This window comes from Lytechinus variegatus, chromosome 1, assembly GCF_018143015.1.
Source record: "Lytechinus variegatus isolate NC3 chromosome 1, Lvar_3.0, whole genome shotgun sequence".
Taxonomy (NCBI): Eukaryota; Metazoa; Echinodermata; class Echinoidea; order Temnopleuroida; family Toxopneustidae; genus Lytechinus; species Lytechinus variegatus.
In genome coordinates this window covers 49,979,073-50,051,161 of record NC_054740.1, presented here as the reverse complement: position 1 = coordinate 50,051,161, position 72,089 = coordinate 49,979,073, and the positions used below count along the sequence as shown (strand labels likewise).

General features: G+C 36.3%; 3 protein-coding genes across 4 annotated transcripts; 1 reads left to right on the top strand and 2 right to left on the bottom strand.

The window, feature by feature from the left end:
- Window positions 1–2,609: 2,609 nt before the first annotated feature.
- Window positions 2,610–12,178, bottom strand: LOC121415722 (cytochrome P450 2U1-like). Its single transcript, XM_041609045.1, has 6 exons — window positions 11,492–12,178; window positions 9,839–10,067; window positions 8,689–9,088; window positions 6,931–7,120; window positions 6,039–6,176; window positions 2,610–2,880 (listed from the first exon to the last, which is right to left on the bottom strand). The coding sequence occupies exons 1-6, from the start codon at window positions 11,853–11,855 to the stop codon at window positions 2,702–2,704; spliced, it is 1,500 nt and encodes a 499-aa protein (XP_041464979.1). The 5' UTR covers window positions 11,856–12,178; the 3' UTR covers window positions 2,610–2,701.
- A 9,087-nt stretch (window positions 12,179–21,265) lies between these two features.
- LOC121430934 (nascent polypeptide-associated complex subunit alpha, muscle-specific form-like) lies at window positions 21,266–21,775 on the top strand. The gene has a single exon (XM_041628372.1). The coding sequence runs from the start codon at window positions 21,266–21,268 to the stop codon at window positions 21,773–21,775; it is 510 nt and encodes a 169-aa protein (XP_041484306.1).
- A 9,358-nt stretch (window positions 21,776–31,133) lies between these two features.
- On the bottom strand, window positions 31,134–70,073 carry LOC121415711 (mitochondrial fission factor-like). 2 transcript variants are annotated; one of them, XM_041609025.1, is made up of 6 exons: window positions 69,893–70,073; window positions 52,874–53,005; window positions 47,034–47,178; window positions 42,964–43,038; window positions 41,697–41,811; window positions 31,134–32,394 (listed from the first exon to the last, which is right to left on the bottom strand). In XM_041609025.1, the coding sequence occupies exons 2-6, from the start codon at window positions 52,985–52,987 to the stop codon at window positions 32,154–32,156; spliced, it is 690 nt and encodes a 229-aa protein (XP_041464959.1). In that variant the 5' UTR covers window positions 52,988–53,005; window positions 69,893–70,073; the 3' UTR covers window positions 31,134–32,153. The 2 variants fall into 2 exon arrangements, with proteins under 2 accessions (XP_041464959.1, XP_041464969.1); XM_041609035.1 differs by having other exon boundaries at window positions 52,874–52,974.
- Between the last annotated feature and the right edge of the window lie 2,016 nt (window positions 70,074–72,089).

The window sequence follows — 72,089 nt, the reverse complement described above, 5'->3', positions numbered from 1 at the left end:
AAATGGTATTGTATACGAAGGTTATGAATGCAGAAGAAAACAATAATGAAATCAAATACACAGCAAAAAAAAACCTGTCTGAGTCGACTAATATAAAACAACATAATTATTTTGCTCTGTTTGACACACCAAGCGCCTCGTATACTCTACAAAATGTTTTTGGGACATATCGTCAAATTACATGTTCATAACTATTCCCTTTTCACACGTAATAATTCCATCGACAAACTTTTGGACTATCAATATCATTTTGTAGTCACAGATAAGCAAGGTCACTGACCTCCATTTCCTCGGCTCCTTAGTACGCTCATCTTTAATATACACGAAATAGTCAAGTAATAACATCTGATATAAATCTACATATAATTATGACATTCATTTTGATTTTTTTTCTACATTTTCCTTTTAAACTATGGCTAAAACACCTGCCTAATATGATTAATTCTATCTGATTCTGGTATTAATACTTGTTTTGCGTTGCAAACCTTGTCACATCTTAAACAATGTTTTTTTTATTTACATAACGAGTTCATGGATAGCATTGGAAACAAGGAAAAGGGTATGTGTGTATGTTGGGTGTGAGACAAAGAGAGAGACAGAAAGAAAGAATTGTAGATGTTATATATAAGAATAATTGTAGAAGAATATTATGAAAGCAGTTACATTAATCTATTAGTTATTTCCTCTTTAAAAATAGCCTAGAATGATCAAGTACATTCCACAGCATGTTTGTAAGAACGTTCCAGATGTCTTTATATTATGCAGGCCTTGCCTATTTAAAAGGCCAAGGAGTTGTATTGTTATTTCTGAATAGAGATTAGGAACAATAGGCTTAGCTATGTTATTGACACTCTTGATTTCAATGAGGTCATTCAAGAATGTTTTAGAAATGAAGAAGGCTCCTGAAAGAGGAAGAACATTCTTTTGGAAGGCAATGCTAGAACTTTCCATTATAGTGAAATCTAGAAGGATAGCTGTAATGGGTATATAAAAGCTGCAGTTTCTTTAAGGATTTCATCACATCATATTAGATCACTTGATCACCACATCATATGAGAGCAGGAGATCACATCACATCATTTGAGATCATCACATCATATGAGAGCAGGAGATCATCACATCATACGAGATCACTTCACCAGATCATATCAGTTTATTTCCACCTGGAATATCTATATTGTGTGGAATTATTTGCCCACCATCAATGAACTGTTTGCAGTTATCTTGAGAGAGAAATTATCAGTTCTCATCGAGATCATCAACATCATCAACCTGTTCAATGAACACTCTTCAACCCATGTATTGCTGAATTTCACTGTTAATCATCATCAACATCGTCTTCACGGACATTTCAACTCGTTACAGTGACTTTTATTATTCATCGGACTTCAACATCAGTTTCATCATCGCCATCATCAATAAGGAATCTTCCCAGCCTACCTGGAAAATATATTGGACTATAACAGTGAACTATAACCCTGGATTGTACATCAAACACTTCAAGAGATTAATGTAAGATTATTTGGTTTTATTTTGTTTAAGTACATGATCAATTTCCTGTAATAAAAAAAAGGAAAATTTAAACTTTATATTTTAAAATCTACTTGTTATTTGTTGCAGTATCGTAACATAGAATGTTACGATACTGCAACAAATAACAATAAAATAATTTGAAATTGAATGTCCTTTTCTTTTATTACAGGAAATATAACACTCAAAAACTAAGAAAACATAAATAAATATCTTACGCCTCTTGAGGTGACAGATGTGCAATATATCCGATTAATAATCCAAATGATAAAATCCAGATAAGAGTCCACAATGATGGCGACGATGAAACTGATGCTGAAGCACGATGAATAACAAGAGTCACTGTAACGAGTTGAAATGTCCGTGAAGACGATGTTGATGATGATTAACAGTCAATTTCAGCAATCCATGGGTTGAAGAGCGTTAATTGAACAGGTTGATGATGTTGATGATCTCGATGAGAACTGAAAATTCCTCTCTCAAAATAACTGCAAACAGTTCATTGATAGTGTGCAAATAATTCCACAGAAGATAATTATTCCAGGTGGAAATCAACACCGCTCTGACATAAAGTGTGGCATGAAACTCTGAGTTCTGATCTGATATGATGTGATGATGTCCTTTTATATGCACATTTCAACTATTCTAGATCATTCTAGTATTCACTATTCTAGAGGCTTCTATATAGTATTCACTATTATGGAAGGTTCTAGTATTGTCTTTAAAAAAACATTCTCCTTTCAGGAGCAGTCAAATTCCAGAAGACTCTTGAATGACCTCATTGAAATTAACATGTGTCAACAAAACAGCTAAGCCTATTCAATTCCACTACCAATACAATTCTATTGTAAAGTAATCTCTATTCAGAAATAACAATAATCCTTGGCCTTTAAATAGGCAGAGGCCTACTTAACAAAAACTTATGTTGTGGAATGTTCTTGATCATTGTAGGCTATTCTTAAAGGGGGAAATTACTAAATAAATGAATGTAATTGCTTTTACAATTCTTCTTATATATAACAAGAAAGAAAAGGGGAAAGAAATAAAGAAAGAAAACAAGAAAGAAAAAGATAAGATAACAAAGAAAGAAAGAAAGAAAAGAAGACAGAAATAATGGATGAATAAATGAATGAATGAATGAAAGAGGCGACAAAGTCAGAAAGTAACATTTTTACAATCTTTTCTCAGCTCTAATACGGAAATCAGGCGGTATCAATGCAAGTCCAGGTATTGGTTCAGTGTTTGTCGGTGAATCCTCAGACAAGTAAAAGTTGAATCTTTGAAGGAGACACGTGAAAGCCAGGAAGATTTCCATCTTTGCCAATATCTCTCCCAAGCACGAACGACTCCCTATGCAATTTAAAGTAATAAATCAACTGGTTTAATCATCAAAGTGATTGGAATTGGCTGTTCGAAAGGATATTAATACTAAATAATAATAATATTATCTGTGTACCGCTATCATAAAACATGTCTCTAAGCGATAAGGAAAATATATAGAGAAGGAATTTCAGCAAAATGACCCTGAAATTTACTGCAATTATCAGGGTTACATGTAAATGTGCAGATGAGGATTACTGTGTGCAAATTACGCAAAAGTATGAAATCATTAAATCATCATGTTGTAAAATCAAATAAATTCGAAGGTAAAAAGAAATATCAAACCAACATAACGCTGAAAATGTCATTGAATTTGGATGTAAAGATTTTACAAAAATAGTTTCATCATCCTGTCGGTTTCCAATTTGAACCCGATCACGTCACTCGCTATTTTTAAGAATAATTTTGTATCCATTTTGTCTTTAACATAATACAAACACATTAGAGAATTTCTGGCTAAAAACATGGGCAGAGGTGCCCCTAATTATTATTATTCACCACGAGAAGCCCTCGGGAGAATAGTATGGTAGTGGATCGTATTACCGAACACTTTTCATGAATTTGATCATATCAAACACATTATTCCAATAAAATTCACCAAACTTTCACCATAAATACACAAATACCTACAAAATATAAACATGCAGAATTTTTGCCGAAATTGTTTTTCATTTTTACGACATCAGCTTCCAATCGGACCCCTCTTCGCAAGTGAAATATTTTGGTCACTTAAAAAGGTATCGTATTACCGAACGTGTGTTTTCTATGGGAAAAGTTGGGAAAACAACAAAGTCACTGATGAGCTATTTTGACCATATTTTATTGTTTTGAGGATATAAAGACTTCGAAATTGTGTTTTTGATAATTTTTCATCATTTTTCTATTTAAGTTTCCTTTGGAAGGAAGTTGCAAAGGTTTGAGCGTATTTGATTATTTTCTGACGCATATGATGCGCGCGTTCGGTAATACAAGGCCGGTCGGTAATACAATCACTCACTATACTATGTGATGTTCCTTCGATGCGAACAGTTACACCGAGATCCCCGATACGTCATTGTAATTTGAATACAATTAGGGAAATGTCATACACGTGACGTCATTTTCGAAATAGTATAACATAGAGTGTCAATCGCGCCAACATTCTGAAATAATTGAAATAACCATTAACCACGAGAAGCTCTTTCAACCAATCAAAGAAGGATAAATATTTAATCCCAAATGTAAAGCGAAATAAAGCTTTATTTCACCCAGGAATTAGTAGCATTTCAATTGTTGTTGCATATACAACTTTTTGTGAAAATAGGTGAATGAAAAAAATGTAGTAACTCTCTTGTTTTTCATTCAATTTTGATGAAATTTTCTGGCCCGAATTCACAAAGGTGGTGTTAAAACCATCGGTTGAACCCATTGTTTATGCAGATTTCCTCTATAAATTACGCTGACAATGACGCATGTTGACGTGGATATCCACACTATTCTTTTCATGAGTCCACCGTTTTGAATTAATGAGCCCGCTCTCTATTAAGTCAGTAAACCTGGCAATTGAGCGCGCTTCACACGCCCACTATAATATTAATGACTCAAAAATTTTGCTGGTGCCCCCCAATGCCATGACCCACCGTACGCCACCGCAATGAATAATACAAACGAAAAAAATGATATCCCCAGTTTTCGATATACATTTGATAATAATCGTAATAAGAGCGTCTAGACCAAAATTTAGCAGTTTGGAGTAATATTCAAGGTTTTACAGCCAAATTATTATTTTATGCATCAAAATAATCAAAAAATAACTTTGATTTTGGAAGAATTGAATAGGGGCCTATCAAATGAGGGACGTTACGCCATGAGGGAGGTGCGCGCCAATTTTCGGCGAGATCGCTACCAAGATCTGTTCGATAAGGGAGGGGGGGAACACCTCCTCCACCTTGCCTTGGCTATAACAGATTAAGCATCATAAATATATATCCCTTACTGAAAATTTATTGGTGTTTGACTAGTTGAGAACCTTTCGAATCATAATTTCACGAGAAAAATGAAATTCATCGAAGATCAAAAGAGTCTCCGAGATTCACCGGCAAGTTTGGTGATGCGACGGCACAGACGCTTTATCTGCATGGGTCCGCTGAGCGCAGCACAATCAGCACACACGCAGGTAAATACAATACTAGCTCTTGGGCCGCGGATACAAGGGGGGAGCCCCCCCCCCCCTCCACCAATTTTTTCCAAAACTGTAAACAAAAACGTAAAAATGACCACACGATAGTGATTCTTTGCATGCTCATGCAGCCCCCCCCCCTTTGAAAACCGCTCTGCGGTCCCTGCTTAAGCTGAATCACAAACTTTCCGATAATTAAATGTCATTGTGAAACCTCGTCTTGCTTTTTTATAATTTCCCCTATTTCCTTTTGATTTAACCGGTTCATGCTCAAGTTGTTATTTGTTATATTCATATGCTATGCAACTACAGGAATATTCATTAGGAGGCTGCACTCTATAAGCGCCGCTTTTTAGCAGCCTCCTCCATTTCCATCCTGATATGGAATAATCTTGAATACAATTTTTGCACAGGGATACCTAAAATATGTTTTGTTATTTATATGTCAAAATGTACAAAACAAATTGTAATTGTTGAAAATGGAAATAAACGAAATGAAATAATGATTCTGCATGCTAAAATGGCCGTCATTCGATCATCGAAAGATTCAGGCTGCTTAATTTTAGTTCACAACCTTCACAACCGGTAAGTGAAATTATTAGACGAGCTCACAGCCACGCCGCGCAATACCAAATCACCTCGAGTGATGCTTGGGAGCCGGTTGGGTAATAGCCGCGCGCAGTTAAGCTGATATAGATTTTGTTCAGTTCATGGAGATGGGTCAATTAGAACATTACCAATATTTTCGTCCAAACTTTAAAATTGAAGGGATATAAAACAAATATACCGGGTGTTTCTTTCGAAAGGATAGTCAAAGCATTCTTCGGTTGGTCTGGCAACCTCGGATAAAATATTTCCACTATACTTTTTCAAACTCGGTACGACGACGGTTTACCAACCATCATCACCAACACCACCTGACTTGTCACATAAAAGCATGCGATATACCATGGACCTATTAAGAGCCTACCTGTACCAAATGGAATGAATGCATCCGGTTTGATAATGCTCTTCCCATCTTCACACAGAAATCGTGAAGGTTTGAACTTTTCAGGCTGGTCCCAATACTCTGTACTGTGCATGAGCTCCCATAAATTCACGAGGACCGCTAAAATGTCGAAGGCAAGAGAAGATGAAAAGAAAACATTGCAATATAAGAATTAGCTTAAAAACTAATGTTGTTACATCAAACTAATTCAATTTAATATGTTGAAGCCATTTTTTGATACCTGTATATGCTTGACTGACTTCTGTTTTGCAGATTGCTTACCAAACAACACCTCCCTGCATGAAGAATTGCAGTCAATCCTCAAAGGGGACTTACGTTATACTGATTGCATTTGCTACCACCGGTCTGTTATTACATATAAATTTTACAGGAAAGGCATAGATTGTGCAAAAAGGATGTTACTCGACTGGAAATGCATGGCGGCAAACGACTCTGAGACACAAGCCACTTGGGATCCTAGTCGGAGGAAAATATATAAATCATATCACAACCTAGACGTAGGCTATTTGGACGGAGTTACACCTACCTTTCTCCGAACAAATCCTTGTTCGGAGAAAGGTAGGAGTATCTCTGTCCACACAGGCACTACTCCGATCTTTCATCTGAGCTCCCTCCGACCCTTCCTCCGTCCTGCTGGTTCCAGGAGTATCGTGGTCGGATGAAGGCCTGAGTGACTTTAACTATTTTACTAAGGATATACCGCAGAGGGAGACTCTGATCCGCAATCATGGGCGTCGGCGCATCCAAAGGATTATAATGGGGATGGGGGCATCTCATTGTTGCGTCCTCTCAAACACAAAAGACAATCCTTTGTTTCGACGCCCTGCTCCCCCCCCCCCGGTCGACTACTGACCTGTTCCTTTAGGAATGGAATATCCTTTGACCACAGCATCCCTACTGGTGAATCTGGGAAACCCAAGGGGTGCTACTGGTCGAAATCTCTGGATTTCCAAGATAGTTGCCATTGTCAGTGGCATTGCCTCCCTGTCTGCCATCGATGGTGAGCGATGATCGCCAATAATGCTATCAATCTCAGCTTGCACCTGGAAGATGGTTGGGAGAGTGCATCACAAAAATATGATCAGACGTCTTAAAGTATATCAGGGCCCTGGTGAAGGGTTTTTCTGGAAATTTGTTGTAAATTTGAAAAGAAAAAAAAGGGTGTCACTTCAAAATCGAGGTATTTATTCAGGTTACATTTTCAGCCCCAACACTCCCGCTTCCCAGTGCCACACACATACAAAATATACAACGCTGCTTATTATATGAAGCTTACAGTAATTGTTTAAACAGTTTAAACAAGTGTTGAATTTTTTATATATCTAACCTTGAATGATTTAAACATGATTGTTTAAACGGTTAAACAAATGCTGTAAGGTTCATATAGTAAAGAGCATTGTATGAAATCTTAAACAGCGTTTTTACTGTGCATTTAGTATAAATTTTGATTAAAGGATATTGCGCAATTTCTCAGTCTGAAATACTTTTTTGAATTAACGATGCATTTTCTGCACAGATATCAATTACATCTTTAGGAAAGACGGAAATTTGACAAGTCAAATGTAATTCTTCATCACTGCCCCAAATGTGTTGTCAAAATATGAGACCGTTTGTATGCAAAGTATTCCCCTACAATTATAATCGATTGCCTATTACATCCACCAATAATGTTTGATGTGTAGTCGCTCGTAGACAAATATCGATTCATAACAGTGATAACAAAAATTGTTTTAAAAACAAAATCAAGACTGTAGACACAGGTACTGTCAGTTACCACCACCTTCCATTGTGTTCTGTGAGCGGTTTGCATGGTTTGGATGATTTTAATTTGAACACAAAGAAGAGAAAAGTGTTTACAAAATTACTAACGCAAATAATTAAGAAAATTGTCGCCTATTGACATGGAAATTGAATGAATGGCAAACTCGCTAATTTTGAGAATATCATTAATTTCATTTAGAATTCTGTTATCGAAGTCGTCTTCATATATCTGACTAAAAAATGCAACATATCCGGACAATTGGTTACGGAAAATACCTAGGCCTACAACTGATAACAACCCTCACGCTATGTGTGTTTGTGGCTTCTCGTGCACCATCGGGCTTACCGTCATTCCTTAGACGATTTATCTTGCCACCATTTTACTCCGTTTAATTTTTCCACCCATCATGATTTATTAAAATTAATTTACTTACCACTGGTGGGATGGAACACCCTATCAACAAAGGTTGTTTTTCGTTGGGGTCCTTTTATGCCATGTGTTAAAAAATATCATATACATAAACATTTCATTCTTTTTCATCTTGAACCTCCACTAATCTGGTTAATAGTCCTGAAAAGAATGTTTTTGTTTAATAACAGTATACACAAATTGCGAGGGAAACAAACTGATTGATGGCATACTATAATCATCATGTTTAAACTTTTTTTTCATCATCATTATAATTTTTCTACCCTTAATTATTGGGGGGGGGGGTGATAATACAGGCCATCCCCCCACTTGAAATATTGGGGGGATATATCCCCCATTCCCCCCCCCCCCCGTGATCGACACCCATGCTTAAGTCAGTCAAGAATGAATAGGACAATTAAGGGCCACTAGTTTTCGCACCTGCTTCATGGTATCAGGATGCGATGCCATCAAGAAAATAGCCCACATCAACGTCGTACTCGTGGTCCCTGTCCCTGCCGCAAACAGATCGAAGATGCCACGCCACACCCTCGTCTCATCAAATACGATGTCATCTCTGCGTTTTTTCTGCTCTCGAATCTCCAAGACGTAGAGGTCAATGATGTCTCTAATGTGCTGATCATCGAGGCTGTTCTCGTGTTCCCGGACCATGCGCGTTACCAGAGATTTGAGCCGGAAGACCAGTTGACGGAAGTCAGAGTACAAAGGCGTGTGTAGGAGAAACGGGAAAAGTTGTCCCACGGAGAAAAATGTGATGGTTGACAGTGCAGTGTGCATTCTTCCAATCAATTCCTTGAATTCTGGATCATTTAAATCAAACCTTCAAGGAGCAGAAAGTATATACAACAATCATTGCAATAAGAATATTAGCAAATAACTGGAAATTAATCTATGACAGATCGGTAATGCCTACCTGACATTCATCAAAAAAGATAAGCAATATTGTATTATTGTGAGCAAAATGTTCAATTTTACTTATTTTCAACCAACACAGATGAACTTTCATGAAAATATTGTATCTTCACCATTTGCAAAATAGAAACTTCGCGATTAAGAATTTCAAGTTTATATATATATATATTTTTCTATATCTACTTTTCAACATACAAATGAAAAATGCAAAAATACAAATCAATTATAAACATCTTACTATTTTGCCGACTTCTTAGTTTATGTTAAATTTGTGAATAAAGTACAGCGGACGGATGCCACTTGCACCGGCAATGTGATCCCTGATATTTCGCAATCATCACTGTTCATGCAGTAGAGGCGAGGCAAGGGGAATGGTGCTCAAAGCTCAAAGCTGGCAGAGTAAATGGCAATTAGTCTGTGAAAGATCATAATTGTTATGATTAATTTCAAATTACTTTATACTCGGTATTTTGAAAGCTTCTATCGGAGTATACAGGATTTCTGACTTTTTACTATATGGTGAGTGGAGCGAACGCAGTTAAGCGGAACAACCAAAATACAGAGACTGAAGCTTTTAGTCTACTATCGGAGGCACCCTTTCCCCCATATTCATGCATCGATCTCGTGAGTACTTTGGCGCCTATTCGTGTACACTTACCTCTGTCCGAAGGTTATGCCGCAGATGATGCTGGATACGGAGTGGGTGATAAGTTCTCTTGGGTTGAAACTGGTTTCTTGGTTATTCTCGATGACCTCACAAAGTACGTTCGCCTCTTCGATGATCCGTTGTTCCATGCTGTACTTCCCAACGCCGAACGTCCTCATAGCACCGAAGCCAAAGCGACGACGAGCTTTCCATACAGGGCCATTGTCAAAGGCAAAACTACCTGAAAAAAATGAATGACTAAACCTAATACCGAGTTGAAACGAGTGTTGATTTGCGCTCTAAATTGTGATCAAGACATCAAATCCATTATGAACCTTGGCATACTGTGCACAACCATGATAACGGTCTGAATTGAGTTCTTGTTTGGTCCCCTTCCAGTTATGCCAAATATTGCGATGATAATGAATACAATAATAACTGGGCTGCATAAAGTTTCTTTTTTATTCCTTGATTCATTTATTCGGTTGGTAATTTGTAATGTACATATCTATTTATTCATTAATGCATTAATATATTTCTTTATTTCATATATTAAAAAATAGTAGCCCAATCAGCAAAGCACTATCGGTTCCATTTTGGGCCATTTAAAATGCAAAGTATGCAGGCCTATATGCACAGAGCGGGGGCCGCGGAAACGGGGGGGGGGGGGGCTGGTCTTCAGCCCCCCACTCTTTTTTTCCTAAACTATGTACAAAAACATGAAAATGGCCATAAGATTGTGATTTTTTGCATGGTCAGCCACCCCCCCCCCCCCTTAAAAACCGTTCCGCGGCCCCTGCAGAGACAAAATTAAAGCTATATATATATATATATATATATATATATGTATAAAATACATGAACCTGCATGCAATATGTTACATAGTTATTAAAGGTCAAGTCCACCCCAGAAAAATGTTGATTTGAATCAATAGAGATAAATCAGACAAGGACAAGGCTGAAAATTTAATCAAAATCGGATGTAAAATAAGAAAGTTAGGACATTTCAAAGTTTCGCTTATTTTCAACAAAATAGTTATATGAACGATCCAGTTATAATACATCCAAATGAGAGAGTCGATGATGTCACTCACTCACTATTTCTTTGGTTTTTTTATTGTTTAGATTATACAATATTTCAATTTTACGAATTTGACGATTAAGACCTCCTTGCCTGAAGCAAAAATTGTTAAAATAAAGGAATTCCATGTGTTCAGGGAGGAATGAAACTTCATTTCACATGACAATGACGAGAAAATAAAAATATTTCATATTTCATATAATAAATTACAAAAGAAATAGCGAGTGAGTGATGTCATCAACTCTCTCATTTGGGTGTAACTGGCTCGTTCATATAAATATTTTGTTGAAAATAAGCGAAACTTTAAAATGCCATAACTTTCTTATTTTACATCCAATTTTGATGAAATTTTCAGTGTTATGCTTGTTGAATTTTTCACTTTTTATTCAAATCAAGTTTTTGTTGGGGTGGACTTGTCCTTTAAGTATAAATTTAGATTGGGTCACATTAACATTCTACCAACACTATGGAACAGGTTTAAATGAATGATCTGCTGTGATAACTCCTATATCAATCCTATATTAATCTATCAATCTGAAAGTTTAACTCTTGATAATTCTTGATAATTTGGTACAACCTAATTACCCGCAGAACCAAGAGCGTATTTGAGCAGAGGGGGCATATGTCGGTCTGAAAAGGTATCGGACTGGTTCACGAAGGTTTCTTTAACCGCATCGATGTCGTTCATCACCATGATCGTCTGGGGTCCTACACGAATCGAGAAAATGTTGCCGTACTTGTCCATCAGTCCTCGGAAGACATGGCGAAAGTCTCCACGGAGCATAAGAAGATGTCCGATCAGTGGGAGACCCGGAGGCGAAGGGGGCAGAGGAAACGCCGACTTTCTTCTTGATTTGGATCCCACCACCAGCCATTTCACAAGAAGGAAAGCAGCGACGAACACCAGCCCATCTCTCAATCTGCTAGTTTGGAATATACCCATATCCATCCTCCGTCTCCACGTATTGACTTTGTTAATACATTCAATATCCCGAAAATATCAAGCAGCTCTTAGTCCGCTGTAATAGGCCTCTATTTCTGACTACTGGTCAAACAATGAGCAGTGATCAAACCTTTCTTTGAATTTGTTTACACAACTTTGAAAGGTGTATCCACTCAAAGAATCGACTGAAGGACAATCAAATCACTTTTCAGATCGGAATCTATTACTGCGCTTGCAACCATGTTACACACTCGTACAGTACATCGACACAGGTCCCTCTCCACAACGAGAGTCTATACTCAATCTTCTCTTGATTTCAAAATCTCAGGTTAATGGAGATATCCCCAGGGTTAAACTATGACTTTACACGTCCGATTATTCTAATACAAACGAAAAAAGTATCTTTGAAGCTTCAAAACACATGAATGCATGAGTGGTGTATTTGAATTATTGCAGCACGAAATAAAATGGTGGATGCCCCCGTGGATTCTGAACAAAAAGAGCTTATTGTCATGCAACAAAAACATTACGCGGTTGGCTTAAGAGACCTCGATGGTTCTACGCTGTAGGCCGGCACCAGAACGTGTGAAGGTATGGTGAAAATCTTGGGTGAAATGTTTTTTTAATGCGAATGCAGCTATGCATGTCATCAGATATACCTCAAACACGTCGCCTTGTTATGCTGACATCTGAACTACATGTAGTACGTTCAAAGTCCACCTGGGCTCCCATTTCATAAAGAATTGCAATAACAGATTATGCACAATTTCTGAAGTAAACTCACTATCAGCCAGTCAAATTGAATTATTTCAATAGCTTAAAACTGTTATTGCAAATTCATGATTTATGAAACGGGCACCCGATAACTCTCTTATCAATATGACATTAAATTGATTTGGTAGTGAGTTCCATTTTTTCTGTATAGGTTGGGCCCTCAACTCGGCTCATCCTAGTGCAAAATTGCGAATGCATATTATGCTAATATATTGAAAATATGAAATTTTTGAAATGTTTTCACGCTGTCTTTACCATGTTTATATTGATTTCACTCATCTGCGATTCTTGGAATATTTGCACAACTCTTGGAATATCTCTGGTATTCCAATCTGAGACATCCAATATATAATTTCTAATTTGTTGTCCTTTGTTTTGTTTTCTTTTGTATGTGTTTGAATGCAGCAGGACCCTCTGGGAGAACAGTGTACGTCACTGATGAGGCTACCCTGGATAAATAAGACTTTATAATAATAATAATAATACCCCCCAAAAATGTAATTTGTTATTTCAAATGTTATATTTTTCAAATTACTTTCTAAGTTAGTCAGTCTACATAATCTCTATGGAAGGGGTCAGAGGCCTTAAATGCAAGATTCTCAACCAAGACGTGGATCGGGGAGGGGGTGAATGTATGGGCACACCCCTTAAATTTTGAAACAAAGACATGCCCATTAAATTGCTTTATTTGGGACTGACGATCTTTTTTTTTTTGGGGGGGAGGGGGTGTCAAGTTTATCTCTGGAGAGAAAATTCCTTTCTTCGGGAGGGCTGATGGCCTTTAAAATAAAATTACCTGATTATTTATTTATTCAAATGTTTGTGTGTTTATTTATATGTTAATTGAGTTTGGGGGTTGTCAAGATTTTCAGGTGGAAAAATGCTCTTCATAATTATGACTAGCACACTACACCCCTCATCACTTCCGGAAAGCTTAAGCTTTAGTTTAGACCCAACTTTTTTGTATATATAGGCCTATATATATATATATATGTGTGTGTGTGTGTGAGTGTGTGGGTGTGCGTGTGTGGGTGTGTGTGTTTATTGTTGTTCGTTTTTCTTTGCTTTACATGTATAATTTTCATAATGTTATTTTTATTGTATGATTGTACCTTATTCATGTCTATTGTAAAATATGTATATGTTCTTTTTATCGTTGCAGGGCCTCTTTTTAAATCAGTTACAAAAATTGAAATGGATAACCTGTGTAAATAAAACTGAAATAGATAAATATATAAATAAATAATTATGAAATGATTGCCATTTTGGGGAGTTTTTGATCGTCTAAATTTTCGGAGTAACACCCCCCCCCCCTACACCTCCCCCCATGTACTGTCAGTGTCATTCACATAATTGTGCCACCTTCTTAAAAATAGAACACTAATTGGAAATGTAAATATTTATTCTTAATTTCTGTCTAGGCCTTGTGGCAGTCATGTAACTAAATATCGTGATTGTCTTGCGAATTGTCATGGACTCTATACCCTTCAATTTATCGCTTGAAGGTATTCAAACGAAAAAAAGTCAATTTAACCGTGCGTGCTTATTTAAATGAATAAAAATCCCAAAGAGGGTGTATCAATGTTATTTAGAAAAGGTGAAATGAGAGAAGTGCGATTTAAAGCCTCATCAAAATCGGTTGATAATAAATAAGAGTTGTGGAAATTTCAGATGCATTAAAACACTTTTTATAGGGATCCACAAATTGGCAGAAAGCTTTCAAAATCGCTGACTTGGGAAAATATCGATCACTTGTTTTGTACACAAATTTCCAGATTTCCCCTTTACCTATACATTTCTGCTTGTCTCTTTCCTGAGCCTAGCACACACGAAGTTAATTATATCTTCATATCATTATGTTTTGCTTGGGAGGCAAGATGCGGAATGAAACATATTGGGGAAAATCTGAAAATTTGTTTACAAAACCAATGAAGAGTTGTCCACTACAAACAGCTAATTTGAAGGACCTTTTATAAAAATTGATAAGGATGCATCTCACTATCAAAAATACGAGCGCGCTGTGCGAGCTGCAAGGTTTTAGAAAATGAGACCTGAACGCGATATTTTGGATACTTTTTTTAATCATAAAATAATCAATAGGACATTCCTCACTAATCCCAGATGATGATTACCAAAAAAATGCTCACAATGTTACATTTTTAAGTTTGAATATCTTTTTTTTCAGCACGGGCTCGCGTTTTCATAAGTGAGATAATATCCTTTTCGTAAAATACTTCGAACATTTCATAAAATGCCCCTTTTTCGTGTTAGTATGTCAATAATATCATCCCAAATACGACCCTTCTCACGAATTGCCCTAAACAGTCCTTATAATCTACCATATCCATGTCAGTAGGTCCTGTATCAAAACCTTCTAATCACGCTTTATAATTATGAATGCAAAAAGAAAATGCTTTTAAAACTTTTCAGGTCTTAATACCAACACTTTTTAGATCGCATTCCGTAATCTCGGTACTCTTCATGAGCTAAGCAGACTACCCCCTTCACAATAATATATAAATGTCAAACGGTGCTTTAAACATTCCCTAATATAATTTATCAGCATTTGTGTATGTCAGGGGCGTCGATCCATTTTTCGGATTGGGAGGTAAAATCATGAATCAACATTTCAAAGGCACTCGATCAAACAAAACAAACAACTCTTCACACACATATCACACACACACACATATCACTTTTTTTTTTTTTTTTAAACAATTTCACACCTAGTTACCAATAATGCATATAGCATTTCCATTTATTCGAAAGCAGGATAAAAGAGCATTGTAGATTAAATGCCTTGCTCACAGGCATAGGTGCCGCGGCCGGGGATCGAACCCCGGACTCTTTTATGTATAGCAAGGCGCCTTAGACCACTCGGCCACGGCACCTCCATCACACACACACACACACACATCACACACACACACACACACATATATATATATATATATATATATATATACAGTGCGTATCAAAAAAAGTTTACGCTTTGAAAAAGTCCTGGGAATTAAAAAATACACAACACGTGGGTAATTTTTTCACATATGATCTTGGGTTTGGGTCTCATTTATCCAATGAAAGTAAAACATTTGTCAGAATGTTACACTTGAGTGAGCACTGTCCATTTCTGGAAAGCTCGCAGAAATCTGTTTGCGCAGAAATGTTCGTTTTCATGCTGTGTCAAGTCGAAAGGACGAAATAAAACTGACACTACGAAAGATTTACCATACATTTCTCTTGCACTTTCAGTCAATTGGAATAAAACGGATAGATCTAAGCATTTTGTGACAATTTTGCCACCCAAATTGAAATTTCAACATTCAATAAGCACAACCTTTACCCTATTTGTGCCAGCTGGATCTGAGGACATAACTGAATCTGAACAAATTTTTATATCAGACATCTCCAGCATTTTTTCACTAAGTTTTTATCATTGAAAGTTGGTTTACATTTCATTTTTCATTCAATACTTGTTTCTCCACACTTTTCCCAAGCTTAGCGATGATTAACAAAATGAAAATCAAGCTTAAGCCATTCCATGTAAATCACAGCTCAGTGTAAAGCAAATATCGTCACGATGGCCTCGGTGTGTGGGGTAGTGGGGTGGGGCAAAATGCACTCTTCGAAGTGTTTTGGGCAAGGAAACAAGTCAAACAATGTAGACGATATCTTCAAATCACTTTTACTAGCTAAATTCCATGTGTTCTTCATGATTAAGGGCTACTTTTATTCGCATAACTATTTCAAATTTCTGCGCAAATCATTTTTCACTAACTTTTCAAAAGTAAGTGGTGCTCACTCAAGCGGAAATATTTTTTGACAGTTATATCGCCATTTGCTTTAATGGACCTGTACCAATGTTAAAATGTGGAACAATTTTCAGGATATTACAAATGTATAGTTTTACAGGATTTTATCAATGTGTAAACTTTTTTTGATACGCACTGTATATATATATATATATATATATATATATATATATATATATGGAAGAAAAGATGACTACGAAGTGGTCGTTGCTCCTTGCTTCTCCATTTAATCAAGCTTTCGATAACTTCGTAGTCATTTTTTCCTCTATATTGACCCTCACCACTATGAATGACCGCCAGTGTTACGAGGCTTTTGGAAAATTTCTTCCGCTATATATATATATATATATATATATATATATATATATATATGTATGTATATATACACACACACACACACACACACACACATATATATATATATATATATATATATATATATATATATACAGTGCGTCCCAGAAAAAAAAAACTAAACCGAGATTTAGTGATGATTCAATTCAATTCAAATTCAAATAAAACATTTATTTTCTTCCATTTCATTAAATTTTTCGTTAACATAAATTTATACATAAATCAATTTGTTATAAAAATATAAATATATACATATTGGGTTAAAGGAAGAAGGCGTATAAGGCTGAGGCTTGTGGCGGGATATGCCTGAAGACAAAAAAACAACAATACAATACAATACAATACACAATACAATGAAATGGGCAGAGAAAAGAAAAGGAAAGGGAACAAGAGAGGGAGACGTGAGCAGGGAGGCGTGCATGAATTACTAAATAAAATAGAATGCTCAACAAAATATCAGTGGGGGCAAAATATAAATGCCGCAACAACAATTTGTCCATGGTTCACGTTATCATGTTTAAAGTCACAAGGAGACGTAAGATGGGAAATATTTATATTCAAAACGAATGTTGTGTTGGAAGATGTTTGGAATGCATATTTGATTATTTGAGTGGGTATCAAAATGATGTATGTTGGAAACGTGTAAATGAATCACGAAATTTTTGTGGAATTTGAGAATTTAAACGCCTGTAGAGAAAATGACATTGTTGAAATTTGTTGATGCCTTCTAATTTCAACAATTTTAGGGAATAAAACAAATTTGTGTTATTTGCGGGTGGTATTTTGTCGTCTGGAGAAATAATACGTACAATTTTATTTTATCATAACTTAATATTAATCATAACTTAATCGTAAATACAATAGACAAATGACCTACCAATGTAAAGCTTAGAATCTCCTCTTTCAACTGAAATTACTTTGATTATTCCTCATACATGCATGAGTCAGCAAAAACAATTTGAAGAAAGGATACTAAAAACTCATTTGGCGGGGGGTATCTGAATTTCAAAAAAGAAAATCACGTGCCTAAAAAATTCAATATCTGCTATTTTATTTGATACCTTATCACAGAAAATGGTCAAGAAATTAAAAAAAATGTAAGCGCGATCTGAAAAAAATGGAATTCCGATCCGAAGAAGGGTCAATAAGCATTATTTCAAGCACTGTGTTGGTAAATTTTTAAGTGGTTACGGTTAGCATTTAATAAACAGTGAGAGCGCAAAGCGCGAGCTGATTTTTTTTAATGATCATATTTGACATAGGGACGAGACATTTTAAGGACATTTTGTCATAATATGAAAAATAATGACTACCTTCCTAGTCCTCTTCCTAAACTCGAGATGAACTCGTTGATATTCCATTCTGGAAAAGGACAATGTAATTATTAGGACTTCATAAATATGTTATCTTATTTATACATGTAATAGGCCTGGTGAGAACGTGAAAACTGGACAGTTTAAGCCCTTTATAAGAATAGGATGCTTTGGCACATATATATATATATATTTTTTACCAATGCGAGCAATAATAACGAGCCAAAATTTTTGATGAAACTGTCATGAAATGGGGAATTTTCAGTATATATATATATAAAAATCAACTTAGAGGTTTACATCATTACTCACCTGGATCCGCCTATGAAAAAAGGGTATGCCATTTTTTTGTTTATTCATTTGCAAATTAAAAAATGCCTGGATATTTAAATTCCAGCGTAAATGTACTTCAACAAAAATTCCAATGATAGATGGAATCATTTCCCGTGCGGAACGTGCGGAGAAATCATAATTTTGTATGGTACCACAGATGTAAAATAAACAAATTTTAGACTGTATTTGCTTAATTTGACGATTTCTGTGTAACTTTAGTTCAATTTCTTTTGCACTTACAGAATTATTGGGGGCAAAACACTATGCTTGCCCCCGATATTTTTGTTAGTGGGGCGATCGTCCCCGCCCCCCCCCCCCATGCCTGTACCACTCCAATGGCGGGATGCAGTCAAGGATGGGTTGGATCACGATGTTCAGCTGGGTGTGCTTGAACCTGTACCTTTTGGTGAGCCTGTCACTTGGCGCCATAGGAATGTTGTTTGTGCCAAGAAGAATGGCAAACCGAGAAGGGCTGTCGACTTCCACGCCCTCTATGCTCATGCCACTGCAAGACACACCACACTCATTCCCCTTTTCTCCAAAAGGTCAGTTCCACACGGCAAGAAGAAGACTGTCTGTGATGCTTGGAATGGCTAGCACAGTGTACTCATCTGCCAAAAAAGTCGCAATCTCACAACATTCATCACACCCTGGGGTTAGATACCAATACAAAACCGCGCCTCAGGGATACATCGCTTCTGTCGAGGGCTACACCAGGCGATGAGACGACATTTTATCAGCCATCCCATGGAAGGCAAAGTGTGTTGATGACGCCTTACTCTGGGCTGACACATTGGCTGACAGCTTCTTCCAAGCAGTCGAGTGGCTAGACATCTGTGGTAGGAAAGGGATCATCTTCAACCCTACAAAATCCACACTTGGCGCAGATGTTGTCGAATTCGCAGGCTTCAAAATCACTACTGACAGTGCCCGGTCATGCGAGAAATACCTGCAGGCGATCCTTGATTTCCCAGCACCGTCCAATATCACTGAGGTGCGGTCATGGTTTAGGCTTGTCAACCAATTGCCTTCAGCATGACAGATAAGATGTTACCATTTTGTTAGCTCCTTAAGCCCAGTAAGCCATTCGTCTGGACTACTGCCCCCCCCCCCCTCAGCGTGCCTTTGAAGATTCCAAAGCTGTCATTGCCGGCGAGATCGACGATGGCGTGAGGATATTTGACCCATAGCAAGCAAGCAGACCTGCCTGGCAACGGACTGGTCTAAGGATGGCATAGGCTTCTGCAGTATAACACTGCACCTGCGATGGCACTATCCCCTTCTACTGTGTAACAGATTGGAAAGTAACACCTGTAGGGAGTCGGTTTACTCATGCTGCTGAATTCCACTACGCCCCAGTTTAAGGTAAGGCACTAGCAGTAGCGTACGCCCTTGACAAAGCACGATACTTTGTCTTGGGATGCGAGGATCTGATCATTGGCGTTGACCACAAGCCACGTATTACTCAAGATTTTTGGCGATAGGGCCTTGGAGGGGATCCCTAATCCCCGCTTGCGGAATCTAAAGGAGAAGACACAATGGTACAAGTTCAGAATGTTCCATGCCCCTGGCGTCCGTCATCGAGGAACAGATTGCCTCTCACGTCACCCTACACGCAAGGCAGAGAGATTGCACCTCCCAGATGACATAGCCATGGTTGGTGTCATGCCGCTGTCGTTCCTGCATTCACCGACGTTAAGGGGGGGGGGGGCTTTAGATCTTGGAGCCTTACACTGATTCTGTTGAAGTCTGCACACTATCCTCTGTCATGTTTGCCCTGGACTCTATTCACCTCAATCGGTTACATGGGATAGAGTAATTACTGCAACAGCAAGTGATGACAACATGCAGACCCTCCTCGAACTCATCGAATCTGGCTTGCCTGCACACCGCCATGCATTTCCCCACCCACTGCGTGAATACTTCCAGTTTCCCGATGGACTTTCTTCGGTTGATGGGGTCCTCCTCCTCAATGATTGTGTACTTGTTCCTCCTTCCCTCAGGGATGAAGTCTTGACCCACCTGCATGCTACTCGCAAAGGGTTGCCTCGATAACTGCTCGTGCTGAAGATTCTGTCTTCTGACCGGCCTTCCCTATTTCAGTGCATCTGTGCAGACTATTTTCATTACATAGTGGACAGGTACTCGAACTGGCAAATCGTCGTACGGTCTGCACAGGGGCCGACATTGACTCATCACATGTCTCCGTCGTGTTTTCACCACTTTCGGCATTCCTAATGAGCTGGCTTCTGATGGTGGCCCTGAGTTCACAGCAGCAGCTTCGCGTCATTTCCTTGCGGATTGGGGTATCCATCATCGTCTTGCCTCTGTTTCATTTCCCCACAGCAACTGTCGAGCTGAGGTTGCTGTGATGGCCATCAAGCGCCTCATGAGCAACACGGGCACTGCTACTGGCTCCCTGGAAACAGATCACTTTCAACGAGCAATACTTCAGTATCGCAACACCCCGAACAGGGATACAAAGCTCTCCCCAGCCATGTGTGTCTGTGGCCACCCGATCCAGGAATTTATCATCCCTGGCAAATACAAACCACGCAACACCTGGTGCGAGACCGAGGCTCCAGGCAAGGGAGAAGGCCCTTCGACCCATCACATGAAGGGAGCATAACGCTGGAAGGAGCACATTTATAAACGGCTTCTTCCCCTTGTTGTTGGCAACCACGTCCGTGTTCTGAACCAAACAGGGCCGCATCCTCTGAAATCACACTATATGGAATCGCAAGTTTCTACGGCACTACACTCCGGTACATAGGCCCTTGCCCACAAGGACGGTGGAGGACATTGGCAGATCCTTGACTCGGAGAAGACAATGAATGGAGGGGCACTGAGTATTGTCTGTGAACAATGCTATGCCCCTCCAATGCTTTGTCTTCCCTGGGTCACAGTCCACCACTGGTGGAGGATGACCTTTCGTGCCCGGAGTTACCCAAACCCCCCATCTGCCCCATCGATCCTGACACCGGCTGATGTGTCTGGTGGACTATCACTATCTCGATGTGCGGGTTCGCCCACTCCGTCTCCTCGACAGCAACCTGAGTCCATCACCGAAGCCTGCCAAACACCGGTGGTGGATCAACCTGATGGCTCCTGTCAACAGCTCCCTGTTGATGTCTTGTCATCCCCGTCCGGCTGTGCTGCCCCAGCTGCAGTTCCTCGTGAAGCACCCCCTGCGGTGGCTGTTCGACCTCCACCTCCTCCTACTCCATCACCTGAGGATGACATCATCGCTCCTGCTGCCACCCCAGCTCCTTCGCCCAGACGGTCTCTCCGTCGGGCCAGCGTAGACCTGCGTGGCACTCAGATTACGAGATGTCTCTAAGTGCTATGACATACTTTTGGTGTTCTTGGAGATTCTGTCTTACGCATTTTGCTCCTGCTGGTTTTCGTGTTTGCTGGACGTTACATTTTGTTTTTCTTCTACTTTCTGGAGTTCACTGCTTGGAGGAGCCTTTGAAATAGACATTGCTTTTTGGACAGGAATTTCATCTTGCCACTGACTCGTTTTAATTCACTTCAAGTCGTGTCAAAGGCTTGGGGGGATAAAGGATTCTAAAACCTACTTCTGCTGTTCTGCTCTTTCTAAAGTTGTGAACATTACTGATAAACTGAATAGAGACAAACGATACAGAGACCTATTTCTCCCCCCCCCCCCAGCAGCTCTACAGTGTAAGAGGTCTCTCCTGAAGATGGGGAGAAAAACCACAAGGAAACTCGCAGGTCTGGAAACTCGGCTATATCAACTGATAAGATCCACATTATAGATCCACATAATGGACATTAGAAGTCCTCTAATCGCTACACCAACTTTCGTCATTGGCAGTGTCCTGGCATGAAGTGTACTACCGCTAATTCGCCATTTTTGTCTCACATGCATAGCAGAGTAAGAGTTCATGAAACTTGGCCATAAGTTTGATCAAGTCTTGCCTGTTAATGAACTTAGACCATGTTGGGGCCGGGAATCAACATCAAAATCTTAACCTAACTTAAAAAAATATAAGGACCTAGTTCATGAACCTTGGACATAGGGTTAATCAAGTTTTACGGAACATCCTGCTTGAGTTTTCAAGTCACATAACCAAGGTCAAAGGTCATTTGGGGTATAAACTTTGGCCAAATTGGCGATATATGTCGAATTACCATCATAATTTTAAAAGTTTATAGATCTGATTTATAAACTTGGACATAATGGTGGTGTCACACCTTGGCGTTTTAGACAGCGTATGCCCGACGTATCAAAATTTCTCTAAAACGTCGGCATACGCTATACTTAGCGTATTCATAACGTATTAGTAACTTATATCGAACGCTTCGTTAACTTATAAGTAACGTATTCCAACGAATGCTTGGCGTATTGCTGGCGTACACAACTTATGCCCTACGATAGCCTAACTTACGCATAGCGCGCGGCAGCGTATCGCTGACGAACACGTGTCGTAGCCTATAAAAAGGCTGCCGCTCGACTATTCAAATCATAACCGCACGATACATCACCGTATCAACACCACCGCCATGCCGAAGAAAAGACATCTTGTGCGAGTTTCAGGTCACATGACCAAGGTCAAAGAACTTTGGCCATGTTGGGGGTATTTGTTGAATTACCATCATAAGTAATTCTGTGTGTTGGTCTAGTTCATTAAATGTATTGTTTAACTTTGTGAGCAGCTGATTTAAAAAATTCTCAAACCAAGATGAAACATGTGTAGTGCATGTATTAGAACTAATAAACCCTGAAAACAACCATTATTGAGAATGAAAAGCTAAAACTTAAAGGCAAACCCCGATTTTGTAAATAGGCGTCTTATAGACACCTAACTAGTACACATAAGTGGATGGGATGAAATTAAGATGGTGTTTCCGGTCACTTTATATTTCAATTTTTGAAGCACTAAATAATTATTTTCGAACGCAATTTTTTCTGGGCTTCATTTTTGTAACATATCCCAGACACAGGTGACAAGTGTGACCTTCTAGCTCAGATGTTTTAAAAGTCAAACCAGTGTTAACCAATCACTGTAAGATTGAACTAAGAGTCACTAAGTATCACTGAACATCTCATGCGAGTTTCAGATTACATGACCAAAGTCAAAGGTCATTGAACTTAGGCCATTTTAGATTAGATTTATTAGATTGCTGTCATAACTTTCAAAGTGATATACCGTGTGTCTCAAAAAAAAAACGTAACACTTTTGAAATGGTTGCCAAATTGAGCATATATTATTTCATGAAAAAATGTCAATATGTATGGAAAGCTAAAGGACCAACCTTTCATATGAAATGAAAAAAAAATCATGCTTCGATGAACAGGGTTCACTTAAGTTAGAGGTATGAAAATGGGCCTGCGCAGGATTTTTCCTTCCAATTTTGGACAGGTATAGCATACAAAATAAATTTGATATGAGATATTCATGATCGATGGATTAAGAGTAAAAAGGATGTTTTGAATACCAGTCCTTTCTCTCTGTCATTTATCAATTCCCCAAACACCACCCATGCCACACACACACACACACACACATCAACTTCCACTCCCATCTTCATGTATCATTGATCTGGTAGATGTGAACAGGATGAAGGAAGAATTGGAAAATGTTTAATTGAAATATTCAAAATCATAATTGACATGCAACCCACTCTCCTCCCCCACAACCTTTTCCCATCCCATCACCTACCCCTTGCCTTTTCTTTATCTGTTTTCTTCCGTAAATCTGTTGTAAATAAGAAAAAAATAAAAGAAACATGAACATCTTTAAAAAAAAAGATTTAACTTGTTTTTGTCATGTCTGCCCTAATGTTTGTGTGCGTGTGATAATTGGTTTGAGCAATTGCTTGATGGAATTAATGTTTCAGTGATTTATCGATTGATTTCATTGATCAAAATGAGTGACTGTTTAATGATTTGATTATTAATGGAAAAAAATGATCCACCAAACTTTCAGAAGAAAAGTGATAAAAAAGGAATAGGAGTAGGTGAGAGGATAGGAAGAAGGTTGTATGTGTGTGTGGGAGGGGGAGGACAGTGGGTTGCGTAATGTTAATTATGATTTGGAATATTTCAATTAAGCCAATTCCCATTCATCCTTGATCCCGTTCACATCTACCAGATCAATGATATAATAAGATGGGAGTGGAAGTGTGTGTGCGTGTGTGTGTGTGGGGGCGGGGGGGGGGGTGGGCGGTGGTGTTTCGGGATTGATAAATAACAGAGAAAGAGGAATGGTATTCAAGGTTTTCAAAATATCCTGTTGATCCATCGATCATGAATATCTCATATCGACCTTATTTTGTAAGCTACAAGAACTTACCTGTCCAAAATTTGAAGGAAAAATCCTGCGCAGGCATTTTCATGCCTCTAACTTAAGTGAACACTGTTCATCGAAGCATGATTTTTTTTCCAATTTTTCATATCATATGAAAGGTTGGTCCTTCAGCTTTCTATACATATCGACATTTCTTCATAAAATTACATATGCTCAATTTGGCAACCATTTCAAAAGTGTTACGTTTTTTTGAGACACACGGTAGTGTATAAATTTGGATATAGGGGTTATCAAGTATCACATGATCATGGTCAAATGTTAATGAACGTAGTATTGTATCATTTTTTTGTGTATAATTATTTTATAGTAGTTTCGAAAGTCAGCACTGCGGCTATATTGAATCGCGTGATACAGATGAGACTACCAGAGGCGTTCCACTTGTTCTTAAATTTCCCCTCTCTCTTTCTCTCCCTCTCTTGGAATTATATGCCACCACCTTTCTATTTTTTCCCTTCTCCATTTTTCTTATAAACCTTATTATTCACCCCCCGTGGTCTTACTACTCCCCTCCTCTTAATTCCCCCCCCCCCCCGTTTCTCCCCTCGCTTCCTCTTTCATTTTTTCTCTCACCTGCAGAGCAGAGTGAGACTATAGGCGGCGGAATCAATACCAAATCTTAACCAAAGTTAAGTTTTTGAAATGACAGCATAACTTAGAAAGTTTATGGACCTAGTTCATAAAACTAAAAACATAAATTTAAGCAAGTATTACCTAACATCTTGCCCAAGTTTGAGGTCACATGACTAAGGTCAAAGGTCATTTAGGGTCAATTAACTTAGACCATGAATTTTAAATGTTGTAAAAATTGGTAATCCATATACCCATCGAGACTTAAAATTGGCTGCATTGGTGATTTCATAGCGACGTAAGGCTTTTACTTCAAACTAATAAACAACATGCTCACTTCATAATATTTAGATTAGTGCCCCAGGGGAATAGAGTACTTAGGAGATAACTACCATTTCCTGATAAGTAAACGACCTATGTGAAAGTTGTCCCTACCACTTATCATAATTAACTTACCCAGTTTTAAACGTCCAATTTACAGTCTCAGGGAACTCAAAACAACCAGAACTTTCTTAATTACTTGTCTGATATCTTTCAAACTTTCGCCATTTTGTTTACCTTAATCCTTTACCAATATGTTTCATCATTTTGTTCTACCATTTTACAATAAACTGTTGTCAGGGCGAACTTCTCTTTTAAGTGTGCAGGATCATATAGTACCTATATTTGTGTTTCCCTTATTTGAATTTCATTCTATTTCAGTTTACACTGCAAGAATATAAATGTTTTCTCAATGATGCCATACAATCATGATATTCTGCATAATACACACCAAACAAAAATAAAGGACAAGGGTAAACAGGGCATTGTGTACTGGATAAAGAATTATTTTTCTCATTCAGAATCTCTTTTGTAAAATATCATTATCAATTTGCTCAATACATGTACAATGATAACATTACCAAATGGTTTCATAGTACAAACTTTACATTTGTAAACATTATGGAAAAATTAATATAAAGTCAAAGTTAGCTATAGTGACTTATCACAGGATAAAGACAAAATATTCACTTTATATGTAATCATCATCAAGCTGTATATATATCCTAAAATTTATATGAAATATTACTCCAAGCAAAACAGGATGGCATTTCAAAATTATCTATGTGTACCCTTTTTTATTCCTCAATCACGAGAATCACATAATCATAATCAAATGATCCATTGTTACATGTTTCGACAAAGTAATTGAAATCCTATAATTCAACTTGGTCAGTACATTTCCCCAAACCACAAGTATGAACAATTTTTTCATTGTTTTTCTCCCTTTGTTTATACATAATAATGAAAAACCTACATTAGCAAATTTTAACACCTGACTCATGTAATAGGAAATCTTCTGAGCTCAATTTGGCTCTTCATAAGCAAGTGCATTTATAAGGTGACTTTATTCAGGCAGATATTTGGACCCCCCCCCTTAGCTACTCAACATATAGTTTTAGTGTGATCTGTTAACACCAGCATTTTCTCTGGGTGAAAGGATGAACTCATTACTTCATCCACCTCATTCTTGCTTTCAAATTACTCCCTATACTGCAATGAACAATTTAGTACACAGATTTCTAAGCACCTTGATACATATTCAACTGTATTTTTTACACCCAAGCAAACAAAAGTAGAATAATGTCATGAAAATCAGGTAATAATTCATATCTATTCAATACAGCTAAATGTAATTTTAACTATTGATGAAAACAAAATTGTCTGGGGATATTTTTAGACCTGTCAAAGGCATTTGATACCATTGACCATGATGCCCTTCTCAAGAAACTTGAACATTATGGACTTTGTAGTGTAGCATTGAAAAGGCTACCACTAAATGAACTTGTGTCGTTCAATTGTGCATTGTTCATGTTCAAACTACAATCAATGCCTCAAGAATGTACCTTAGAAAATTATTTCTTCAGAATTAAAAAATATGTAATTATAATACACGTCAAATGGATCTTATCGGTCAGCCATTTGCGAGAAAAAATGTCACTCTGACCTCCTATCATATATCCTGCATTAAAGAGTGGAACAGTTTTCCTGTTGATATAAAAACAAGTGGAACGCCTACAGCAGCCTCGCCTGCATTACGCAATTTAATATGAAAGCAATGCTAACTTTGAAAACTATTATAAAATAATCATTCACAAAAATACCATTCATATAATGACATAATACCACATTCATTGACCATAAATGACATTTGAATGGTGACTTAAGACTTGTCAACTACACCCATGTCCACATTTCATCCACTCTATCCATAAACTTTCAAAGTTATGATGGCAATTCAACAATTACCCCAACATGGCCTAAGTTTATTGACCTTAACTGACCTTTGACCTTGGTTTTGTGATACTTGATTACTCTTATATCCCAATTTTTATGAACTAGATCCATAAACTTTCAGAGTTAGGATGGTAATTCAACAGATACCCCCAACACGGCCAAAGTTCTTTGAAAATAAATGGAAGAGGAGACAGCAAACAAAAGTAGATGGAATGGGGAAGCTCAAGATCAAAGAGTGATGTGATAAAATTAGATAGGAGTAGGAATGGTAGATAAAAAAAAGATTGAAAAGATGAAAAAAAAATGTTTAATTGGGTACCGTACACAATCTTTAATCATAGCAGAATGCATTAAACTTCAAATGAGTGGTCTAAAATGCAAAGGACTCTTCTTACCTTGGAGGCCCCCCCCCCCTCAATGATTTGCGAAATATTTTCCCCACGTCAATTTTTTAGACCACGCCGCTCGCTGACTTTTACTTTCAAGTCATGCGTAACTTTTGAGACCAATTTTGCATCACCATGGTAGGTGTTCAAAAATTATGCAACAGTATGTAAGTGCATGTCAGAGAAAAGATTGCTTAAAAAAACGATTTTTGTGTACAAAGTAGATGCAAATTTTCTTTTCAACCAAAAATCATAAAGGTATGATTAATTTAGTTTTGCTGGTCTAAATGTATTTATTTCATGATTTTTATAATCTCAGAAGAGTGCCCAAGAAATTTCATTGAAAAAATGATGAAAAACAAAAGGTAACAAAACAAGGAAATACATAAGAAATAGCAGAAAACAATATAATACATAAGAAAATGATTTGATATCGCAATTTTCTTCATGTAAACTAGCTAAGAACACCACAAAGAGTTTCTATACCAACGATTAGAACATTTGGAGCTTTATTTAGGGAGTCAGAGGAAAAAATATGATTTTGCATACTAATTATGCATAAATTAGCATAATCACTTAAAAGCAATTCGCATGAAAAAAATTACGTCCCTGACAAGACGCTTGCCAATTCTCAGCAGGATCGACGGCCTAGATCTCAAAGGGGGGGGGCCTTGGAGCCCCCCCTATGAACTCCCAAAATACCCCAGCCTAGATCGGGTTAAGGTCATTGAATTTTTGACATTTTAGAGGTAATTATTAGTTTGCTGTCATAACTTTCAAAGTTTATATAGTGTATAAAATATGGGGTAATCAGGTATCACTGACAAGTCTCTGGTCACATGATCAAGGTCAAATGTCAATGAACATAGTTTGTATCATTATATGAATGCTGTTTTTTGTGAATAATGATTAAATATTAGTTTTGAAAGTCAGCACTGCTGCTATATTTAATCGCATGATGCAGGTGAGGCTGCCAGAGGCACTCGGCTTGTTCCACAAACAATGATAAACACATATCCCTAATATAAATCATTGACCACATGCTCTGACTGCATATGAGATTCTTTTATGTAAACGAATATACATTGATTTACAGTGCATCCCAGAAAAAAAGAACAGATATATGTTGATAATTTATAATTACTTCACTCTTATTCATGAAGCTTGAAGAAAATTGAGTATTTCTCTTTAATAATCATGACTAACATTATACATGCATGACTTCTACGCATTAGTCACTTGGAGAAATTGCGAGAAATGACAGCACATAATCTTTTAGCCGGCAACACTGGGATCAAATTTCTGGAAGTGAATTATTGACCATTTGAAATGAGACCTCAATCAGAAAGGCTTGGAAAAACAGACTTCTGTTTCTTTAAATTGCTTGCATTTTTATAATCTTATTTGTTTTAAATGCCTCCTTTTGTAAGAAATTCCACTGAAAAAATGGAAGATCGTCAAGAAATGGATTGGCGAGTAAAAATCTAAATTGTAACCGTTTGTTGTGGCAGGGAGTCCAGCAATGACGGGCTAATTTTGGATAATTTTTTAATAATGAAACAGAATTTGATATTTTCCTGAAATATGCTCTTCTCTGATTTATTCAATTACTGCCTGTCAAATGGCTTTGCTACGCTTTCTGCATATTGCTTATAATGCATGAAGAGTGCATTACAGAATCATACCAAAAGGAAAGGTTTCTAATTTTATTTATATATTGGAATTGTGATCATGAAATTCATGTCAAAAACATCAATATCTCGTTACATTTTATTCTAGGAACGATTTATGAAGTATGATATCTAACATACTTTAGGACCTTACATTGTATGTATGATTGGCTAATGATGCAGATGGTGCAGGCGATCAGGGCCTGAAGTACATGTAGGGAACATTCAAAATACACAATGATCTTGTTTAACAAGTGGAATGCCTCTGGCCGTCTCACCTGCATCACGCGATTCAAAATAGCAGCAGTGCTGACTTTGAAAACTACTATAACTCGCACAGGATGTTCAGTGATACTTGTTTACTCTTTTTTTCCACATTTCATGAACTAGACCAATACACTTACAGATAGGATGGTAATTCAACAAATACCCCCAATGTGGCCAAAATTCATTGACCTCACATGACCTTTGACCTTGATCATGTGACCTGAAACTTGCACTTGATATTCAGTGATACTTGATTAGTCTTATGTCCAAGTTTCAAAAGTCAGATCAATAAACTTGCAAAGTTATGATGGTAATTCAACAGATACCCCCATTATGGCCAAAGTTCATTGACCTTGGTCATGTGATCTAAAATGCCCACAGGATGTTCAGTGATACTGATTACTCTTATGTCCATGTTTTATGAACTAGACCAACATAATTTTCAAAGTTATGATGGTAATTCAACAAATACCCCCAATTCGGCCAAAGCTCATTGACCCTAAATGACCTTTGACCTGGATCATGTGACGTGAAACTCATGCAGGATGTTTGATGATACTTGATTAACCTTATATCCAAGTTTAATGAACTAGGTCCATATATTTTTTATGTTATGACATTTCAAAAACTTAACCTTAGGTTAAGATTTTGAAGTAGATTCCCCCAACATGGTCTAAGTTCATTGACCCTCAATGACCTTTGACCTTGGTCATGTGACATGAAACTCTGTTAGGATGTTCAGTAATAATTGATTAACCTTATGGCCAAGTTTCATGAGCTAGGTCCATATACTTTCTAAGTTATGATGTCATTTCAAAAACTTAACCTCAGGTTAAGATTTGATGTTGACGCTGCCGCCGCCGTCGGAAAAGAGGCGCCTATAGTTTCACTCTGCTATGCATGTGAGATAAAAACTGGTAAAAAAAGAGCTGCCAATAACTACAAATTTGACATTATTTGAAATCTCATTCAGACTGGACATTTTATACCCTTTATAAAACTATGATGCCACCTTTGACAACAGAAAGATGGTGGTTTGTCCATTAAATGCTTCATATTGATATAGCTGTACTTTAAATTTTTTATAAATTCTTTTCAGAGCAAAATATCATGCATACACAATTATTCTGCTCACCAATATGTCTGGCAAGACTAAATTAAGAGTAAATTACTAGTGCATTTTGCTCTTTTACAGGAATATTTCATCTACCCTGTTTATATAGGCCAATATTGCAGTGTTTAGCCCAGTGCACACAATGCAATGCGATTGCACCAAGATCTGATCGCAGGCCAGCACACACATCACAGCACCTCTGCAACGCGCCGCATCTCCATGGGGCCTTGTTCCTGCTGTGATGTACAGCCAATTTGATGCTTGTTTTTTGTTGTTTTTTTTGCTGTCTCTGAGTTGAAATTTCATCCCAACTTTCCAGGGTTACAACTTGCTCATCACAGATTTTTAGACTTAAACGTCAAATAAAATTTGAAATTTTAACTCTAACCTTGACCAATCATCTTAGTTCAACTTCAGCAGACTTCAGCTCCAAAGTCACACCAAATTAGTCAAATAAGACATCATTTCCCAATTTGCTATGACAAGGCGCATGGAGATCTAGCACCAAAACCTACATGTAACAATGCGAATGGTCAGACTTGGCACGGCCAGGCCAAAAGAACGACCACGATGTCGGCCGGTGATATGTCTATGCGTTTATCAGTGGTGCAGAATATTGCTCATATCGTCATCGTCTGGGAGAAATCTGCTTGACTGAAATCATCAGGTAGATTCTACATGTCAAATGTCTAAGATATGGTCTGCGATTTTTCTGCAACAAGTCGGCATGTATAAACAGGGTACCGGTTACTTGAGATTCCTTTAAAACATGCTGAAAGTAACTCTTTACAAACTTTCGCATGGAGCAGCTGCAAAAAATTTCAGACACATGGTTTAGTTATTCTAAAGTTACCAACGTAACTAAACATGGCTATATTCAATATACCTTTGTATTAGTACATAATATCCTTATCATAAATGTTGGATATCCATCATTTCCGTAATAAATAAAAAAAAAAATGTTTTTTAGATTCAAAGAACGTTTTTTTTTGCTTCAACAGACAGGTAATAATAGTCACCTTCAAGTGCATTGATCCAATGGAAATAGTCTCTTTTCATATTTACTATTCAGTTCTATTGCTTTTGCCCGGATAATGCCTCAGGGGTACGGTGACCTGAACAGGAAGCGTAAACCCTTGAAGAGGAGGTACACAATTCCAATTCCTATGACTATCTGCTCCCGTTTCTCCTGCCGCCTCCCTGCCTCCTCCAGCGCAGAGACCCTGCTTGATAGCAGGTAGATCTTCTTTTGGAGCCGATCCCAGTCACCACCTGGAGTTTCCTCCACCAGGGCTGTGCCGTCAGCTGGGAGAACTGACGAATTGGCATCTGATGATTGCCTGCAAAGAGGAACAAAATGCATATTTGCTGTGATAAGAAATGAGTAAGTTGTCAATCAACTACCTTCTTGCCAAATGATTTATGAAAGATAAATTATTCCCCTAGTTTTTGCATTAGGGTCAATCCATGTCAAATCAACCAATGCTTGTCACCCGACCCTCTTCGATTTTCTTTAAACTCGCACCAAATGTTGCCCCAAGTGTCTGACGGAAAAATCTGAAATATTTTGCCCCAAGGTCAAATGGTTGCTAAGATACGGCCTCCCATAGCAACCAATGCGCACTCAAAGAAATTATTTTAAATAAAATTGCCTATTTTTGATTGACTACTGCAGCAAAGTTTGATTGATTACAGTCTTCATTTTAAGTAAATTGGAAGAACTTTTTAGTCCAAACATGCAGAGTATACTGTAGCGCGGACCTGTCAACCGGATTTCGCACACGAGGTCACCGAAAATGGCGTTAAGCATCCGTGTCAATGATTTCAGAAGCATGTTTGGAGGCTCATAAATCCAAAACTAAATTAGCATAGAACCAAATATTATGCACATTTATGGACTTTCATATACTCAACAGAATTACAAAAAATTGACCCAAGAGTGTGTGTCGTTTTCCTGTAGGGCGCCCTCAAAGTTGGATTTTTTTCAAAAGATGCCAAGTTCAAGGTCACGGATCACCTCCCGTCCCATCGAGGAGGGGGACCAATTTCTGTGTTTTGATAGACATTTACCCATATTTTCAAGTGTTACTTGAGAAATTTTGCTACCGGAATGTTTAGGGGCTGATTTGCACATTCCAAAATGGTCGTAAACACCCTAAATTTGACGTTAATGACACATACATGCTTTTCAACACTTTTCAAATTGTGATAACTCAAAGATGAAATGCCAAAAGACATTGAAATCTTCTGTGATGATAGTCTGTAAATGGTATTAAAAGGATATATCTTCAGAAATAGTTTTTATTGTTGGTAATGACCTTGAAAACACACCTAAAATTCAATAAAAACAGTAAATGACACACACTCTTGGGTCAATTTTTTGTAATTCTGTTGAGTATATGAAAGTCCATAAATGTGCATAATATTTGGTTCTGAGCATGATCGGTTAAGGGTTCGCATTGAGGTGAAAATTTTTTTTTAGGTACTTCTATCAAATTTGCTTTTAAAATAATCTCTGATATCTCAGGTTTCAAAAAACTTAGTTTCATGAAGATTGATGATTCCGAAAGTACCGGAATAGTCCATTTTATTCATGGGGGTGCTGCTACCTCTCATCACGGACGGACATTTCTACTCAAATTAAATTCACTCTAGTTTTGTTTTTAAAGTTACTCTAATTTGGTTTGGATGTGCTTGCACTCTGAACATTACTCTATTATCAGACATAATATAGTAGAAAAAAAATATTGGGAAGTAATTTTTTTTGGAAGGTGTTAACATTTCCATTTTGAAATTTCCGTCCGTGATGGAAAAAAAGATGAAAAGTTTTTTTATTATTTATCAGAATAGAAATAAGAAATAAAAAGGTGTAGAGGCATCTCTCTAAACACTGTACATCATTTTATTTGAACATAGCTGAAATCCATACATTTTATCCATATCATAACTTCAATCAAAAATGATCACGAACGGACATTAATTTCATCACGGACGGACAAAATTAATTCACTCAAATTCAATTCACTCTAGTTTTATTGTTTTCAAAGTTACTCCAATTTTTTTCAATGGTCTTGCACTCTGAACATTAATCTATCATCAAATATAAATTAATAGGAAGAAAATATGGGAAGTACACTTTCCTTGTAAAAGTTAACATTTCTGTCCGTCCGTGATGAAATTAATGTCCGTCCGGGATCATTTTTATTAGGATAATGTCTATGGATTCAGCTTTTTATTCTTTATCAGAATAGAAACAGAAATAAAATTGTGTAGAAGTATTTCACTGGACACTGTATATCATTTTATTTGAACATAGCTAAAATCCATACATTTTATGCATACAATAAATCAATCAAAAATTATCACGGACGGACATTAATTTCATCACAGACGGACAAGTGAAATACTTGTGGAAAGATTCATATATGCAAATGAGAAACTTTGCTGAGCAGATTATGAATTTAATTTTAGCTTCTAATTGCAGTGAGAAGTGGCTCTGAGAATTATTCAGAACTGAAATGGAGTAACTACCTACAACTCGTCACATTTTTTTGTGATATCTTTGTTTGGCTGTTATTGGGGCTATATTTTTGTCAGGAAATATTGTTACAAATTATTGGAATGCAGATAGGGTTGGAAAGCTGCATGTACATGTATACGCCAAATAGCAGGTAATAAAATATGGCAAGAACAAGTCCAAAGCTGTAGATTTCATCAATTCAAGCTTGCAGAAAGTGATGGAGAAGAAAGTAGAATGCAATGCATAATCTGATATTAGCAGAAAAATCAATTTTTCCATGTTCAAACCTATGGATTCACAATGCTTCTAATAGAACATGACATCACAGTCTTGAGGCTTGTGAAAATTACATGAATACCTTTTTTGAAGTTCATTATGGAGCTAATTTTAAGCAAATCGCTTAATATCTGGTAAACTGTGAAAATGCATAAAGCTTGCACTGCAGTGTTTAAAAGTTTTAATAAGCTTTGCATTGGTATATCAATTTCAATTTTGGATTCGGTCAGTGCCTAAATATATGAGGGCTGTTGATATTATGGGGTGTCTCAACTTCGATATGTGCAAAAGATGGATTTAAAGAGAGCCCCGACAAGTGTTGATCCAACAAACAAGCATAAGGATCAGCGACCTGTTGATCTTTTCGATTTAGATTTTTGACCTTAAAAAAACCCCTCTTTGCTCTTGGAAAATTAATGCCTAAAAATCATCAAGATCATAAAAATACTTGTATCAACATGATCATTGATCAACTAGCTGTTGATTTGGAACCTAGTATTCTACAATTTAAAAAGACAATATTCTTAATTTGACAAGAACTGTGTTTAGAGCAATCATATGTCTAGATTATACTGTGCGTCTAGCATAGAAAACAAGTTGCTATACATCTTAAATCAAGTTGCAGCAACTTGATTGAAGTTGTAGCAACTCGATTGTGCAACTAATAATGTTTAATAATATTAAGATATGTACAAATCATCAATACAATAGCATTTGTTCCCCCAAGAAAGTATTAAGAACTTCTTACAGGGTACTTCCAATGTATTTTGATTGTGTCCGTTCGTGATGTCCGTCCGAGATGTCCGTCCATGATGGAAAATATTTGCAATTCTCTCAGAACTTTGATATTGGTTAAGAATTTAATTTGCTGAACATAGAAGCTAACATACCCGAGTGTTAGTTGCATTAACAATTATTGGTCCATGTTAAGCTGTTTAGATAGAAACAATAAAAATGTACAAAAATTCTAAAAACCACATTTCTATCATGTCCGTCCGTGATATGGCACATTTAGTGGATACCTATGTTTGTAGGTAACCATGGCAACAAACTTTTTTCATCATTCAGCATACTTTGTCCTACCCTTCACTACAAAACACAAAGGAACCTTGTTCATCTTATTCCTAATTTGTTACAAGCCTTCAAAACTGTCAAAATCTATCAAATGTCCGTCCGTGATGAACCGATCACGCTCTTCTATGCTAATTTAGTTTTGGATTTAGGAGCCTCCAAACATGCTTCTGAAATCATTGACATGGATGCTTAACGCCATTTTCGGTGACCTCGTGTGCGAAATCCGGTTGACAGGTCCGTGCTACAGTATACTCTGCATGTTTAGACTAAAAAGTTCTTCCAATTTACTTAAAATGAAGACTGTAATCAATCAAACTTTGCTGCAGTAGTCAATCAAAAATAGGCAATTTTATTTAAAATAATTTCTTTGAGTGTGCATTGGTTGCTATGGGAGGCCGTATCTTAGCAACCATTTGACCTTGGGGCAAAATATTTCAGATTTTTTCGTCAGACACTTGGGGCAACATTTGGTGGGAGTTTAAAGAAAATCGAAGAGGGTCGGGTGACAAATTGTCTGAAAATTGGTTGATTTGACGTGGATTGACCCATTAAGCATGATACAATCATGATAAAATCATGAAAGTTGATCAATAAAGAAATGGGCATCACTTGTCAATATACAATGCTCTTTTTTACATGTAATCGTGTACCTGAGAGGGTGTTTAATTAAGCTTCCTATAAGTTACACATGACGTTACTCCATAATGAAGCCCCGATATCAAGCTAAGTGAGATGCTCTACCATATCTCTTTTTAGTGAGTGAAATGCTCTAACCTAATTAAATGGTTGATAAATAATAGGCTTGCATTTAGATGCTTGTTAATAAAAAATGTTTTGATCTACACAAAAGGGTTTCAATGTTAGCTTATGAGACAAACATGTTTAAGTAATGCGTTATGTCTTGCCTACATGTAACTTAACTTCACCAGCTTTATGAAACACCAACCATGAATATTTGTACGACCAGGAATTATGAATTACATAAAATGTAACAAAGCCTTTCAGAAATAGAGAATGATTTTATTTTAAAAAATGCCCATAACTTCAATTTAAAAGCCGAACACTACAAACAATTTCTTTTTTTTACTGTATCAGGCATTTTCCCCTGATTTTAGGTATTTTTAAAAATAAAATTCCCTGATTTTTCCCTGACTGGATAAAGGTAAAAAATTTTTTTCCTGATTTCCCTTATGGGCTGGGAACCCTATATCTGTTAGGTCTAATGCCACTTAACATGTTTAGATGAAAAAAATATTCATTTAACAAAGTTAGAATTAAAAGGGCAATTAGACTAAGACAATCTGGGCAGTAGACCAATTGAAAATTAGACAAAATGGACATTAGAAAAATGAGAATGAGACTAAGTGAGTAAAAGAGTATGAGTGTAGTATACACCAAATAGCATTACATCAAATTGATGATTTCAGCCAATGTGATATCAGACTATCAGAGAGGTGGACCAACAGCTTATCGACCAAGTGAATATAAACAGGCCAGGAACCTATTAGAGATGGACACTCATCAAATTGTTAATGAATTCACGATATGTGACCGTCATTGTGCTCTGAATAACATTCTCTTCATATTTTTCTACTTTCATCCTACCGCGTTCCGTCAATCGGTCAATGAGTTGGACAAACTATTTGCGTAGATGATAAATCCCTGAAATCTTGAAAAATCAATGTGCTGTTATGGTTTACCTTTTGCAATCTTAGTTCCATGTGTTTTATTTGGGAAAATGTATGCATATTTTAATAGAGGCAATATTGTGATTGTCTATTATTCATCATCCCATTTTTACAATTTTCCTCCTCTTATTCCAGATACATGGCTCATATTGTGTAGAGAGCATTTATCTGTTTTAACCCTAAAAAGACGGGGGGGGGGGGGGCTGATTCAGCCCCCCCCTCGACATTTTTCGCGGTAAATCCGCCGCGCGAAATTTTTTGACCGCGTCGCTCGCTTACTTTTTACTTTCAAGTCTCGCGCAACTTTTGAGACCAAAATTGTGACCCCCGGGTACGCGGTTCCAAAATTACGCAGCTTTTCGTAAGTGCATGCAGACCCAAAATTACTCAAAAACGTGAATTGTGTACAAATCCAATGCAAATAGTGTGCTTAAGCAAAATTCATAAATGTATCATTATTTTTCCTTTTACTGCTTAAAATCAATTAATTTTATCTTGTTTATGGTCAAAATAAAGTCCCCGACAATTTCCTTTGAAAAAACAATTAAAACGATCAATGTGCTGTTCTGGTTTACCTTTTGCAATCTTAGTTCCATGTGTTTTATTTGGGAAAATGTATGCACATTTTAATAAAGAGGCAATATTGTGATTGTCTATTATTCATCATCCCATTTTTACAATTTTCCTCCTATTATTCCAGATACATGGCTCATATTGTGTAGAGAGCATTTATCTGTTTTAACCCTAAAAAGACGGGGGGGGGGCTGATTCAGCCCCCCCCTCGACATTTTTCGCGGTAAATCCGCCGCGCGAAATTTTTTGACCGCGTCGCTCGCTTACTTTTTACTTTCAAGTCTCGCGCAACTTTTGAGACCAAAATTGTGACCCCCGGGTACGCGGTTCCAAAATTACGCAGCTTTTCGTAAGTGCATGCAGACCCAAAATTACTCAAAAACGTGAATTGTGTACAAATCCAATGCAAATAGTGTGCTTAAGCAAAATTCATAAATGTATCATCATTTTTCCTTTTACTGCTTAAAATCAATTAATTTTATCTTGTTTATGGTCAAAATAAAGTCCCCGACAATTTCCTTTGAAAAAACAATTAAAACGAAGTCGAAAAATAAAGAAATACATAAGAAATTTAGAAAACAACAGAATACATAAGAAAATAAATGAGATTTTGAAATTTTTTAAAAATCAAATTGATCAGATGCCTATCTAGCGTATGTGAAACAAAAATTCGCATTTCAGGGGCATTATTTTATTAATTAGAGCAAACTTATTATTTCACGCATAATTAATGAGACATGAGATTTTTTGCAGAATTTGATGTTATAGTTTTGTAGATAATGCCATGGGTGACGCGTGTGCCAATTTTCGTTGCGATCGAGCGATCGACGGCCGAGATCATAAGGGGGGGCTAAATCAGCCCCCCCCTCGTCTTCTTAGGCGTCGAAATTGCCCAGTCTATTTAGGGTTAAGAGATAAACGCTCTCTACACAACATTAAAATGTTATTGAGGTCATTATGTGCATGCAGAAGTGTGCCAATCAAATAACATATTTTATGTCATAAAATCTTCTACTTCTTAATTTTGCTGCTTCAAATCTAAAGCATGATTGAAAAGTATTTTCTAACACAGAGCATGAGCCAACAAAACCAAAATCAGGAAAGCTGTGCCTTTGTAATCTACAGTGCGTATAAAAAAAAAACGGACAGATTTGAAGTCTATAAAATATTTGTTTCAAATTATGATCTCTGTTTTGGTGTCAATGGGTGCTCTGAGGTCTTATCCTTCAAATGCCATTAAAATAATTAAGTTTTGTTAAGCTTGAGCAAACACAGAATGTTTTTGTCTGGGGTTAGAAAGGAGGCTTGCACCAGAATGGCATAACATGATGAATACGATAATCACACTTCTTGCAAATCAGCAGACTTTCTCTTAACCTTTTCATTATCTTTGCCATAATTTTCGAATTATGCGGACAAAATTCATTTCCAAATTAACTTTATTTGCTTGAATATTTCTGTTGTTCCTGTTATATGTTCTCTTTTAGGTAATTTGAACATTCCTTCTTTAGGCAAGAACATTTTTTTTTTACCGAAGTATGGGAGAGCTTTTTTTTTTCCGAATCCTTTCATTGCGTGCTACAAAGGTTATGGTGCTTTTGAACAGTGGCATACTGATGGGTGGGGGCTCGGGTTGCCCCCCCCCCTCAAAAAAAGAAAAGAAAATCATGACCAAGAAAAAAAAGTGGAAATGAAAATAAAATAAAACATAGAAAATAAAATATATTATTTTCTGAATATTATGTCAAAATCACAAAATTTGATATTTTAATAAAAAAGTGGTACGTTTGCTTGCTCGCTTTACGACTTTTTAATACATTTTACCCGATCTGCCATCTCTTGCTCCTTTAAAACTGACTCAATACACCGTTGCCATTGAAAGACATGAATCCTTTCCTGTTTGTCCTGTCAAGCACATAATTAAACTTGGTGAAGGATTCAATAATCCTTTGAAATTAGGATTCATGTCTTTTATAGGTACCATAACATAATTTGCTTCACATGATAAAAGAATTCAAATTACAAATTCTCCCAATTAATAATGCAAATCTTTAATACTTGGGTTGACAAAAAGTCTTCTTTTGTTACTTATGAAAAAAATCAAAGGTAAAAGAAGTTAAAATGATAGAGAAAATAATTTCAGGTAAATAAATAAATTTGTAAATCAAATTTGACAGCATAATTCGAAAATTATGGCAAAGGCAAAGATAATGAAAAGATTAAGAGGAAGTCTGCTGAATAGCCAAAAGTCAAATCATCAAATTTCTAATTTCTGCAATTTTGGCGCAGGCCTCTTTTTGAACCCCCGACAAAGCGTCCCGTGTTCGTTAAAGCATAAACAAAATTTATTTTTTTAAATGGCATTTCAAAGATAAGATCTCAGAGCATCAATTAACATCAAAATATAGATATAATAATTTTAAACAAATTTTTCATTGACTTTTCAAAACTGTCCCGTTTTTTGGATACGCACTATAGAGATGCTCGGCGGGTCACGCAGCTGAGCACATGTACATGTATCCCCCGAACCCACCGCGTCATCCGTCATTGCAATATATAGAGCTCGCACAGAAATTTGACAAATAAATACAATAATCATCTAAATGTGGTTGAAAAGTGACTTATGGTTGCAGAGAAAGAGAGTCTTGCAAGTAAACTTCAACATTGACCTGAAAATGACCTTTAACCTTACCCTGTGACCTCTGACTGCAGCATAGCATGCGGGTCCCACAAGTCCATCTACCATCCAAGTTCGGTTGAAAAGTTACTTACCGTTGCAGAGTAAGGTGTCATAAGAGAGTCTTGCATGTAAACTTTAACGTTGATCTGAAAATGACCTTTGACCTTGCCATGTGACCTCCGACTGCAGCATAACATGCACGTACCCCGAATCCATCTACCATTAAAGTTTGGTTGAAAATTGACTTACGGTTGCAGAGTTAGGTGTCACAAGAGTCTTGCATGTAAACTTTAATGTTGACCTGAAAATTACCTTTGACCTTAACATGTGACCCCTGACTTCAGCGTAACATGCAGGTTCCCCAATTCCATGTACCATCTATGTTTGGTTGAAAAGTGACTTACGGTTGCAGAGTAAAGTGTAATAAGATAGTCCTGCATGTAAACTTCAATGTTGACCTGAAAATGACCTTTGACCTTACCATGTTACCTCCACCCACACCAAAATCGATAGGCGGCTTTGCTATACCATACTCAAACTTCATGCCAAATTTGAAGATGATCGGAGAAGAAATGCAGCTGATAGAGTGCTCACAAGAAAATCTCTGCGGCGGCGGACGCGGCAAAGCCAAATCCATAGTATCCCCTGAACTCTGTTCGGGGATACAATAATCAGATACATGTACGCCTTGTAGTTGCTATGGTGAAAACACCTATGTTCTCAATAAGATGCACATAATCACTAGGCGGTGGATCTCGTTCGATCAAAGAAGTGACAGCGTTGAATGTCCATCTTTTATAGGTCCATGATATAACCACATGAACTTTTTACCTGACTGCTTGAGCTGCTGTCTTCTTTTTCATGGCTGACTTATCTCCTACGGTGGGAAAGGAAATTTCATCCAGCGTCAGAGTTCGTGGTGGAGTTGTCAAACCAACATTATTGCCTAAAAAAAGGAAAGATTCAAGAAATATATTTTTCTAGAAAGTATTTTGGTTAAAAAAAAAGTTACATGCACTATTCTCATTAAAAGGTTCCCCCCCAAAAAAAAAAAAATCTTTGCTAATGACAGTGCAAGCACATACACATAATTGTTTGATTTGAATCAGAAAAAAAGATAGCGATACTAATCATGAATTTGGCTGAAAACATTGTGACTATGGTTAGTACAATTGAGGCTAGAAGTTTACATACTTCCAGGAAATTAAAAAAAGGGAAAAACTTGCCAAACATCATAACATTTACTGTATCTTCAAAATTTTTGTGCTATCATGATGAATTTGATATCAGACAAATGAGTATACCATGACCCTTCATCACATTGTTTTGTCATTAGGAGCTGAAAAATATTTAGGTGTACTAATTGTACCCCCTTCTTCATATTTTAGACAAATTAGAAATAAAAACTTTACAAAAACATTTCATATTTATGCTAGCTACTTCTCAACACAAACATTTTAGTTTACACTTTTTTCATTCAGTGGTGACATATCATGATAGAAAATGTAATATATATCATAGTTTTCACATTTATATATATTTCTATGAAACCATGTTTGAAGATATAATAACAATAGCATACATTTGGCACGAATATTTCTCTTTTTCTTCAAAGAAAATTACAGTGGAAATATACTATAATCCCAACGGCATCCCAATCATGTGAAAGAGCTAAATACGCTGAGTTGATACCAAATTTGTCATGGTAGTATTTATATTTATAAAGATATAGTAAATTTTATAATGTTTGGAAAGTGAACACATTTCACTGAATTCCAGTGGTTGTATGAAAAATGTTGGCCTCAACTGTAAGTCATTTTAGAGTGGAAGAGTTCCCATGATTATTTTTCATTAGAATTTTAAGTTTGTTTGCCTAATATCCTGGTACCAAATGAAGGCTTTTTTTGAATTAGTTTGTCTTCATAAAGCTGGCCTGCAATGAACATTTGGTTCTCTAGAAAAATATTGGGTATGCTACATGTAACATAAAAATGCCTTTAGAACTCCTTTAAATACAAAACAAACTAAGGGTTATTACTATCAATCATTTTACGTCAATGATAACAGCAAGAAAAATGAACAGTTTTTTCTGATTTACCTGGTTGGAAAGGAGTCATGTCATCTAAATCAAGATTACGAGGTGCTTGCCTTGCTCCAACATGCTGATCAGATCCTAAAGAAGAAAACAAAACAAATATATTCAATATTCATTAAATCATTCATCACTAAACTCTAAAATGTTCAATCAATAAGGCATTACTCTAGCATAAACTGAAAGTAGCATGCACATGTATCTTCTCTCAACTGCTATAAAGAATAAAAAGCATATTACCGGTAACTTAAAAACTTCATTAAGCATCAAATGCAGTTGTCTTTCATGAAAATGCTACCTTAAAGTGTATTAACTCTTTCTTCAAATAAAGTGCAATACAGCCAACTGCAAATTCAAACTCAAGCCTCATTTCATTCACAATAGAGCGTGATCGGTTCATCACGGACGGACATTTGATAGATTTTGAAAGTTTTGAAGGCTTGTAACAAATTAGGAATAAGATGAACAAGGTTCCTTTGTGTTTTGTAGTGAAGGGTAGGACATAGTATGCTGAATGATGAAAAAAGTTTGTTGCCATGGTTACCTACAAACATAGGTATCCACTAAATGTGCCATATCACGGACGGACATGATAGAAATGTGGTTTTTAGAATTTTTGTACATTTTTATTGTTTCTATCTAAACAGCTTAACATGGACCAATAATTGTTAAGGCAACTAACACTCGGGTATGTTAGCTTCTATGTTCAGCAAATTGAATTCTTAACCAATATCAAAGTTCTGAGAGAATTGCAAATATTTTCCATCACGGACGGACATCCCGGACGGACATCACGGACGGACACAATCAAAATACATTGGAAGTACCCTGTAAGAAGTTCTTAATACTTTCTTGGGGGAACAAATGCTATTGTATTGATGATTTGTACATATCTTAATATTATCAAACATTATTAGTTGCACAATCGAGTTGCTACAACTTCAATCAAGTTGCTGCAACTTGATTTAAGATGTATAGCAACTTGTTTTCTATGCTAGACGCACAGTATAATCTAGACATATGATTGCTCTAAACACAGTTCTTGTCAAAATAAGATTTTTTTTTTAAATTGTAGAATACTAGGTTCCAAATCAACAGCTAGTTGATCAATGATCATGTTGATACAAGTATTTTTATGATCTTGATGATTTTTAGGCATGAATTTTCCAAGAGCAAAGAGGGTTTTTTTTAAGGTCAAAAATCTAAATTGAAAAGATCAACAGGTCGCTGATCCTTATGCTTGTTTGTTGGATCAACACTTGTCGGGGCTCTCTTTAAATCCATCTTTTGCACATATCAAAGTTGAGACACCCCATAATATCAACAGCCCTCATGTATTTAGGCACTGACCGAATCCAAAATTGAAATTGATATACCAATCCAAAGCTTATTAAAACTTTTAAACACTGCAGTGCAAGCTTTATGCATTTTCACAGTTTACCAGATATTAAGCGATTTGCTTAAAATTAGCTCCATAATGGACTTCAAAAAAGGTATTCATGTAATTTTCACAAGCCTCAAGACTGTGATGTCATGTTCTATTAGAAGCATCGTGAATCCATAGGTTTGAACATGGAAAAATTGATTTTTCTGCTAATATCAGATTATGCATTGCATTCTACTTTCTTCTCCATCACTTTCTGCAAGCTTGAATTGATGAAATCTACAGCTTTGGACTTGTTCTTGCCATATTTTATTACCTGCTTTTTTGGCGTATACATGTACATGCAGCTTTCCAACCCTATCTGCATTCCAATAATTTGTAAAAATTTTCCTGACAAAAATATAGCCCCAATAACGGCCAAAGATATCACAAAAAAATGTGACGAGTTGTAGGTAGTTACTCCATTTGAGTTCTGAATAATTCTCAGAGCCACTTCTCACTGCAATTAGAAGCTAAAATTAAATTCATAATCTGCTCAGCAAAGTTTCTCATTTGCATATATGAATCTTTCCACAAGTATTTCACTTGTCCGTCTGGGATGAAATTAATGTCCGTCCGTGATCATTTTTGATTGATATATTGTATGCATAAAATGTATGGATTTTAGCTATGTTCAAATAAAATGATATACAGTGTCCAGTGAAATACTTCTACACAATTTTATTTCTGTTTCTATTCTGATAAAGAATAAAAAGCTGAATCCATAGACATTATCCTAATAAAAATGATCCCGGACGGACATTAATTTCATCACGGACGGACAGAAATGTTAATATCTACAAGGAAAGTTTACTTCCCATATTTTCTTCCTATTAATTTATGTTTGATGATAGATTAATGTTCAGAGTGCAAGACCATTGAAAAAAATTGGAGTAACTTTGAAAACAATAAAACTAGAGTGAATTGAATTTGAGTGAATTAATTTTGTCCGTCCGTGATGAAATTAATGTCCGTCCGTGATCATTTTTGATTGAGTTTATGATATGGAAAAAATGTATGGATTTCAGCTATGTTCAAATAAAATGATGTACAGTGTTTAGAGAGATACCTCTACACCTTTTTATTTTTTATTTCTATTCTGATAAAGAATAAAAAACTTTTCATCTTTTTTCCATCACGGACGGAAATTTCAAAATGGAAATGTTAACACCTACCAAAAAAAATATCTTCCCAATATTTTTTTTCTACTATATTATGTCTGATAATAGAGTAATGTTCAGAGTGCAAGCACATCCAAACCAAATTAGAGTAACTTTAAAAACAATAAAACTAGAGTGAATTTAATTTGAGTAGAAATGTCCGTCCGTGATGAGAGGTAGCAGCACCCCCATGAATAAAATGGACTATTCCGGTACTTTCGGAATCATCAATCTTCATGAAACTAAGTTTTTTTAAACCTGAGATATCAAAGATTATTTTAAAAGCAAATTTGATAGAAGTACCTAAAAAAAAATTTTTCACCTCAATGCGAACCCTTAACCGATCATGCTCAATACACAAGTGGAATGCCTCTGGCATCTCACCTGCATCACACGATTCAATATAGCAGCCGTGCTGATTTTGAAAACTACTATAACTCGAACAAGATGTTCAGTAATACTTGATTACTCTTATGTCCAAATTTCATGATCAGATCCATAAACTTTCAAAGTTATGATGGTAATTCAACAAATACCCCCAATTTGGCCAAAGTTTGTTGACCCTAAATGACCTTCATCTTGTGACCTGAAACTTGCACAGGATGTTCAGTGATACTTTATTATTATGTCCAAGTTTCATATATCAAATCCATAAAATTTCAAAGTTATGATGGCAATTCAACAGATACCCCCATTCGGCAAAAGTTCATTGACCTTCAGAGACCTTTGACCTTGGTCATGCGACGTGAAACTCATGCAGGATGTTCAGTGATACTTGATTAACCTTATGTCCAAGTTTCATGAACTAGGTCCATATATTTTCTAAGTTATAATGACATTTCAAAAACTTAACCTTAGGTTAAGATTTTGATGTTGACTCCCCAACATGGTAAGTTCATTGACCCTAAATAACCTTTTACCTTGGTCATGTGACATGAAACTCAGGTACGATGTTCAGTAATACTTGATTAACCTTATGGCCAGGTTTCACGAGCTGGGTCTATATACTTTCTAAGTTATGCTGTCATTTCAAAAACTTAACCTTCGGTTAAGATTTGGTGTTGACGCCGCCGCCGTCGGAAAAGCGGCGCCTATAGTCTCACACTGCTATGCAGGTGAGACAAAAACTATACTGTACAGACAAACTCAATAGTGATGCATCACATTGTAAAGGGTTCACACAAAGCTTTTCTAATATGTAACAATTAACCAAAAGATATTGTGAGTTGAATAAGCACAATCTATATGAAACCTCCAAGTCGCACCCCAAAATAAAAGTGAAAGAGGAGGGATTACATGTACTGGTACATGTCTGTGGTAGGCTAAAATCAATAGTGTCATCGTAAAAAAATATTTTGTGCAATTATTACACCACTTACAGCTGCTTGTGGTTACAATAAGGAAAGGACTAAAGCTAAATTAATTAACCTTGGTGAATTCAAGGTATCTTATCATGGAGCAATGAATTAAAGGCTTGCCTAAGGTTTACTGACCTGCAATGAGGATTCTTTCTGGTACATTCATGGCATGTGCTGGACTCCCTTCAAAGCTCTCTGTATTCAAACCAAAGTTTTGTGTTGGTGATGGTGGATCTGCCACAAATGGCTCCTCTGGTTCCATGCTAAGCCTTGATGGTATCTAAAACAAGAAGGACAAGTTATTATTATCTTCTTTGGCATCTTCATAAAAAGATGTAAAATCATTATTCTAACTTATTTTTCTTCAATTTTCAATAACATTCCTTTTATGAATATTCATGTGATTACTGAATACACGATTAATCAGTTCGTGGTCATGTGATTAAAACATATCCTGGGGCCAAACTGCACATGCATAATGAAATTTTGAGCAAACCAAGTTGTCCCAGAAAATATATATTCAGAGTTCTTGCCGAGTCTCGGGCACACCGAACAGTGAGTTGTTTCTACAGCGTAACCCTCACGAAGCAGACACTGAAAAATTTCCACTGAGTGCAGTGGCTGACAAAATTTGGTCAAGTATTGGGGGATGCAGACCAACTCGGGTACAATTACCCAAATTTATGATACAGACTTTAATAAAGAAGAGAACAAATATGTCATGCATTTCTTTTTAAAGCATCATAGCCTTTTATAAAGGAATAATTATTTTTGAAATTTTTTTGGTATTGTGAATATTCTTTTTCACTCTTTTTGTTGTTGCATATTATCCTTTCTGTGTTTGTGTATTTTTTAAGGATGTCAAATAAAAAAAATTAATTGAATTTAATTATTCACCCTCATTTAAACTGACAATATTTATTCAATACAACCCCTAACAAGAGTGTCGCTAAGGTGAGCACATAATACACCCGTCTGTAACGCGGAAAATTGAGTTATTGGTCAAGCAAGAAAAGTTGAAGGTAGCGATTTCACCTTTGACCTTCAGACCTCAAAATCAATAGGCTTCCTGAGATCCATGCTAGTATTATACATGTACCAAATTATATGAGCCTAGGTTAATTTAAAGGTCAAGTCCACCTCAGAAAAATGTTAATTTCAATCAGAGAAAAATCAGACAAGCACAATGCTAAAAATTTCATCAAAATCGGATGTAAAATTAGAGATGCTCGGTGGGTCGCGCAGCCGAGCACATGTATCCCCGAACCCACCGCGTCATCCGTCATTGCGATATAGAGCTCACACTGAAATTTGACCCAAAAATACAATTATCATGGTCCCTCAAGTCCATCTAAAATCCTAGTGTGGTTGAAAAGTGACTTGTGGTTGCGGAGAAAGAGAGTCTTGCATGTTAACTTCAACGTTGACCTTACCATGTGACCTCTGACAACAGCATAACATGCAGGTACCCTAAGTCCATCTACCATTCAAGTTTGGTTGAAAAGTGACTTACGGTTGCAGAGTTAGGTGTCATATGAGAGTCTTGCATGTAAATTGTTAATAACGTTGACCTGAAAATCACCTTTGACCTGACCATGTGACCTCCGACTGCAGCATAACATGCAGGTACCCCAAATCCATCTACCATCCAAGTTTGGTTGAAAAGTGACTTACGGTTGCAAAGTTAGGTGTCATAAGAGTCTTGCATGTAAACTTTAATGTTGAACTGAAAATGACCTTTGACCTTACCATGTGACCTCTGACTGCAGCATAACATGCAGCTCTCCAAAGTCCATCTATCATCCAAGTTTGGTTGAAAAGTGACTTACGGTTACAGAATTAGGTGTCATAAGAGAGTTTGGCATGTACATGTAAACTTTAATGTTGACCTGAAAATGACCTTTGACCTTACCATGTGACCTCCGCCCACACCAAAATCAATACGCTTCTTCGCTATACCATAGTCAACCTTCATGCCAAATTTGAATTGGATTGAAGAAAAATGCAGCTGATAGAGCGCAAGGAAATCTCTGCGGCGGACGCGGCGGGGTGACAAGGCCAAAACCATAGTATCCTCCGAACTCTGTTCGGGGGATACAATAAGAAAGTTAAGACATTTCAAAGTTTCGCTTATTTTTAACGAAATAGTTATATGAATGAGCCAGTTACATCCAAATGAGCGAGTCGATGATGTCACTCACTCACTATTTTTTTTTTTTTTTTTTTTGAATTATACAGTATAATTTCAATTTTTATGAATTTGCCGATTACCGGTAGGACCTCCATGCCTGAAGCACAAAATGTTAAAATAATGGAATTCCACGTGTTCAGGGAGGTATGAAACTTCATTTCACATGACAATGACGAGAAAATGAAAATATTTCATATAATAAAATACAAAGAAATAGTGAGTGAGTGATGTCATCAGTTCCTCATTGCATACCGACCGAGATGTGCATCTAACTGTTTTGTGAAATGAAGCGAAACTTTAAAATGCCATAACTTTCTTATTCTACATCCAATTTTGATGAAATTTTCAGTATTATGCTTGTTGAATTTTTCTCTTTTTATTCAAATCAAGTTTTTGTTGGGGTGGACTTGTCCTTTAAACTGAAGTTATCATGTTTACAAGGAAAAGCTAACGAATGGACGGACGGACACTAAGTGTGCGTATATATCGGTAATTCCGAGGCTTCATTATTATTGAAGGTTCGGATATTCCGAAGGTTCGTTAATCCGAAAGCGAAATAAAGTTCGTTGTTCTGAAAGTTTGACAATCCGAAAACGAAATGAGGTTCGTTGTTTCGGAGGTTCGTTGTTTCGAAGGTTCATTAATCCGAAAACGAAATAAGGTTCGTTTTTCCGAAGGTTCGTTAATCCGAAAACGAAATGAGGTTCATTGTTCATTTCGTTTTCGGACAAACAAACCTTCGGAATTACGGACCTCATTTTGTTTTTGGATTAACCAACCTTCGGAATTACAAACCTCATTTCCTTTTCGGATTAACGAACATCGAGGTATAGGCAATTTAAGAACCTTCGGATTTAGAAAGTGTAACCCTAAGCGTGATACTATAAAACGTCCCTTATAAAAAACAAAATAAACAGTTTTCCAGTCCAACCTTGTACAAATAATTCCGTATTATACTTTCTCAAAGCTTGTACATTTTTAGGATACAGTTTAATGCCTGGAGTTGGATTCGAAGCTATGAACCTCTGACTTAAAAACAGGAATGAAACCTTGTGTTCCGCATCAACACACAGTGGAGCATGATCGGTTCATCACGGAAGGATATTTGATAGATTTTGGAAACTTTGAAGGCTTGGAACAAGTTAGGAATAAGATGAACAAGGTTCCTTTGTGTTTTATAGACTAGGGTAGGACAAAGTATGCTGAATGATGAAAAAGTTTGTTGCCATGGTTACCTACAAAATTTGCCATATCACGGACTGACAAGATAGAAATGTGGTTTTCAGAATTTTCGTACATTTTTATTGTTTCTATCTAAACAGCTTAACATTGACCAATAATTGCTAATGCAACTTACACTCAGGTATGTTACAGTACATGTAGCTTCTATGTTCAGCATGTACATGTATTGAATTCTTAATCAATATTAAACTTCTGAGAGAATTGCAAATATTTTCCATCACGGACGGACATCACGGACGGACACAATTAAAATTCATTGGAAGTACCTTGTAAGAAGTTCTTATCATTTTTTGGGGGGAACAAATGCTATTGTATTGATGATTTGTACATTATTTAATATCATAACAGTATAAGTTGCACAATCAAGTTGCTACATCTGAATTGATTTATGTTGTAGCAACTTGATTCTATGCAGACACACAGTATAGTCGAGACGTACGATTGCTTTAATTACAGTTCTTGTCAAAATCAAATGTAGAGAATGTAAATGCACATTGTCTTCTTTTCAAATTATAGAATACTAGTACATGTAGGTACCAAATCAACATCTAGTTTATCAATGATCATGTTGATACAAGCATTTTTATGATATCATGATGATACATGTTAATACATTTTAGGGCATTAATTTTCCAAGAGGAAAGATGTTTTTTGGTCCATTAATACCTAAATCCAAAAGATTCACAGGTTGCTGATCCTTATGCTTGTTGTTGGATCAAGTATGACCACAACACTTGTCAGAGGCTCTCTTTAAATTCATATTTGGCCCATATTAATGTGGAGACACCCCATAACATCAACAGCCCTCATGTAGTTAGGCCCTGATCGAATCTAAAATTGAAATTGATAAATCACAATCAAAAGCTTCTACTTCTACTGCAGTGCTAGACAGGAATAACCGTCGTTTCTGGGGATTTATTCAACAATTTCTGACATTTAACTGTAATCCCTGTGGAGTCAAAATAGTTCAGCAGAACAAACAAAATACAGAGACTGAAGCTTTTGGTCTACTGCAGTGCAAGCTTCATAAATAATTAGTTTACCACATTTATAAGCAATTTGCTTAAAATTAGCTCCAAAATGGACTTTGAAAAAAGGTATTCTTGTACTTTTCACAAGCCTCAAGACCATGATGTCATGTTCGGTTTACAGAAGCATTGTGAATCAATAGGCTTGTATGTAAAAAATTGATAATTTTTCTGCTTATCATTATGCATTCTACTTTCTTTTTTCCATCACTTTCTGCAAGCTTGAATAGATTAAATCTACAGCTTTGGACTTGTTCTTGCCATGTAGCTTTCCAACTCTATCTGCATTCCAATTATCTGTAACAATTTTTCCTGACAATAATTTAGCCCCAATAACATCTAAAGATACCACAATTTTTTTTGAAGAGTTGTAGGTTTCCATCCATTTGAGTTCTGAATAATTCTCAGTGCCATATTTCACTGCAAATTGAAACTAAAATTAAATTCATAATCTGCTCTGCAAAGTTTCTCATTTGCATGTATGGATTATTCCACAGTATTAGCAGTACATGTATTTGCTTTATTGCTCACTCATACGTCCGTGATGAAATTAATGCCCATCCGAGATCATTATTGATTTATTATATGCATAAAATGTATGAATTTTAGCTATGTTCAAATAAAATGTTGTACAATGTCTAGTGAGATACTTTTACACACTTTTATTTTTGTTTCTATATATTGATAAAGAATAAAAAGCTGAATCCATATTATCCCATATCAAAAGAACTTATCACGGACGGACATTAATTTCATCACAGACGGAAATTAACATATACCAGAAAAATTGAATCCCTATATTTTTTTCTAATAATTTATGTTTGATGATAGATTAATGTTAAGATTGCAAGAACATCCAAACCAAATGGGAACAACTTTGAAAACAATAAAACTAGAGTAAATTGAATTTAAGTGAATTTACTTTGTCCGTCCGTGATCATTTTTCACTGAGTTTATGAGATGGATAAAAAGTATGGATTTCAGCTATGTTAAAATAAAATGACATACAGTGTTTAGTGAGATACCTCTGCACCTTTTTATTTTTCATTTCTATTTTGATAAAGAATAAAAAAACTTTTCATCTTTTTTATCATCACGGACGGAAATTACATAATGGAAATGTTAACACCTGCCAAAAAAAATAGTTCCCAATATTTCTTTTCTAATAATTTATGTTTGATAATAGATTAATGTTCAGAGTGCAAGAACATCCAAACCAAATTAGAGTAACTTTAAAAACAATAAAACTAGAGTGAATTTAATTTGAGTAAAAATGTCCGTCCGTGATGAGAGGTAACAGCACCCCCATGAATAAATAGGACTTTTCCAGTACTTTCGGAATCATCAATCTTCATGAAACTAAGTCCTTTGAAACCTGAGATATCAAAGATTATTTTTAAAGCAATTTTGATAGAAATATCTAAAAAAATATCACCTCAATGCTAACCCTAAACCGATCATGCTCGGTGATGCCTTTCACAAATTTGGTAAAATTGTAAGACTGTTTTAATTACCTGCATTTTTCTGTTGACATCAGTGCTGAAGTCTGTGCTGTACTGTATATGATGAAGCTCATCCATCTCCCCTTGAAGTTGGTTCACGATCGATGGTTTATCTGTGGATCCCATGGGGTCAAAGGTCAAAATCTGTTAGAATCAATAAAGGTGAACAAACCATGCAGACACAGATGAGCACCATGCTGTTAAATGAATATGATTTTGTTTTTAATTGATGAAAGAGAAATATACAAGTATGTACACTGTGCATGTGAAGAAATCAAATGCATATTTTGATCTGTGGCCAGCACCCCAAAATCAATAAGCTGCTAGAGAAGTTTCCTTTTAGTATGAAAGGTGAAAATAGAAATTTGGTCTACAAAGAGCAACAAGTGGAGCACCTCTAGCAGTCTCACCTGCATCGCGCGATTCAATATAGCAGCAGCACTGACTTTGGAAACTACTATAAAATAATTATTCACAAAAAACACCATTCATATACCACGTTTATTGACAATAAATTTGACCTTGATCATGCAACCTAAGACTTGTCAGTGATACTTGATTACCTCTACATCCACATTTTATAAACTATAAACTTTGAAAGTTATTACAGCAATTTATATATAATACCAAAATGGCCAAAGCTCAAAGGCCTTGTTTATAAATGACCTTTGGCTTTGGACATGTGACCTGAAACACGCATGAAATGTTCAGTTATACTTGATTACTCTTATGTCCAAGTTTCATGAATCAGATCCATAAGGTTTCAGAGTAATTCAAATTCAAATAAATATTTGGTGATGGTTCAAGTTAGTCAGGTATGACTTGAACATTCTCTGTCTCCATTTACGGAAATGAGCAGAACGTTCACCTGTCTTTTTAGGAATGTTATTTCTTTGTCGTACTAATCAAGAAAGGTTTAAAGCTAGCAAGGTCAGGGATCTTATTTTGAAATTTGCAGAAATAGATAAAATATTCTAATGGTAGATAAGTGTATGAAGAGATCTGTGCACACCAAATATTCTTTCAAAATCAGAAAACTCTTACCCTTCTGAATTAACCTTTTTTGCCACAAACCCAAAGCTTGCATTCAAGGACATGAAATAAACAATTTTTTTTGCAAGGACATCTCAGGTGAGTATATACTGAGATTTAAAAGAGCATTTTTGGATATTGCTTGAAGTAGCTACATGTACATGCCTGATTCAAAAACATTGTTTGTTCGGGGCCACCATTCATACCACTAGTGATGAACTAGGGTATGTCTGCACAGCAAACCACCGTTAGTAGGCCGATGTGGGTTCACAGCAGATTTGCATTACACACTACAAATTGATAGAGTAATTTACATGTAGGTAAATGTAGGTCCCAACAAGTCCCAACCAAGACCCGAATTTGCATTTGAGCAACTTTGGTGAGTTGCTATGTTTTCATGTAGATCAATTTTTCTTGGGGTGGGGGGGTACCCTGGTTAGAACTGAGCTGGACCTCGTGGGGGAAAAAGCTATGCCATACCGAGGTATAGGGAAGGTATTTGATGGTTGGGGATGCTGAATTGAATTTCAGTGTAACATCCAAGGGCTCATCAAAGGAAAGGCTAATGACTTGTAGTTGTAGGTACATGTAATACCAACAGACTGTGATATGGCTTTTTGCAAGAATCAGATACTGACTATGCATCTTTCACCTCGTGGCTTTCCATGTATTACCCTCGGTTTGGTTTATTATTACATACATGTATGATAATTAGCAATGAAAAGCAGCTTGCAAGATTCCTGCTAAAAATCATAGCTCTGAATTCGGTACAGTGCCTTTGGAGGGGTCCACATACAAGCAGTGCTCAGGAGAAAAACCAATGCTTGACGAGTTGAACTTGATCCCTATTAAAGTTTCTCAAGGATTTGCTAAAAGTCCATCTGAAGTGTGCAGCCAAGTAACTGTGGTTTGGTACAGTGTACAAAAAAAGACATTGAAGCTGCCAAGTCCTATTTGGACAATGCTTAAAATATTTAAGGAGGATAATATTGTAATACAATTTCAAGAAAAAAAGGTCATACATGTACATGACATCATTGGCTGCTAAACCATGCCAGATGGTGTATGTGACTATTGAGAATACCTTTCTTACAAGGAAAAATCATTCCATCAGTTGTGGATGCTGAATTGTAAACCCGTTAACTGTCATACATGTATACAGATAGGGAGAAAGAGTTAAAAGTTTTGAATGAAATCAGGCCACAAAAAGAATGTTTGAGTTGATGTCAATGCCAAGACCACATAACACATCCTTCAAGTGCCTCCTCCTCCAAACAGGAGAGTGGTATAAACTAGAAGCCTGAGTGTGACAATAATGTGGTATGTACATGTATATAAGGAATGTGAGTTGATGGGCAAAGCCGCAAATATGACCATAAACCAAGAATAAATCATTAGGATGACACATTATCAACTTTGAAGAAGGCAGTTTTTATGTAATTAAGCTTGTTTTTGGTTGATGGAATTTCACTCTTGTACATCATGCCAAAAATACTTTTGTTGTTGAGATAAATGTTGTATTTTTGCACTTGTAGTGTCACTCACGGTTTATAGGAGCGCACCATTTTCCATAGAGAAGGTTTGATCAATTCTGACTATAATGTGCTAGATAGGTACACTATTTACATACATGTATGGGTACTCACAGTACTCCTCGACAGCTACTTGGGCACGATTCCAATCATAAGTGATAATGGTAAAAAAACCCATGTCCAAAATTAGTTGTGTCACACATCATCATTTTTCAATCATATCTACTAAACAAATTGTAGAATTCAAATCAAACTGGTAGTGGCCCATGCCAGTCCTACATTGTATATAATATAGTAGTCATGATTGATTCATAACCTTTAAGTTCAAAGATATGAGCCCTTAACCCTCTCCGATTGTCGTGTCACTCATGTTTGAAAATGACCAAAATGTTAAAAATGGTGATTTTTGCCCCAAGTATTTGTTGGGTAAAAAAAAATACAAAAAGGTCATTGTTGAACTAGGTTGAAATTGAAATTTGTATATAATATTGAAAGACTGATATGAGTAAAAGATGTTATGATATTTAAACTTTGCAAAAACACATATCTAAGCAGTGCAAGATAACTTCATAAAGAAGTTGCAAAGGGGTCGGACGTACAGGGGGTCGGACGTACAAAAAAGTTGTATGTCCAACCCCCATTTAACTTGAAATCCGGGACTAGTGGTGAGCTGCCTTCTGGTGTATAAACCAAACTTGCTTTGCATCCGACTTTGGGGAAATTTATCTGCTTTTGTTTTCCTTGTAAGAAAATTGTATGTGAAATTGAAAGTGCCTGCTTTTAATACATTTGATTGAAAAAATATAAAAAAAGTATAAAAAAAAAACGTAACTTGCTTTTTTAGAAACCTAACTAATAACAACTGGGACAACATCCAACTTTAATTATTTCAAAACTTATGAAAAGTTTAAAATTTGTTTAAATTTAAAATAAGTAAAATTGTATTTTGTTGCTATGGTGACTTACATGCCTTGCCAAAATGAAACAATACATTATTTGAAATTATTTATTTCAGATTCATACATTGCATTGTCTTAGCTTTCAAGTGATACCTAATTTGTACAGTTGTTTGTAGGATTTTGACATTTTGACCAAAAGGTTTACTCTTTTATGGAACAGCCCCATATTAATGTCCACAACTGCAGTGGGAAAAATAATTTTGTGGCCTGGATAGGGTTAATTGTGCTAAAAATCTCATAAAAATTTGAGAGAAATGATTTTCTTGTAAAAAAAACTTGGCTTGTCATTTTCAGACTTACAGGGGAATCCAGTCATGATCATGAAAATGTTGTGTTGGAGAGGAGAAAAATAAAACAGAATGGTGGAAGTTTGAAAGAAATTAGAAAAGCATTAAGAAAGTCATTGCTGCTTTAAACTTGAGGCCCCTACTGTACGACTGTGTAGATTTCAAATTGGCAATGGGTAACCAAATCATGACAAGGGGCTAGGACAAATTTCTCATAGGTCATGTACTCTATTTCTATTATCAGAGATTTTTTCTTCTACATGTATTAGTACCCATTACCCTGAGGCAGTAATCAAAATATATCAAAAACCCAAAAGCTGAATTTCAAAAATTTCATGAAATCAAGAGGTTTTACAGGCAAGTGTTCAGACTCACTCGACACTCCATTTTGTTGAAGATCAGCCATGCATTAAGTCTTTTGTTAACCGGTCGATTGCTTCTGTAAGAAACCGATGAAAACACATTTGTTTTTATGGAAATACAAGCGTTGTTTCTAAGGAACAGAACACTTTAATTATTGACAATTTACTGTGATTAAGGTATAAAATTAAAGAGCAGACATTGTTATCTTTTTAGGGGTTATTTTCTTTTTGAAAATCAGATACCCCCCTCAAAAATGAGTTTTTTTGTCTTTTATTCAAATTGTTTTTACTCACTCATGCGTGAATGAGAAAACTTCTATGCACTACCAGATGAAAGAAGAGATTTACAGTGATAGTATGTGAAAAGTTCCACACATACACACACAACCAGTGTGTTAATCTTCATAAGCTGCCTTCAACGTTAATAGTTGACCTTGCATTTCTGATGTTTTTTTATTCAATAAAATGGAGTTGAGTGCAGTCACAATGTTTGGATTGTCACAATCTCACCCCCACTTTGCTATAATAGCGAATTGGAGGTGAGATTGTGTTTTGTGGCTAGCATTTTGTTGAGATTTTGGAGTAATTTCTGTTGCTGTTCTGTGCAGTTTGACGAAAAATATGTTTTCCTTGATTTTCCGTTTGAAAAGCCCCTTTCAAAGTGCTGTTTCCATGAATGCCGTGAATCACGGAAAATCACTGTGTCCCTGTATTATCAACAAAGAAAAAAAGTTTATCCATATCGCTAAGTGGTAAAAACAAGCGATTATCGGCAGAACTATTGATAGAACTATCAATAACAGCCCTAGTTCTTATATTCAACACACTATTCTTGCTGTAGGTTTGGTCAGAAGTCGGCCACGTGATAAAGGGTACTTCCCCATCAATCATCACTCGCAGTGATGGACCTTTTTTGTTTCGCTGATCCTTTTGCCTCGTGATAGTTTGCCCATCACCTTCACCAATGGAGATAATTTGCTTAAAATACCCCTTCCAGTATCAGTGCTTTCTCACTAGCATAGCAGGAAGAAGTCTTGACTGCAGATAAAACAAGTTGAGTTCTCCCAACTAAGGTAAGCAACAGTAAAAAAAATAATAGAAAAATCTGAAGCGAACGAACCGGAAGTCTCAACAATATACATGTATTTTTTTTTTGGGGGGGGGTGCATATAACTCTTTCCCCAGTGTTTTATTCAAGTTTGGCTTATTTATAAAACAAGTGGAATGCCTCTGGCCGTCTCACCTGCATCACGCGGTTCAATATAGCAGCAGTGCTGACTTTGAATACTACTCTAACTCGCACAAGATGTTCAGTGATACATGGTTAGTCTTATGTCCACTTTTTATGAACTAGACCAATAAACTTAGAGATATGATGGTTATTCAACAAAAGACCCCAACATGGCCAAAGTTCACTGACCTTACATGACCTTTGACCTTGATCATGTGACCTGAAACTCGAACAGGATGTTCAGTGATACTTGATTACTCTTATGTACAAGTTTCATGAATCAGATCCATAAACTTTCAAAGTTATGATGGTAATTCAACAGATACACCCAATTCGGCCAAAGTTCATTGACCTTTGACCTTGGTCATGTGACCTGAAACGCGCACAGGATGTTCAGTGATACTTAATTACTCTAATGTCCAAGTTTAATGAACTAGACCAATAAACTTTCAAAGTTATGATGGTAATTCAACAGATACCCCCGATTCGGCAAAAGTTCATTGACCCTAAATGACCTTTGACCTTAATCATGGACCTGAAACTTGCACAAAATGATCAGTGATGCTTGATTATTATTGTGTCCAAGTTTCATGAATCAGATCCATAAACTTTCAAAGTTATGATTGGAATTCAACAGATATCCCCAATTCGGCCAAAGTTCATTGACCCTAAATGACCTTTGACCTTGGTCATGTGACGTGAAACTCATGTAGGATGTTCAGTGATACTTGATTAACCTAATGTCCAAGTTTCATGAACTAGGTCCATATATTTTCTAAGTTATGATGACATTTCAAAAACTTAACCTCAGGTTAAGATTTGATGTTGACGCCTCCGCCGCCGTCGCCGTCGGAAAAGCGGCGCCTATAGTCTCACTTTGCTTCGCAGGTGAGACAAAAATGACTGAGGAGATGTGACGTCAAAGCTCTTGTCAGCTTTACCCTAAATAGACCGGGCTATTTCGATGCCTAAGAAGACTGGGGGGGGGGGGCTGAATCAGCCCCCCTGCGAAAAATCTCATTGCTAATTAATTATTCTAATTTATGCGTAAAATCAAAATTTTGCTTTAATTAATTGAATAATGCCCCTAAAATTCTAATTTTTGGTACACAGACACTTTATATGAATCTGATCAAATGTACTAAAACCAAAATTTCAAAATCACATTTATTTTTTTTTATTTCTTATGTATTTCTTTGTTTTTCGACTTTTGGTTTTTTTAATGTTTTTTCAATGGAAATTGTTGAGGACTTTTTTTAGAACATAAATAAGATGGAATTAATTGATTTCAATCAGTAAAAGGAAAAACAATGATACATTTATGAATTTGGACTAAAAACTCTAATTGCATAGGATTTGTACACAAATTCATGCTTTTGTGCAATTTTGGGTCTACATGCACTTACAACGTGTTGCGTAATTTGGGAACCGGGAACCGCGAACCCGGGGGTCGCAAACTTGGTCTCAAAAGTTGCGCGAGACTTGAATGTAAAAAGTCAGTGAGCGATGCGGTCAAAAAATTTCGCGCGGCGGATTTATCACGAAAAATGTTTAGGGGGGGTGAATCAGCCCCCAGTCTTTTTAGGGTTAAGCGTCGCAGACTGGTCAGAGACAAGTCACAAGGAAAATCGTAAGGATTTGACATGTCGAATCCTTATCGCAAACTTAATCCAACTTCCTGCCAATCAGACAGTAGAGTTGCACGACGCGTATCATACGCAGTACTTTCTCAGATGGTACGGCAAAAAGCATAAAGCGCATGGGTGAGTCGCAGATCGGATCGCAAGGTGTGCAGAGTCAAGGCTTATGACTACCTTGCGATTCATCTCCCCTCACTCAGTCGCCTTTAACATACACTGCAAGTTTACCTCAAGAGGTGTTCTTGTACGCTCTGCTCCACTTCACTACCGCTACACTATGCTATACCTATCCGAACAAAAATTCAGACGGTTTTATGAATTGGTTGATGAGATAGAAAAATCTTGCGGTCTATTGCATTATTGGAGTCTATATTTTAAAACAAATGGGAATTGCGAAATACCGACGACCTGAATTGAGGTTGTGAATTGTATTAGCGCCACCGACCTTCCTTTTATTTCCATGAAAGAGACATGGGAAGCCACTTTCAAGGCCGCGCAAGGGTTCATTACCATCCTGCCTGTGGGGAATCTACAGGTTGGAGTATGGTATGCCAATGATGTACACATTACACAATTTCAAAAATCATTAAAATATCACTATTGTGACCAAAAATACTAATTTCCATAGAGTTGCAATTTATTTTTCATTAGTAGTAACTTAGGAGTAATTTTTGTATTCACCAGAGCACTCGAAAAATAGAATTTGGGGCATATTTTTGTGTATGCCCTCTATTGGTGGAAAGTAATATGGCAAGACAATTGTAATTTTTCTATCTCTACTTTTAATGAAGAAAATATCATTTAAAGAATCAAATTTACTTAGAGCCAAGTTATATAATGATTAGCTGTAATGGGAACCGACAGTGTAAAAAAATCAAACATTTACAGTATCCCAAAGAAATATAAGCCAATCATTGCCAACCTTATTCCACCACACAGAAAGTAACAGAGAAAAATGTATACCATAATCTTGTTCATAGAATGAATGAGCGGAGGTAAGCAATTTTGCTCTTAAAGTTTATAATTATGTGCTTTTTATTAAAAAAAGTAAATTTAAAATGGGATGGGCACAGGTATGTTGCAAAAGCGCCCTCTAGGTGCATTCTGAATGAGGCATTGAGTGTGCTGACTACATGTATAATTACAGAGCGACTGTGGGGGCATTGCTTTGTATTGTGTTTGCATATGCAAGGAAAGGTTATTCCCCTGGCATCATTGTTTTTAAGTAGTTGAATGTAAATCGCAGCTGTCTAGATTTGGAAAAATAATCTCACTTGGTGATATTGCGACTCTGTGTGCTACTGGAGTACTGGAACTTTGGCCTTGCCTTCAACCTCTAGCTATTCACATTTACATGTATCATCCCACTCTAAAAGGTATTCATCCCGATAGAACAACATTTTAACTATACAGTACGTATCAAAAAAAAGTTTACACTTTGAAAAAGCTCTGGGAATTAAAAAATATACAACATGTGCGTAATTTTTCCACATACAATCGTGGATTTGGGTCTCATCTCTCCAATGAAAGTAAAAGTTTTGACAGAATGTTACACTTGAGTGAGCACTTTCCGTTTTTGTAAAGCTCGCAGAAATCTGTTTGCGCAAAAATGCTCGTTTTCACACTGTGTCAAGGGGAAAGGGCGAAAACAAACTGATCCTGCACAGCATTTCTCATACATTTCCCTTGTAAGTTTAGTCAACTGAAATAAAACAGAAACATTCAAGCATCTTGTAACAATTTTGCCACCCAAATTGAAATTTCAAGAGTTAGTAAGCACAACCTTCACCCTTTTTGTGCCAGCTGGATCTGAGGACATATCTGAATCTGAAAAAGTTTATATCAGATATCAGACAGCATTTTTTCACTAAGTCTTTATCATTTAAAGTGGGTTTACATTTTATATTTCAATTTATAATGCTTGTTTCTCCACACTTTTTCCAAGCTTGACAATGATTAACAAAATGAAAATCAAGGCTAAGCCATTTTATGTAAATCACAGCTCAGTGTACAGCACATATCATCACGATGGCCTCGTTGTGTGGGTGAGTGGGGTGGAGCACAGTGCACTCTGAAGTGTTTTGGGCAAGGAAACAAGTTAAAAAGGTTGGAATTATCTTAAAATCAATTTTACTAGCTAAATTCCATGTGTTCTTCATGATTATGGTCTACTTTTATTCGCATAACTATTTCAAAGTTCTGCGCAAATTATTTTTCACTAATTTTTCAGAAGTAAGTGGTGCTCACTCAAGCGGAAATATTTTGTGACAGTTATATCGTAATTTGCTTCAATGGATCTGTACCAATGATATAATGTGGAAAAATCTTCAAAATATAACAAACATATGATTATACAGGATTTTTTCGAAGTGTAAATTTTTTTTGATACGCACTGTATTGTGGTGAAATTTGAATGAAATCTACTGACGCTAAGTGTGTTTTCTCTGTCCCTGTTTCGGTGGCGTCTGTTATTCTTGGGTGTTGTTGGGCACTTCCATATGCCCATTGTTGTATTCTATTACTATAATTAGTGTACCTTGGTCCCAATTAAGATCACAGCTTTTGGCTTAAAAAACAAATACATATTAAATTGAATAGGCGATTTATAAGACCTTAAAACTACAATAACTCTTATTTCTAGGGCTATTGAGATAAATGAGGTATTGAATTACAGGTCTTGATTAGCTCTAATGTTAAAAAGTTAAATGATGCCATGAAGAAAACGCCTTATTTCTGAGATTTATTTTTTTTGCAACATACCCTGTACCTAAATTAGTAGCGAGTCAAAGAAATCACGGGAAGAAATCGTGGACGAAGTAATCAACAAGTTTATTTTGGGATATGAAAAGCAGATTGTTTTTTTTAAATTGCAATCGCATGTATTGCAGTCGCAATACATGTACATGTAAGTTACACGCGTGTGAGTGATGTCTGGCCTGGGTGGTGGTAGCCTGGAGGCGTCTGGGGAGTAAAAGTCATATACTCTACATATGGTCACTCCCCACTGATGCCTGGGATCCCAAGCTATATTCACCCACGTACGGGTACAAAACCTGAAACTTTCGCCAAGAATTCTACGCAAATCGCGCGATTTGCAAGCTGTCGCCAAGCGGAAGACAAAGAAATCAAGATGGCGACGTAAACAGGGCCGTAAGCTCTTCCCATCTTTTCATAACAAATTTCTTGTTTTTTTTAATGAATTCTTCTTTAAAAATGAAATCAATATCGCAGAAATGTTGGAAATGAAGTTGGACCCCAAACGGTCATGTACATGTTTTAGGGCTAGATCTTTTTAGAGGGAAAGTAGAATTCTCCGGGGCGCACGATCACGACGAAAATTTGCGTGCAGGTTGTCTTAGACATAATCTACAACAGTAAAATGCAAATTGGTATTAAGCGATTATGCTAATTTATGCATAATTAGTAAGCGAAATCATACTTCCCCCCCTACTCCCTAATAAAGCTCCAATTGTTCCAAATTTTGGAATAAAATCTCTTTTTGATGTTCCTAGCAATGAATTTTACACACATTATTGAATTTTTAATGACATGTGTGTTGTTAACCATACATGGACAAAATGTAACATGAGTAACCGTAACGTGAGTAACCATATTATCTGCACCCCAAGTAAAAACCATGTGTTCTTTATTTTTTTAATTATATACAAAGTTTGTCTCCCTAATATACTTCTTTGAAATGGATATAATCAACTTTCATAAAAGCCTAGTATGAGGAGACTTTTCACTTATGTCGACTTTTCATTTTATGCATGTCCAAATCATGTAACGTGAGTAACCGACACATTCCAAAGATTTGCCAGGAGCATAATAGAATTTCCCAAGTTTTGTTTTTATACAAAGGACAGTCAGACTGTGTACTTTGGTGTGATAAGGAGATGTTTAGTTCCTATCAATAATAATGGAGTTACAGCTCTAAGTATGAGTCAAGGTGTCTCCAAATGTAACGTGAGTAACCGTGGAATAGCCCCTAAGATCTAGCCCTAAAATCATGTACATGGGATACAACTTCATTTCTGACATTTCTATGCTATGGTCTGGATTTCATTTTTAGACAAGAATTCATTAAAAAAAATGACAAAAATATAATGAAAAGAAGGAAGAGACTTGCCCGATGTTTACGCCGCCATCTTGTTTTCTATTGTTCTTCACCCACAATAGGTCTTTAGAGAGAAAGTAGAAATCTCGGGGGCGAAAGTTTCAGGTTTTTGGTAACCAAGGGGGCTCCCGGCCACGTAGCGGTTGGGAGTCCAGGATCGTACGTGCATTTTACCATACCTCGAGGAGAAGCGTGAAGTATGGTCAAAATAATTCTCCGAATAAATAGTTAAAACAGAAATCAAGCACTTACCACGATTATATGGATGATGGTCTAACGAGTGGCAGTTTTTTTTGACATCTGGCATTCTGGGCACAAACTGGAACCTCAAAAAACGAAAAGTTCTCTCCTTCTACCCCCGTCTCGATCGGCCATTTTGTTACAATTCATAACAAAAATCGAGAAGGGGGTAGGAGACAACTTTTCGTTTTTGAGGTTCCAGTCTGTGCCCAGATGTCAGAAAAACTGCCACTCGTAAGACCACCATCCATATAATCGTGGTAAGTGCTTGATTTTTGTGATAAGTTTATATTAGGAGAATTATTTTGACCATACTTCACGCTTCTCCGTGAGGTATGGTAAAATGCACGTACGATCCTGGGCTCCCGACCGCTACGCAGCCGGGAGCCCCCTGGGTTAAGGTTTTGGCTGCCTACACGCACATGTATCATTAGAAGCCCTGGCTTCGTATGAGATTGAGAGTAACCTTACGTTAGTAAATGATTTTTACTCTCTAGAAGCCTCCTGGCTAAGTAAGGGTACGATAGTACTATGATTTTTACTCCCCAGACGCCTCCAGGGGCCCGTTTCTCAACACCTTGACAAGTTAGTCATATCTTTATCCACCAACCACGGAGTTAGTTCCACCAACCACGGAGTTAGTTCCAATCTTACTAAACCCGTTTCTCGAAAGGCTTCCTAACTTAAATAACATTGATATCGATATTATCGGTAAAAAGAGCAGACGAGACGTAGCCTTAGTCACAAAATAGCATAATTTTCAAAAAGAAAAATTATAACAAAATTGCAAATATTGTGATGAATTGGGAATTTCATCTTTTAAGAATAATAGCACAGGTATATTATACACCATATATACTTAGACCATGAAGACTTGAGCATTCAATTGCTGAGAAAATGGAATTATGAATAATTGATCTCGTGACTAAAAAATCACATGTCGACGTTGAGATGGGTACCCCGGGATATCCAATTTTAATAGTTTACGAAAGTAAAACCATAACGGTTTTTGTTGTAAAATGATGATAATTATTCGGTATTTTACGATTCCAAACATCATCAAAATATAGTTTAACAATTTTCTTTTAAATCTTAGATACTGAAACTTACTATTTGACAAATTCTATGCATAAATTAGAGATAGAATTTATCAAAATGTTAATAGGGGTCTGAAAACGACAAATACGAGTGCATTTATGGATGGCCTGACGTGGTAGAATCTTTATCAAATAAATTATTTTACTAGGCCTATTTCAAAATGAATGGTTTTGTGGAGTATTACCAACAGTTTTTGTAGATTCTTTGTATTACCATGGCATGATCATAGAATGCATCATCCAACTTGTTTTTTGATGTAATTTCAACATTTTTGATTGATTACGTAAGATTATAATTTTCACATTTCTAGGCACTTTTGCATGTCATAGTCTACCCACGTGATGCCACTACGTCATTAAGAAAGAAGTTGTGACAGGTTCGGAGGTGTCATAAATATTTAGTGAGGTTGTTGTACCCGATCTTGGTAAAGAGGGCTTCGTGAAACGGTTAGCGGACAAGTAGCTCAATATCTCTGATTTAGTCAAGAAGTTAGACTTATGACGGTGTTGAGAAACGGGCCCCAGGCTACTCCAGGCTAGGTGGTGGGAGTGGGAATACACATTAGGGCGATTCCACACTAGAACTTCAAAAATATCATAAATTTCAACATGCTTTCAATGAGTCATAAGTAGTGTAATATTCTACTATGATACCTAAATCTTATGAAAATTATGAGTTAACCAAAAGTGAAGACAGATATAGTTTTTTTTGGGGGAGAACAATGGAATTTTAAATTTTCAATAATTTTGCTCATTGAATAGTCAAGTACAAATTCCGCCTGAAACAATTATTTGCAAAGCAAGAGAAGATTGAAAATATTGCAGGTCAATAGAATAAGTTATCATTGATGGTTCCAAATAATATCTACAACATTTTCATGATCCATAATAGGGGCAGCCCTGATTTTTCCGAACCTATTTTTGGCAATGTCCCGTACGACACATGACAATGCAAAAGTTTTTCCTAAAATTTTATTTTTGATGATGCAATTTCATAAAATTAGTTTCTCTTTGTTTGACCCATGGGTGATCGATTTATCCCATAAGGATCTAATTGCTGCCGTTCATTTTTCAATTATTGTCCTATTAAAAGTTGTCCCGTACGACACACGCTGTGTCGTACGGGACATGTCCCGTACGACACACAATATAATAATGCATTTCATTGCAGGATTTTGATTCAGAAACCAAAAATAGTAGGCATATTTAAATTTATTTAATTGATTTAACATAAAGTGAACTGAAAAAGTACTTTATCTCCATAGAACATGAAATAGGTGATTCTAAACATTTTAATTGATTTCATGTAGGCTTATGAATTCTTTCGTGAATCCCTTCAGCTAAACTGGTGATTTTCACTGATCAGAGCAGGTTAATTTCTTTTCATTGAGCATGAAAAGAAAACTTTTATAATTATTTCAACCTAGCCTGGAAGATGACTTCCTCTTGCATGCTAATGTCGAATTATTATAAGATGTAAAAAAATACATATCAATCATCATGATCATCTGGACTTCCCTTGATGATCACTATTTCTTAAATACAGTATTGAAACTCCTTACTTTTTTCAAGTTGTAAAAAAAAATCTGGAAAAATAAGACAAACCATATGGTTTCATGAAATGCAGATGGGTTTGAAAAAGTAGAACCGCAAAAAAGAATTGTGACCAAAAAAAAGCAAAAAAAAGTGACAGTTGTGACATATATCATGTAGATATACATTTTTAAAAAAAATTATAACATTTTAGCCCCATAATTTACACAAAGTTTCATTCATTCATTGTTTAGTGTTTGGAAATCATCAATTAATTCCCTAAAATATAACTTTACACAAAACCTGAAGTTTTTCAGCTCACATGCTGTGAACACTTACATTTCCCATCATGAAAAAATTATAACATATTGGTCCCAATTGTATATATTGAGGTTACTTAATTGTATTGTCCTGAATGACTACTTATTAAAAGATTTTTCATAAATAAGCAAGAATTCAGGGGCAATGCTCATTCTGATTGATAAAAAGTTCATGTTTATTTATTCAGGCTGCCCAGTACAACACGCAAGTGCCTGTACAACCATGGAGCTGTTGATAGCTCTATGGTACAACACACAAGTGTCCCGTACGACACACAAGTGTCCCGTACGACACAGAAGTGTCCTGTATGACACACAATTGTCCCGTACGACACATTATTTTGTTTATGATATATTGACAGAAATATTCACCTAATAGCGGTTTCTAACCTAATGAATGTCTTAGTTTGATAGGATTATCATTATCATCAGCCAAATAATGTGATTGAAGAAGTCAAGTAAGAAAGTTTGGCTTCAATTTAGAGATGTCCCGTACGACACATTTTGAATGTCCCGTACGCCACAATGTTCGCGAAAATTATAATTTGCTTTATTTATTCATGAATGTTTATTTTGCTTTCTTTTATAAATGTGTTTGTTCGTGGGTAATTGAGTGTCAATTTGAATTCAGTTTCTATGAAATTTATCTGCCCAACTCACAGACTTTTGAGTACAAACTTGAGGTTTGTAAAAAGGCCACTTTTTCTGCATCCGTACGACACATTACTATTTTTAATGGCAGTGTATACAGCCACACGCGTGTGTCTTTACCATCCAGCCACACGCGTGTGGTTATATTCAGAACACCTATCTGTGGATACCGCCACACACCGCCAGTAATAACAGTAAAACGCGTATGTAGGTCTGACCGTCTATATCACGATCAAAATAACCTCATTTCTTCATTAAATTCTTACATTCTAAACCACTCTGATTTCTTTAAATCATTTCAATTTCATTCTCACTGTCTTCTCTCCTTGCTTTTCTTGTCTTATTACAAAAGGCCGCCTGTTAAATAGCAAATTCTCTTTTTCTACTTGTGTCGATTCTGGCTTCCTTCGCGGAGCGGTGGCAGACCCATATACAGCGTTAGCGCAGCGCAGTAGTAGACATACACAGTTTGGGTTTACGTTTGGTACGAATTATGAATATTCATAACTTAGTACTACGTCTTGGTAGTGCTTGCATGAATATGCATGATTTCATTTTTACGATCTCCTGCTAACGATATCGATAGCCTCAGGAGATGAAATGAAAACGAATGCTTAGTAGATGGATAGACAGATAAAATTTAGATAAACAGGAAACAGATAGAGTGATAGACATATAGATAGATAGATAGATGAATCTATAAGTATTAGATTTATAAGTTCCTACATTACTACTAAAACAAATGATTGGATAAATAAATAAATAAATGAAAAAGTAGACCTAGGTAAACTTAGACTTCTGGTGATGGGAGAGGGTCATAATGTATACATCATAACCACTGGCGTAGCCAGGAATTTTGAATTTACATTCTCCTTGCCCCCCCCTCCTGTTGAAAATTCCTGGCTACGCCAGTGGTTATGATGTATACATTATGACCCTCTCCCATCACCAGAAGTCTAAGTTTACCTAGGTCTACTTTTTCATTTATTTATTTATCCAATCATTTGTTTTAGTAGTAATGTAGGTACTTATAAATCTAATACTTATAGATTCATTTATTTTCTTCATATTTCATTCTAATGCCAGGCCTATATATTCTGTCTTTCTGTCAGATCTATCTGTTCACTATCCCCGGTGTCTCTGTCTATCTATCTATCTTTCTATCTATCTTTCTTTCTATCTATCTATCTATATGTCTATCACTCTCTGTTTCCTGTTTATCTAAATTTTATCTGTCTATCCATCTACTAAGTATTCGTTTTCATTTCATCTCCTGAGGCTATCGATATCGTTAGCAGGAGATCGTAAAAATGAAATCATGCATATGCATGCAAGCACTACCAAGACGTACTACTAAGTTATGAATATTCATAATTCGTACCAAACGTAAACCCAAACTGTGTATGTCAACTACTGTGCTGCGCTAACGCTGTATGGGTCTGCCACCGCGAAGGAAGCCAGAATCGACACAAGTAGAAAAAGAGAATTTGCTATTTAACAGGCGGCCTTTTGTAACAAGACAAGAAAAGCAAGGAGAGAAGACGGTGAGAATGAAATTGAAACGATTTAAAGAAATCAGAGTGGTTTAGAATGTAAGAATTTAATGAAGAAATGAGGTTATTTTGATCGTGATATAGACGGTCAGACCTACATACGCGTTTTACTGTTATTACTGGCGGTGTGTGGCGGTATCCACAGATAGGTGTTCTGGATATAACCACACGCGTGTGGCTGGATGGTAAAGACACACGCGTGTGGCTGTATACACTGCCATTTTTAATCTGTATTATACAGGATGTGAATTCAAGTCATGTTAAGTCTTAGTTTTTCTTACACTCTCGTAGTAGTTAATGACCACCTATAGTTACTGGAATATTTTTTGGTTTTTCTTGTCAAAAACTGTCAAATGCTCTCTAAATGTCCCGTACGACACGTATGGAATCACCCATTACACGAATGAATATGAATAGTCCAGCCCCACACGACGGTTTTGATGTTAGTTAATATTATTCAGTGGAAAGAAGAGTTACCTTCCTTTCGAGCTTACTGCAGCAATTTCAGTTCTAAAATCCAATGATACAGATATTTCTCTCCCTGTTACATCTCAGAACATGAATTCCAAGGGGTTGGCTAATACCCGAGTGCTTCCTCGTAAAAATCGGATTCGGAATCAGCTCAGCGGACTGCTGAAATGCTGCTGAGCACTATAGAAAAACCGGTAACGGGAAATATATAGGTCAAAGGTCGATCCCCCCCCCGCGCGACCGGCACCCTTCTTTGGATCTCCCGGCTTCATGCTTCATCGGCAAGATATTCAATTCAATTCAATACAATTTATTTCACATTTGCATAAAAGGACAATACATACAATTACAGTGATAAAAGGCATATAATACATGAGATCACACAAAATACAGAGAATACAAATGACTTTGTGTGGAATTTAACAAAGGCCAAAGGCCTATCACAGGCAAATCCCACGGTTGTAAGCAGAAAGATTTTTTTTTATACTTTCGTTTAAAATAGTTGAGTGGTGGATATCATTTAAGATCAATGGGTAAACTATTCCACAGAGTGGGTCCAACATATTGAATTGTAGTTCGCGATCGTGAGAAGTTATATTTGAAATTAGGCAAATAAAAGTTGTCAGGCTGTCTAGTAATGTAATACTATTATACTAACATATTTGTTTTTCACAAATAAATCATCATAAAGAGGGAAGAGCATTGTGAAGAAACAAGTACATGAAATTTGAAATTTGATAGCTGTTTATATGACTGATAGAAAGTAAATTAAGTTTTTTGAACAAAGGTTGTGTACTGATTCTTGGGGAGGAATTGGTAATAAATCTTATTGCACGTTTCTGTAAAAGAATTATTCGGATTAAATGGATATATTGCAATAATTGAAGTAAGGCAAGACAATTGATTGATATATCATTAGAAGTATGTTTAATGGAATTGAATTTTTAAATCTGCTGATTGCACCAATGGATTTAGAAATTTTGCATGATATATAATTTATGTGGTCTTGCAAGTCAGTTTGTTGTCTATGACTACACCCAAAATTTTCGTAGAATTAACTACAGGGATTTTATATTTTGAATAAAAATGTCAAAGTTGTCAGATGAAATGTTCTTATTTTTAGGTTGAAATATCATATAACATGTCTTGTCAACATTCAATTTTAATTTATTGGCAAGAAAACACTCATTTTTTTTGTTCTAAATTTATTGTTGAGGTTAACTCATCTCATCCCCAGACCAAAAAAAATTGTATCATCTGCAAAAAATATAGAGTGTAGGATATTAATTGCATGCTGTATAAAAAAAAATTTAAAAAAAAGTAACGGGCCCATTACAGAGCCTTGGGGCACTCCGATGTGGACATGTTTCATCTCAGAAGAGACATTGTCAAACTAACATATCGTTTTCTGTCTGAAGATAACTCTTAAAATTCAAATTCAAAATTTTATAAAATCCTGACATTGAAGGATCATCATCAAAAAACAAAGAAACATATAAGGAAAAAAATAATACAACATAAGCATAACATAGTAACAACGTTACAACGAGGCCATTCAAAACAAAAACACAAACACAAAACAAAATATTCAAAGCAAAACAAAAATATTTAAAAAACAGAAACAAAAAATTACCAATCTTGGATGAAATGTTTGATGCGAGATACATATCAATGTATAAACATACACACATATACATAATACACCTAAACATTACACCCATAAGCATATCTATTCTTTCAAACATCCTCAGTACGTCTCTTCACGTACATATAATTCCTATAACCCCTAATAATCGGCATTTGTTTTTTTTTCAGCTATTTGCATGAATTCCGGCAATATACGTGAGCCCGAGCAGGGGGGGGGGGGGGGCGGGGATCGACCCACCATCATCCCCTCCCCCAATTTATTATCTTTTGTGTGATATGTGCGGGTGTGTTTATTTTTTTTATTCTCTAGCTGTTTTCTGTATATGCCTATTTCTTCATTTCTTTCAGTGAGTTGGAAAATGAATGGATTGATTTATAAATTTATTATTTTGTGTGGGGGGATGTGCGAGTGTGTTTATTATTCTTTTTCATTGTCTATTTTCTGTATATTTCTCCATTTCTTTCAGTGAATTGGAAAATGAATGGATTAATTTACAGACTTATAAATTTATGTAAAACAAGTTAGGGTATAGGTTTATGAATTAATTATTTTACC

What these genes read in the sequence shown, in the direction of transcription:
- LOC121415722 (XM_041609045.1), bottom strand. Translation starts at nt 11,855, where the DNA reads ATGGATATGGGTATATTCCAAACTAGCAGATTGAGAGATGGGCTGGTG. An exon ending in ATACGCTCTTGGTTCTGCGG is followed by an intron (nt 10,068 to 11,491) that starts GTAATTAGGTTG and finishes CATTTTTTTCAG; the next exon opens with GTAGTTTTGCCTTTGACAAT. An exon ending in ATTCATTCCATTTGGTACAG is followed by an intron (nt 2,881 to 6,038) that starts GTAGGCTCTTAA and finishes TAAATTGCATAG; the next exon opens with GGAGTCGTTCGTGCTTGGGA.
- LOC121430934 (XM_041628372.1), top strand. Translation starts at nt 21,266, where the DNA reads ATGAATGGAGGGGCACTGAGTATTGTCTGTGAACAATGCTATGCCCCT.
- LOC121415711 (XM_041609025.1), bottom strand. Translation starts at nt 52,987, where the DNA reads ATGGGATCCACAGATAAACCATCGATCGTGAACCAACTTCAAGGGGAG. An exon ending in AGAAAGAATCCTCATTGCAG is followed by an intron (nt 43,039 to 47,033) that starts GTCAGTAAACCT and finishes TTTCTTCTTTAG; the next exon opens with GATCTGATCAGCATGTTGGA. An exon ending in ACAGCAGCTCAAGCAGTCAG is followed by an intron (nt 32,395 to 41,696) that starts GTAAAAAGTTCA and finishes TCCTCTTTGCAG; the next exon opens with GCAATCATCAGATGCCAATT.